General features: G+C 38.5%; 2 protein-coding genes across 2 annotated transcripts; both read left to right on the top strand.

The window, feature by feature from the left end:
* Nucleotides 1-12796: 12796 nt before the first annotated feature.
* On the top strand, nt 12797-60123 carry LOC124170522. The gene is made up of 10 exons (XM_046549301.1): nt 12797-14115; nt 35881-36102; nt 38318-38444; nt 48029-48208; nt 50835-50976; nt 51444-51738; nt 52192-53327; nt 53817-54176; nt 54774-55085; nt 57210-60123. Exons 1-10 carry the CDS (start codon nt 12882-12884, stop codon nt 57708-57710), a joined length of 4509 nt encoding a protein of 1502 aa, XP_046405257.1. The 5' UTR covers nt 12797-12881; the 3' UTR covers nt 57711-60123.
* A 6936-nt stretch (nt 60124-67059) lies between these two features.
* On the top strand, nt 67060-71169 carry LOC124164589 (uncharacterized protein K02A2.6-like). The gene has a single exon (XM_046542015.1). The coding sequence runs from the start codon at nt 67060-67062 to the stop codon at nt 71167-71169; it is 4110 nt and encodes a 1369-aa protein (XP_046397971.1).
* The last annotated feature ends 920 nt before the right edge of the window (nt 71170-72089 follow it).

Here is a 72089-nt window from a genome sequence, read left to right as displayed (position 1 = left end):
TTAATATTTGCGGGGAAGACCTTAAAAATATCTTTAGGTACGTCATTATGTTTCCTTGAAGGGCTTCGTTCGGTAAATTAAGGAACGAACTGAGTTCATTTTGTTATTTCCCTCGTCCAAAGGAAAATAATAATATTATTAGGTTCATTTTGTTATTTTCCTTTGGGCGAGGGAAATAGCAAAATGAACTCAGTTCGTTCCTTAATTTACCGAACGAAGCCCTTCAAGGAAACATAATGACGTACCTGAAGATATTTTTAAGGTCTTCCCCGCAAATATTAAAACTTTTAAGATTAAGGGTTCATCGATTTTTGGTTGATGTCATAATAACAAAATGAACGTAATAATATTTTTCGTCCTCCGTCTATCTAGCAAAACTGTGTGTTGTCTCCTGAACTACTAGATGGGCTAAGTAAACTACTTAATTTTCGAATACAATGCGATGTGAAACACCTTGTTTTTGTTATTACCTTAAAGCTTCTGGAGTATACCCAATTTTCTCTCCGAGCGAAGTGAGAATGCATCCGAGCGTGGTACCTGGCGAGCGTAACAGCATTTCAAAGTTTACACCGTCGTCGACGGTTCCCGTAATTGAGTTTCCGTCAGCTTGCATGGGGCCTGCTTTGCATTATCAAGCCGATGAGTTAGCCAGTGAAGAAAGCCTCGCCTCCTTCATTTTGTTTAACTTTTTTTTCCTGCCATGCGAAGCGGCTTAGTTCGGATCGCAAAATTGCTACAGCGCCTGCTAGCAATCTCCCTGGAGGTAATCGAATATCAAGTGTGCCGTGTGTATAGGGAAAGTTGCAGGCTCCAGTTTCTTGATTACGGCGTCATTATAGGAATTTGAGAGCGTCAATACCGTTCGGACAAGATAGCTCACTTGAAATACCTGGGAAGGGAATATTAACCAAATGGAATTACGTGCACGTCTTTCATTATTTCCCAATTGCGCTATCCTTTATCGAATGAAGAAGCCATAGTCTTTCAAATTTTGGTCGCTCATTTGAATTAACTTCAGATCTCTGCGTTATGAGTTAAAAAATATCCCAGTCAATTAAATTAAATTTATATTATTTACATTAATTTAATTTAGATTATAAACATTAGTTAAAACCGTAGGCTTTCAATTGCCCTTAATTTTGCATAATTTATATTAATTGTTAACATAAATGGACCTCATCTATGAAAGCAAATTTTTTAACCAACAAGTCATTTGAAAATTGTTTTGAAATTTTTAGTTGATGATAATGATCGAGGCAACTTGAATTTACGACGACAGCACTGAGAGGGAGGAAAACACACGCGGAGCAAGACGAGAACCTACACTTGACCCAAAAAAACGCTGAAGTCATCGAAAGATATTACGTCGTTATCTGATCATTTCTTCGAAGGCCTCGGTGGGACGGAGGTGAAACAGACCAATGATATCGACGCGCCGGAGCGATGACGACACACGGGGAAAACGATTGGGCAAAAAAAACAAAAGAAGAACAAACCACCTGATGCATTCCTAGAATCGCAAAATTTTGTGGGAGGGTTTGGAAGGCGGGGAATTACCGGGGTGTCTGAAATATTTGCAGTGAGGAAGCTTCGCGAAACCATTCCAATGCCGTAGATGGAGGACGGAGGATAAAAAAACATTTGAAGAGAGAAAGAGGAATCTGGCTTTCGTTGAGGTTCTGGTCGAAACTGGTTGCGGCCGATTAAGATTCCTCGTCCCCGTCCCACCTTCCTCGTCAGTAGTCAGCCGGTGGCACGGAATGGATCGCGGAAAACCAGACTCAATTGTTTCTCACAGGCGCGTGATCCCGGAGGCGGTTTCCATGGGGATGGGGTGGAGTGAATTGAATTAAACAAAAAAATCGCGATTCTTGCCTTGAACTCCCCGCCGTTGGGTACGCACTCATTTCGTGGACGCGGAAGATAACGTGCAGAAAAATGGACGGCGTCGAGTATATTTTTTTGAGATGAAAAGTTCTGTAGGTTACCGAGAACTTTTCGGACGGGATAAAATGAACAAGTTTGCAAATTTCAGGAAAATGATTACCGTCTATACCTTTAAAGGAAGATATCCTGACTGACTTCATTCCTAATTGCGCAATCGAAAACCTATAAGGTGGTAAACTTCAAGAAACTTGAAATACGTATCGTGAAGTGCTGATGCTCTGATATGGGAATTATCGCATTAAGAAACGTTTTTATGTCCCTTAATATTTTCTGTCATAAGAAAGAATTTTGAGTGCTGTCCAGATATTTTTATGTTTTTTTATTGTTTCTGTTCAAAATATCGAAATCAGATAAGCTATTGAAATTCAAACATTTATTTATCGTGTGGTTGTTTATATTTAAGTCGATCTCCTAATGCGATTTATTTTTATAAGCACTTATGTTTTGAATCTCTTTACATCAAATGATTGGTTTTTCCCTGAAAATCAGGCGTGAATATTCCTTATAGACAAGTGTATACTCTATACTCGCAGTCAAGCATTACACTGAGGCGGTGTCCCTGGGGAGGAGTGGGAGAGAATTGGATAAAATGAATTTAAATAATGGTGCTGGCGGCTTCCTCCCTTACATTTTCGCCGTTGGGTACGCACGCAGTTCGTGAGTTCAAAGAGAACACGCGGAAATATCGACGCTGGCCAGAAGTGTGTTTTTTTTACCAAATCTAGATCGTGATTGGGAAAAAGCTTTCGAACGCTGACCATTCCTTTAATTTACGATGCCTTCGTCTCCGATTCTGAGGAGAGAGCAACACTGAATTCTCGAGTTGAACAAAAATTGCTGCTCTGTTAGAGTTTAGTTGTTTGCGGCTCTTATCAAATCACGAGGTTGCATAGTGACCACATCCGTTGGTGCTGCTCTGCCGTTATAAACCTCTGTTGTTGATGTCACTCCCTGAATATATTGAAATCGGATTACAGTATGGTCTGGATTATGATAATTTGGGTGTAGTGCAACCAGCCAAGAAGATATCTACTCCCATTTCTCACTATCGTATTTGGTAAAATCTATGAGGCCTCGCATTCTGGCGCTCCATTCAAGATTTCACCCATCCCAATTGGAAATGGATATCAATCCTCCCTTGATTGAATTTACAGCATAAACTCCGCATGATTTTTATGCAGGTGTCATCATTTACCTTTGCCTGGCGGTTTTTGTGGTGTATGAATAAAGAAAGAAGCCACCGGGGGTGCTGCGACTAAGAGATTTCGTAGCGTAGCCTCGGACAGAGTGCCAATGATTTTCCTGGTTTACCAGGCGATGTTGTGAAGATGAACTTTTACAGATGTTTCCCCCCTCTTGTGTCTTAATGATGTATTCGAGGTTTTAGATTCCCTGAAGCATCCAAATTTAGGACTGAAGATATCTAGTTTTGCGAGATGCTCCATTATGCATACGACAGAATGTGATGAGCGTCCCTTCAATGCTAACTACCTATTGTGAATATATTGCCTTCGGATAATAATTTTGCGTTTCCTAGATAGTTCAAGTAAGACGGAGTTAAAAATTAATCCATAATTAATTATTTTAGTAATATATCAGCAATTCAAAATGTACTTGATTATAGATTTACTTGATCAATTTTAATATGTGATTTATATATTTGTCAGAAGAACAGTTTAGATAAGAGGGAATAATCCGTAAAAGGGCATTTTCGGGAAACCTAAAGTCTATTGCGGTTGTGATCTAGTGAAGCCTAGGGGACTGCATAGAGGAGGCCCAATTTCATCCCGTTGAAGGCTGATTTCTGCTGCCGCTTCGGTCGCATTTTAATCGATTTTAAAAAATGTCTGCGGCCCGGTGATGAGTGCAATGCGAGCCACTTTTTTCCAATATTTTGCATTATAACGTTTGTAAAAGTGAGGAATAACATTCGAAATTTATTTATTTGATATATCACATCATCATGTGTATAAATTTCGGTTTGCACCTCTAGTTATACCTTATTTTTCCGTGAAAATCGGATCAATTTGTCCCATTTAAATGCGCGGTGGTTGACAACACATTTTGTAATGCGAAAGATCCACAGAGAAAAAAATTATTCGCCTTGACCGGGATTCGAACCCGGATCCCCCGATTTCCGGTCGAGTGCTTTAGAGAGTTAAGCTACCGAGGCGTCATTCTTCCCTGTGGATGTTTTCGGGCACTACCGAACTAAGGGTTCGAATCCCGGTCAAGGCGAATGATTTTTTCTCTGTGGATCTTTCGCACGATTGTGCATTGCGGGTGACTCCCGTAAAAAGTTATCCCCGCGGCTAGTCCCGGTATACTTTAAACATTTTGTAATATTCGTGAGTGAAGCATTACCGCTTTTAAAACCCATGTCCTAAGTGTAATTATTGTGGAAAAATAATAGAAAAAATGGTTTTTATCTGTTATGATTTCTGGTTGGTTTCAACGCTTTAATTAGAAATATTTTATACGGTAATAAGAGGATTTTAAACTCATCGAGCGGACTAATTCTGAATATATTTATGAATAACTGTTACAGTATGGGTTTAGGGGAGCCTAAAAATCCTTTCTTGTAGTAGAGTATGACCGAGTAGGTCCTAATAGTATTGCCTTTATGTATTAGAGATTGAATGGATTGTTACGAAAGTTTTCAAACGGCAGTGAAGGAAGCCTTTCTTCCTTCGGTAGGGCGCAATTTTCCTTTGACGGTATTTTCCTCATCATTGAGGGCAACCATACCCCTTTGCTGCCTCTTCAAATTTCTTTCTCCACTTGTGAGTTTATTTGCTTTCTTTCTCGCTTGTGGTGGCCTTAACGTATGATTTATAAGCATCATATATATATCATTCACTATTTGGTTGGTGCCTCGGTGGGTGACAGGCTTGGCTCAGTTTAGTGCGTAAAAACAGGTGCGCATTGAATCGGCCTCACTATTTGCCTGTCGGAAATACGGAAGCTGTACCGACGAAAGAAAGAACCAGAAAAGAGAAAAAGAAAAGATATTGAAAACAACAACCAAGAAGAAAACATATTCATTTTTTAACACTCAGATCTATATTGACGAGACTGTAACTTTTGAGCAGTTTAAATGCATTCCTTTTTTCTTCACGTGCATACCCTGAAAAGGAAACCGAACAAGACAAATTATTGAGAAATTACCTTGAAATTTTTGCATCCATAGATATCGATATTTTTTTCACTGTCGCAAATTAATTGAATTACTCAGATCGTGTTTCTGATCTTAATCTGAGGAATATCAAAGACATTTCCTGAATTCCGCTTTTTCTTACTCTTGGTACATAATTTGATTCAAAATTTTATTCACAGCCTTCCACCAGGTTTTTTCCTCAATAAATCATTGATTCCTCACAAGTACGATTGCAGACGGAGGAGGACTCGTGCAAATCCTTGTTTCCATTGTTTTACGCAATTTATTTCTTCGCTGTTGAAATTTGGTGCATGATGTTGAGTGGATTGCGCGGTGATCTGTGAAATTTTTATGCGGTGGTGATGGCGGCAATTGAAAGAGTTGCTGTTTAGTAATCGCGATCTATGTGGGAAGAAAATTAGAAGTTTATAACGTTTCGAACAGGGAAAGGAAGCACGAGCGAGCGAAGAATCGATTGGAACGTATTGCAGTGATTCAAGCGTACTCACATCTTGTTCGCAACCACGCAAGAACTGTAGGATCTTACGGAGCGTTAAAATTCTTATGGAAACAAAAAGGCGTCACTGTTACTCCACCCAACCCCGACTGTGTGCTTTCAATGATTTGAAAATGGTCTAGTCCACAATTTAAAAAAAATATGTAGATTGTGACACAGCTTGGGTAGTGAAGAGACCCTTATTTTTCCGTTTATCTATCCAACTCCTATTTCTGCTGTTCATTGCGAAAAATGGACGGCCTTAATCCTTTCCCAAATAATTTGTTGCCGTTACGAACTCATATATAACGTGTAAACGCGTCTTTGCTACCCCTCGCTCTTGGAAATGGAATTCATGTGTTTCGTTGATGTGGTTACACTCTTGCTATCGATTTCTTCCATCAAAGGTTCAATCTGGACGTGTAAATAAACCGAAAGTCTAATGACGTCACCAACTCATGAAAAGTGGATGACAACTTTCTCCTTTTACTATGACAAACTTATGAGAAAATTACCGTGCTGCGAAAATTATTTTGCTGCCGTAACTCATAAATGTCTTCCGTCTCCAGAATTCAAAAATTGTAATTTCTGTTCTGAGTGAATGGCTTTATAGATGAATGCAAATTCGCTAATGAAATGATTAAATTATGATTTTAAATATAACTCCCATGTTTTGCCGACTTTGTCTAATTTTTCAGCATTATAATTCCTCTTATCGTAGAGCGTTATTTGATTTTGATTTTCCTGTAATCCAATTGATCTTAAGCGTTGATTAAATGATTACAATTCAATATTGCGTTATTTATTTCGAATTATGGAGTGTCTATTGATACAATTTCACACCTCTCAATCACGTTGCGAGAGGAATACTCCGGTGTGAATCCATTTCTCATTCAAGAGAATCACTTTGATCGTAAGTGATAACTAAGTATCTTTTGTTTGTTTTATCTCGGTATGTGTAGTGCGTTAAGTATGTAGCGTGACTAAGGTGCAACGCTATCCAAGATCGTTTTCTTAGATTTTTCACTGTATTTTCAGCTCTGCAATACGAACAGGCACGTGCAAAACGGCTTACTTTTAGCTTGGTGTTATCAGAGGTCACGTCACTGTATGGATATTGTTTTGCCTTAGTTATTTCAGCTCCTCTGAAGGAGTTCTCTATATCGCTAATATTAACGCTTAATTGTTCGCGTCGAGTTATATTGTCCCGACTGGATTTTTTTACGTGATTTTTTTAAATAAAATAAAGTCGTTCGAAATTGGAATATTTCTAGCATATTATTGCTTGTAATTCTACCGATGAGTAAAGTTGAATTTTTAAAGTATTGCTTTGTTTCGCTGCAACCGATGTTTTGACCCGACGCGACCGTGGGCGTATCAGATTTTTTCCGCCTTCGACCCGACACATTATTCGGTTTTAGTCTTACATTAATCTGTTTTATATAGCAGGCTGATTTCTTCTAATGTTGTAAAGCTCAATACATTGCCCTCTTTTTGTAAAATTCATGTTTCTACTTATGTTCTCTGCATAAATATTGATGCCATTTTCCATGCGTCGGATATAGTTTATGTTATTTCTTGTGTATTTGACTGCAAATTTAGCAATAAAAACGTATAAACCTTATTATAACCACTTACTTAGTGAGTAGCAGTAAAATGGCACCAATATATTGACAAATGATTTTGTAAATCGCAATAAACTCAACTCGGGCCACATTGACTCGACGCGAAGTTTTGGGGTGCGAACAATTAAGGGCTAAAGAGCATTGGTTTCTAATTTTGAAATTCGTCTTTAAACACTGTTTTTTTTCGGTTTATTTAATATTTATAAACTAAAAAAATGTAATATGCAGTGTCCCATTGATGGCATAATTAACAGTCCAACACGTCATGGTGCACTAATGGAATCCCAAAGGCGAATCCAATAACCAGCACATGTGGTATATTCAGGTATATTTTTATATATCCAGATATTGTGGTATATTCAGCGCATATTCAGAATGCTTACTCGATCTTCTTTCGAATGCATGCATGGAGAATGCAGGACATAGCCCGCACTTTCAATTCTCTTCGTATTCTTCCGGCACTAGATTAGTAAAGAGCAATAATTTTACCCTCAGATTTACCAGTTAGTTGTAATTTTTAACGTCATTTTAGTACTTTAGTCAATCTCTTGACAATGATCAATGTCAACCATGAAAAATCTCATATCTCCTAAATGTTTAGAGTGGACTTTTGTTTTGGTGAGCATTTATCCGGAAGAACGATTTACGCGTTTTATTTTTTCTGCTGAAGTCTGTTTTTTCAGTTTTCATTGTTTTGCGATTTATGGCTTACATCTCGGCTCCCTATAGTCCCTTGTAATGTCTATTAAGTCACTCCCTAATGTGCCAAAGTTGCTTTTATATGCGCATAAACTGATTGAGAATTACGTCAAAGGAACGTCATAATAAAAGCCTCTGTTCGGATGTTAATTTTCATAAGATGATTTTGGAAAAATTTAATTCCTACCCATTTAAATGTATCTTGCAGTAGTCCTTAGTCTCAACATTTTATACAATAATTTAAACACCAAACGAAGAGGTTCTCTTCGAAAAAAATCGTGTGACTACAATAAGATTCTTACTCAGGTCTCCTCCAAATTACATATTGCGCTTTGAAAAACGTTATTCGTTCATGGGCGGCAAAGTTGAGCTTCTTCCTCTAACTGATGAGGCTAAATAATCACATCCAAGTCGTTTTCGTTGCTATGGGGACTGCTGACGCGAAAAGTAATTTTCTATAGTTTGATGCCCTTGAAAATTTGCCTCGGATATTAATTAATGTAACAGTGGTGAAACTGGCAGCGTATATGGCCGGAAATTCATATCGAATCTTGCTCAAGTCATGCGATTTCTTCGTAGCGAAATATTTCTTCAAGTGATTTCATTTGCCGTGTTCGTGAATGGATTTAAAGCAATATTTTGAAAGGTGTTCTTGAAGTTGATATTATTATTATTATTGTATATTTTTTTTGATTTTTGAATGTCTTTGTTTTTTCTCTTCAGATTCTCAGCGGTGGAACTCTCGAAGGGTTGGCGCTATCGAATCGTTGAAGGCGCCGAGGATGCGTCATCCCCCCGCACCCTGCGGGCACGGGATACCTGTGCGCCAAACCCTCGGCCGGCGCGGCGAAGTGATGTGAAACCCTTTCAAGAAGGAACGCAAGTCTTCCCCTTTTCACGGAAGTGTTTGAGTGAGTCTCCAAACGACAGTGCACTGTGGAAGTGTTGTTCAGTTGGAAGGGGGGGCTCGTCACTGCTCACCCTTCTCCCCACCAAGAGACCCCTATTAGAAAATCTAGGGGGAGAGGGCGCGGCGAAGCGCAAATTTCTCTCCCTTAAAAATTCTTTTTTTTTCCTCCTTTATAAGTCGATTTCCACCCCTTATTTTAAGGAAGTGAACGGTGTAGGGAAAAGGAGGGGAGATGATGTCATCTCCCCCATAACCGTGACCTATATATTTATTTTATGAGAGAGATAAGATAAGCCCCATCTGTAATCTGCTGGCTGTTAAACGAAGCCGACAAATCTTTCTGAGCTCTATGCTTTTTGTTCTCCCCCGATGGGCGTGTGACTGTGGCGTAATACCTCGGGAAGTGCTCATTCCTCTACTTGTTCGTTCTCCCTCTTTTCCCCAAAACTCATCGAGCTTGTGGGCGAGAGGAGGAGGAGAGAATTTTAGAGATAAAAGAGACCGTTTTTTTAAAGCATGAGATAAGCACCACGAGCACGCTTCTGTCTTTTCGTGGGACCAAGCCGTCTTCATTTGCGGTCCAGTTCCGGAAAGAGCGACACGACACTATATATTGCTCGGGGTGAATTCTTAAAGGAAGTGTTTTTACTCTCTCTTTCCTTCGATTTTTTCAAGCATGAGATAAACAAGGAGCGCGCATCCAAGTCGTTCGAAAAAAATAATCAGTTCTTCTTTAAATACTGTTTAGCCCTAGAGAGGGTGTTATATTTTGGTGTTGATCGTATAAATTCTTATCAGAAGTGTCTCCTTTCCTACACTTCTCCTGCTTTTGTTAAACTTTTGCCCCCCATTCCACTGGGGTGGCGAAAAAAAGACATTGCGTAGAGGTGCATATTTCAGGAGTGACGTCGAGTTCTTCGAAATAGTGCAAATATCCCCCCCCCACCTGTGAAATCTCAATCCCCCCTGCATCAACATCTCCCCTTTACTAAACCAGTGTCTTTTGATCGTCACATGAGGATTGGCGGACCGCGGGTGTGCCGCCGCAGGTGTGTTTATGGTCGTTTGTGTCGAGCGGGCGTTGGTGGACCGGCAGAGGTCTCTTTCCCGGCGGGACCCCGTGCTCCCCCTGTAGGCGAGACCCACTCTGGAATGGACGGGCCTGCTTTCCGAGCGCCACCACCGCGACGAGGCTCCGGAGGCGGGGCGGGAGTGGCAAGGCGTAGGAGCAAGGGCGGAGGGGGTTGTGGGGGCGAGGAGGAGGGCGGCGGGGGCCGCGCCGCCTGTTGCTGCTCGTCTTCTTCTTCTTCCGGCACCACCGATGGGTGCCTTCCCGTGAGTACCTTCCTCCGCGTTGTCCCCTCCCAACGAAAAGCGCGAGTCTTCGCGACCGACCGCCCCCGGTCCCTCGTTCTTGGTGATCGTAGCTGTCCCCTCGTCTTATCCGTCCCTCCCAGGGCGGGAACAGTGTTCTTCGATGGAGACTGCGGTTGCTCCGTGGTCGGCGAGCCGTGCAGACACAGATAGTAGGAGTCAGGAGAGGATGAGAAGTGTATGAAAAAAATTAGTATTGTTTCGAGAAGAAGGGGAACAATTTTTTTGTGTGTTTGCGTGCGTCCCAAATATTGGGAAATCACCAAGGATGCTTTCTGCGTAAGGGAAAGAAAGGTTCCTCGGTGGGCGTCGAGGCGTTCAGACGCGACGTGCAAAGACATGCAGGTCAGGAGTGAATGAAAAGTTTTTGAAAAAGGTATTATTTCAAGAAGAAGGCGAACCAGATTCCTTCGTGTGTGTGTTCGACACATTCTTAATATTGGGGAAACCTTAAGGAACCTAATACCTCCTGCGTAAGGGCAGAAAAGGTTCACAGAGACACTTTACAAGCAAATATCGTTGTTAAAATTATAGGAGGAATCGCGAAAAGCCGTGTGATACATTTCCTGTATAGCACCATTGCTTAAGATAATTAAGGGCCATATTAAACTGCTCAGTGGTTAGAGGATTAGCCCCGACACTAGGGCGTGCGAATGATTGATTTGCCTCTTGATTGAGAGACTTCTACCACAGTGAAACGTGTGTCAAGGAAGAATATTCAATCTAGCATTCAATGCATGATAGAATATAAGTGGTGATAAAAAAAAGTTCATTTCGAACTCCCGTTAAATGCCATTCGTTGGAGCTGTTTAAATATTGTTTTAGGGATATCATTTTTAAGAAACAGCGTCTAGAGTGAGGTTGAGAATTCGGAGTAAAAGTGAGATTTAACCCTGAAAAGAGCATTTTTTCTAGGGAATAAAGAAGGCTCGTATTCCTGCTGCGATCATCATTTTTTTCCGGCCATCGCAATCTCCTTATCCCGTGCACGCGTGCGGGCGTGTGTTTGGCGAGTGTATTTCCTTTCAGAGCGCCGCCGCAGAAAGGAAAGGGTTTCTTTTTTAATTGGTTCGTCCTTTCCTTCCCCGGGGCGATCGCGTGATTCCAAGTGGTGCTGGCCGCCACCTGCAATTTTCTCTCATTTTCTCCGTTCCGATTTTCTCGGAATCGGATGGCAGGAAAGCGCCGCTGCAAACTCACTCGATCCAACATCCTCCTCTCTCCCTCTCCATCCAAACTCGCGTTCCCTTTTGTCTCTCTTTCACTTGTTTTCATCCGCAAAAGCCCTTCTGTTGATCGGTCAGTCGCCCGAGCAACCGCGAACGGGTTCGTTGTCTCATTCGCTCAATGAATTTCGTAGGAATTGTGAAAGTGTTCGCGAGGAAGAAGTAAGGAAGGAGGTTATCCAAAGAGGAGAGGAGAAAAAACAGTGAGAATTTCCAGGAGACGTCTTATTCTCAATGTATTCTTGCGAGGAGATCTGCGGGGTTTAGTGCGCTGCAGAACACCTCAAGAACTCAAGGAATAGTGTTCAAAGTAACACCACATTGCGATTAAGTTTTCAGCGCGCTGACTCTTCCAAATTCTTTCCCGTGTATTCATAAGTTTTATCTAGGCGAAGGAAGAAGTTCCGCAATAATATTTTCCCCGAACCGTCAATTGGCTGTGATTCACTTCCTTTGTGGTAAAAGACAACGCTGACCTTAATGATGTCCTCAGCAGTTTTAGTTTAGCACTTGCAGAATGTCTACAATGTGCACAATGAATTATCTATTGACTATTTTATTCCAGCGCGTCCTTCTCACGTAGGAATTCTTCACGTTGGGTTTCGTAAGATAAGCCGCTGAGAATTGATTGAAAAGAGAATCGGTCTAGCTGTCAGGCAAGGTTGCGTGATTCGCTGTTTGAGAGGCCAGTCACCCAGTAACTACATGCAACTATTCAGTATTTGCCAACGCAGTTAGGGAAATGACCTTTCTGTGGAAAAAAACTTTAAGAAGAATAGTTTCTACTAAATACCGGAGCACACAAAACTGTATCTGAGCGATCGTGAGGAATATTGCACCGGGATACCAAAAATAACGGATTATTCCTGTGGATAATTCACTGTGGAGAAACGGCCAAGATATTTTTACCACCGTTTTACTTATTTGCTGAAATAACCTTTGACAGTGGTGTGCATTCCACTCTTCTAGTTCCTAAATTCGAACTGCTTTACGCGTCAAAACTTCGTGTGTGAATCAGGCGTATGCCCATGAAGTTGGCAGTGAAACTAAGTTTATAACATTACGCTGTTCTCTTGACTGTCATACAAGGAACATTTCCGGAAGTCATCCCTAAGTGCGCCTTTGAAAACAAATTTCTCAGGAGACTTGGCTGACTAAACGGTAGCGTAAACCGTTGGTAAAAAAAGCTCGCGCACGTGGGGTAACCGAGTTAATGCCTTGAATAAACACATACACACGCACTAAGGTGACCTTGATGATAGAATCCTTGGATTAACATCGTCTCGTTCACGTTTCCTGTGGAACAATACAATTATCAAGGTTAACAGCTCTTCGACACAGCTGTTCGCAGTGCGCTAGGAGAAAAAAAAACCATCGGAAGCTATTGTGATAATCATACGCTCCATTTGTTGATTCGCGACTCGGTTGGCTTTGTACTCCTGCGGCGATGCTGGAGAAAAAGTCCGTGTCCGGCGTGCACCTGACGCCGAAGGAGATGCAAGTAACCAACCTGTTGCTCCACGAAGCAGACGAGGAGCCGGCCGAAGAGGAGGGAGTCGCAAGGCGGGAGGAGGAAGAGGAAGAGCCGCCGACGACGGAGCGACCTACCAAGAAGATGCCGGACAAATCCAAGACCCGGAGCACCTCCGTGGAGACGGCGGCTGGGGTTGAGCCCTCGACCTCCGCCGAGGACGACCCCGCCGTCAAGATAACCTTCAACCCCGGGCCGGACATACCCATCATCGCCGGGATGCCGGACGCGGAACTGTTGGATGAGGAGCAAGCGGATGAACCGGAGGGCCCGCGACGCCGCTGCACCGACCTGGTCCCGTACACTGGGCTTCCAGACTGGCACCGATCAGAGACACCGGACAAGGTTGTCCCGGGAGAGATGGTGGGGTCCTTCATAGCCCCTCCCGGGATGGCCTTCTCCGCTGGGAAGGTCCCGACGCCCAGAAAACCCGCGTCCCTTGCCGCGCTGGAGTTCGAGACCATCTCCCCGCGACACCTAGCGTCCCTCCCGCGTGGGATGGGCGCCTCCTCGAGGGATCTGCCGGCGCCGAAGATGTCCTTCCCCGGTAACAGTGCCCTCGTGGGCTTCATGGAACAGAAGAGGTGCAAGTCGCCAGCGGCGAAGGTGTCGTTACCACCGCCGCCGGCCATCACAGCTGGCCCTGTCGTGGAGGTGGGACGCCTCTTCAGCCCCGTGGGGGAGTTGGGGAGGGAAGGGGGATTCCTGTCCCCGGTCCCGCGCCAAAACGGTCCGTCCTCGGTGATACCCCGGACCCACTTCGACCCCTGCACTTCCCCGCTGTCCCCGGCCAACAGCGTCGGTGGGGGCGGCGGCGGTGTGTCCCCCTTCTCGAGGGCTCTGGGGGGCGGCGGGGGGCTGTTCCCCCGCCTCCAAATGGGCAACTCCGTCCCCTCCTGCCCCCCCTCCGCCGCCGGATCGAGTTGTCTGGAGGGCTGCGAGTCGGCGGCCGCCACTCCGATGGAGGGATCCGTGCCGGAATCAACGGCCGAACTGGGCCGGGAGGATAGTGCCGTCCAGCTCCCGCCGGGGGCAGGGCCGTCGCCTCCGCCCAAGACCAACTCCTTCGTGTGGTTCGAGGATGAGGCAGGGGCCGGGGAGAAGGCGAACCAGAGTGCGGTGTCTCCAACGGGGACAGCGGGTGCAACAGGTGAGTCGACTTAACACTTTTTTTTTGTGATATTTGGATGAGAGTAAAATGGGAGTAATCATTTTAGCAATTATAACACTTCGTGACTTCCACAATTTATTTTCTTAAATCACGCCCGGTTTAAAATTTATTTAAAAAAATTGAAACCGGCCCTTAATAAAAAAAGTTTTGGATGTAATGATGTGTTATGATTGCTAATATGGAGCCCTTCACTACGTTCAAGCTTCAAGATTCGTTTTATGGGAGTATTCATTGCTTGTGTCTACACCTTTTCAAGTGTTTTTTGTTCAACTCAAATGAAGGATTTTTTTCGACAGCCGATCATTTTTCGAAAAGTGTTTTCAGCGAGTAATATTACAAGATTGAGTGTTCCAACCTATAACTTCAGTCCATTGTGTGTGTTATTAATGTGAAAATACTCATTGCTTATGCCGTTCCCTTCTCAAATATTTTATATTCCACATGATTGATGATTTTGGAGATGGGGTCGATTTCATTGCGTTTGGGGCTTCTTTTTAACATCCCTTTCAAATTAATATTATCACTGGATGAAGTGTACTTATATAGAAATTTGGTTCATTTTGTAGTGCGATCATGTCTACAACCTTTTTTGGAAATACGCATTACTTGTTTTTCACCCATTGCAAATATTCTTCTTTGCACATATTCTTCTGTTTCACTTGAATAATGCATTTTTAGAGAAGTTTCATGGCGTAGGTGACTCTTTTTTTCGACGGAAATTCTCTCGAGTATACGTAATTGAAACTGGTCTTGTTAATTGGAACAAATCTAGTGTATCTAGTACTTTTGAATTGATAGAAAACATTGCATTTCATGAATGGATACGATTTTCTACTGTTTTTTATGCCAGATTAATTACTATTAATTATTTTTGAAATCTTAATGCCTATTCTGGTCAATTTATCAATAAGGATATATTTTTATCTTTTTTATTCGATGGATATCCTCTATTAGTGTGAGCTTTCCTTAAATATTCTATTCTTTTTGCCAATTTTTTATTGTATCTATACTTAGTTATTCCCGTTATAGACACTGCAGCTCTCTTAGCTCGTTTTTCTTTAATTAGCATTCACAGTAAGTGCATATAAGAAATGATTCGGTACTGTTGTCGTCACTAGCAATAACGCCGTTCTGTACATAGCTAAAAATCGTTTATTTTTAATTAAATTGTTATATCATTTACCGTTTCAGTTTTTTGTTTTGTTTTCAGTCTTCTTTTTTTAAGAATTTTTAATTTTTTTGTAGTAACGCCTAGCCGCCGTCCCCTATTTTTTTCTTATCGATCAGTGGCATACCTTTCTGTATTCTAATATTGTTCCATAGTAATTCGGAGTGGCAAAAAATTATCTCTCCAAGCTAACACTGTTAATTTAACATCATTTTTTTTACAATTCTCTTGGTATTTTCCATTACTGAATGGATGTTACTAACACTTTTGGTGTAAGTACATGGTTTCCCCTGTCTGGATTTTAAATCACTATATATGAAACACAAAATATTCAGCAATATTTGATTCGCGTTTGAAGTAAAATGATGACCTTATCTCATTTTCCTCCATGAGTTTTTTTTCATCAAACGCGATGTACTAAAGATGTCGATTTAAAAATAAATAACCTTTACCTTTTTTGCTTTCCAATCAGTTTTACTACTCTTCAAGGGCGTAATTATCGCTCATCTTAACATATTTCCATCTGATTTAAGTAATCTGGTATTTTTGCCACGTAATTAATAATAATAGCCGCAATATATATTATTATATAATTTTAAGTTTCATGTGAATGGCTTGCCAAGGACAGAATTTTGAGGAAAATCAGACGTTGTCCTCATTTTTGCAGCCTACATTTTTCCTACCTGATCATTACGTTCGGCCTTTCATAAAGAAAATAATCCGCGATATTTTTCATCCGGGATAATTGGCCAATATTGAGAACGCGATAAAATTTTCAAGTCTGCAGTGTGTGCATGATATTTCCTCAGCTATAGTACCTCCCTTTTCTATGATAAAATGGTAGTGGGTTTTTAATTTAACCCCAGTAATGCAACGTTTCTGATATCAGCGAGTAACTTGCAAAGTTTTTCCTTTCCTCTACAATTTTCTCCTGTAAAACGTATTAAGCTATCAAAAAAATTACTTCCATTTTCCTCATTCTCCCGCAAGAGCATATTAGGAATGATTCGGGATTGTCTGTTTTCTGTCGATTCTCTATTATGATTCGATTTTCATCCATTTTTAATATCATTTACCGTTTCTATTTTTTTACATCAGTCTCATTATTTAGGAATTTATAAATGTGTTGTTTTTGCGCGTAGTTGTCATCCCCTATTTTTTCTTCCGGAATATTAGCATAACTTTTTGTGTTCTATGTTATTCCAACGTATCAAATGGCTGTGGCTTTTCAATTTAATACCATTATTGAAACGTTTATGAACTGAGCGAGGGTGCTGTTAAGTTTTTCCTTTCTTCTAACGCAGAATTTTCTTCTGTAAACGAAGTAAGCTATCATAAATTTACTTCCATAAGATTTTTATAATGTTAATTAGGGTGCTATCATTGCATTGATTTTCATCGATGATGTGATACCAGTAAGCGTTGGAAAATGTGTAGAATAACACAGGTGCCTGTCTTTTAAGTTTACCAATCTTAAACGGTAGTTTTCCGCAAATATTTGATACAGAGTAGTTTTTATGTTTGTTCATTTATTTATTTCCTCTCCTTAACATAGGCTGGATTTGGATTATAGAGAATAATAATTTACTGATTAATAGGTAAAACATCACAAAATTCCATGGGTTGCCCTTAGTGGTCTTATCGTTTTTTTTTGGCACGCATGTTAACCAGAACGGTTAAATGAATTGTAGCCTAGCTGCACATTCCAGAAAGATATAAAAATATCTCTTAATAAGATCAAGGTTGGTATTCGCTGTTTTTTTATGTATTTATACCCTCCGCCCTCTCCCGTCAAAGGCGTCACATTTTTGGACAACTGCCTTCGGAGGTCTCTCATCTCGAACGCTGCTTGTTTAGAGTGACAAATCCTTTCCGTTTCAGTGGGATGCTTTTAGCCTTTATCATTCATCTCATCATGTGCTTCCCCCATTGTTCGCCCCGATGAAATGAGAAGTTGTCGCTCTATCGCCTTTTGAGTCGTTAAACTTGTCCAGTGTCAAAAGTCATTCGTCAGTGGCCCGTGACCCACTTTTTAGGTGGATTGAATGAGGCCAAATCACTTTTTTTCTCTCCTTTTCCGCGGAGTGCCGGTTCTAACCAAATCACTTGCAAAAATTTGTATTTGGAGCAGCTTTTTCTTTTTCATGAGATTGATTTTTGCCGATTTTTCCCGTCTTTATAAAGGAATTTGGAAAGTTCTAATAATTACTCGATTGATCTTGTGAAATTTAGGAAGAAATCACATTTGCCGGTAAGGTTTTTTATGAACATCATCATAGTGAATTGGTTAATTTAGCGTATATTTTTTCTGTGTTGCTTTAAGTAGATGTATGCATTAATTTTTATTTGTTACAGAAGTTACATTCATTTTATTCATGTCGAATGTGATCTCGATTTAGAAAAAATTGAGATGTTCGTGGTAAGAGCACAGTTTCCTCTATCACAGCATATTTTTTATTTTACTTATCCTTTTAAAGAAATGCTTGAGTGATTAGATGCTGATAATAACTCTCACAATTCAAAAGCAGCATTGAATCTGACTTTTTTTAAATCTCGCGTTTTAATGGCTCTCATTCAGCGTAGAAGTCCCTCTTTTAGGCGAAAAGAAAACTGTATGCAATGCAATGAAACTTAGAATTAAATTTCGTCTGTACCTACCTGTCAAATTAGTCGGTGCGTGTCTGAAATGGGTTGGCATGGTCTGCCATGTACTTTCCGCGATACCTTTTCTCTCACGCGCATTTATTGGCTGTCCTTATTCCCCGGTAAAGTTATACTACGTACACAGTCGCGTGTGGCACGCGGGTTGCATAAATCTCGCCGTTATTATTCCCCGCGCGTGCGAGTCATTTTACGTCCACCTGCGAGTTTCTGGGTTAAGGTTAATGTTATTCCGAGATTAGTTAAGTCATTGTTTCAGCCATATAATGTTCACTTCTTCCTTAATATCCAGAATAGTCTTATTAGCACCTTTCACGAGGAAAGCAGAGTTGTTTTTTTTTATAAGGGATGAATATGTTAGTCACATTCACTTACAAATACTAAATGGAGTTGAGACGGAAGATATTGCTGCCATCTCATCTTCGCAATATTGATTTTTTTGTGGATATTGCATGAAAATTCATGGCTGTCAATTTCAATGTGCCTATTGTGGCAAGGGATGACATGTTTAAGGAAAACTCTTGGGGATCAGGCATCGGTATAGGAAAGAAGTTTCTGAAAACTTGAGAGAGACGAGTAGGTAAGCGTAGACCCAAGTTAACTAGAAGTAAGTGAAAAATAACTTGAAGTGTGAAAATAATGCTGTTGGAAATTGTTCTATTCAAAATAAATGCAAAATAGGTATTGCGTAACGTTGATTTCTTTTGTGTTACTCAACTCGATGAAAACAAGAGATAGCAATTTTGAACACTAAAAAAATATATTTTCGGCTTAGAGTAGGCTAAAAGGAATGAAATATCTTTCTTTCTATGGGTAAGAAGCTGTTTGTTGATGAAAAGCCGTCGGTGATTAAGGTCATGCTGAGTTACTTAAATTTCAATGATAATTCTCTGGACTAGATGTGCTATTTAGACCAGCAAAAGATATTCACCTTTAAAATTTAAAAGGTGGTGTCATGTGACAAAGGTAGTTGCTCAACCATTGCTGATTATATTTATGATATGTATACATAGCAAGGGTGTTTCCATGGGAAGCTAAAAAAATTGTCTGCATCCAGGATTAAAGGATTGAACCGTAGTCATGTACTAATAAGTTTTTTCACTCATCGGTATCTTAATTTGAGATAAATACAGAAAGGATATTGCATTTTATCGATTGTTTATCTGATTATCAAATCCTTATGATTCATAAATTGGAAATGAGCTGATGCCTAAAATCAGATTCTGCGTGTTTTCTGCTAGAAATTTTCTTATTTTTTCGTACGCCTTTGATTATTTTATTATATTGAAGCGTGAAATAATTACTTTAGAAATCAGCATAACGTAGTTATGGACGGCATTTGTTATTAATCATTCATGGATAATTAGTGATAGGATCATTTATTAATTTATCTATTTGACTCAACTTTGAGAAAATTTCAGTCCATCACCTCTGCATAAATAGTGTATCTTAGCCATGGGTGGGATTTATCCAAGATTTTCTGTTGGAGTGTCCTACATCAGAAACCATAGCATAGGGGGCGTACGTTCGGATTGCAGTGACCTTCACTCGTTATAGTCTGTGAGCACGCGTTGACCGCGAGCTTCTGTTTACGTGACCCCTTAGCGTGACCCGACATTGGGGGCAGTTATCGCGTGCCTTTTGGCGGTTCTTGAATGAATTTTTTGTTTCTCTTTCTTTGATGGAGTGAATTGGTTTCCGGAGATGGTCTTCGATAATATTAATAATTAAGCTTCCAGATTACTCATTTACTCACAGTATCCCTGACGGCGTGTACGTCGAGGTTCGTAAGTTCCTGGCTAGTTAAAAACTTAGTTTTTTTCTACTTCAAAAATTCCCATGAGAGGAAAGTTGATGAGTTGAGTGAACGTTACTACTATTGCAAGTCCTTAAGGCTCTCGTCTTTTCAAATCCGAACCAAACTTGTAGCATAATAGTGTATACGAAATTGAACTCGTTCAACATTGTTATTGCTTATATGGTAGTTTTCTCTTTCTGCATGTAGACCGAAACGATTAGAAACATTTTTCTGGGATTGTAAGACATAGGAGAAGATTTGTTTTCAGCAGACCATTTTTTTTGCTCTTCTAAAACAAGAATTGGCTTTTAATATTTTATGGATACAAGGTCATCATCGGTAACCCCCAATGAAAATTTTTTCAATATTTTTATGTGTAGGTGAGGGCATCTCTTCAAAGCTTCTCTGTCGATGCCAGAAAGTTTTTTGGGAATTCAGAAGCTACCTAAGTATCGATTGTGACAGTTAATTTTCTGAAAAAACGATAGTCTTGTCACAATATTTTAGTATATCTTTTCATAGAAGTCTTTCTATTTTACCTCAGCAGTGCTTAAATTCAACCTCTGAAAACATTTCACCGTATAAATGATGTATTTTACATCTGTGCTTTAAGTTAAGAAAAATGCCCCTGAAATTTAATAGCTTATAAAAGTGCGATCAAACTTGTAGATCATTTGAAATTATTAAAGATAATAGGCATTCTGTGTGAAAAAATGACTGTTGAACTCGCTAGCTTGATATCGAGGCGGAAAATATTCCATTTCCAAGAAATAAATGATGCAATAACTTGAATTGTCCTACGGATGCGCGTGGAATCGTGAGAAATTTCCGTTTAATTTGAGTCGTCTGCAAATTCGCACTCTTTTCGCTGTTATTTTCCGCTTAAGAACCTTGGCAGCGGTCTTAATTTTTTTCTTCTCTCTTATTTATACCCAATCAACGAATTTACGTGAAACGAATCGTAATGATACCAGGAAAAACGGAGCATGCCAACGTCGTTGTTCCTTGGAGGATATAGAGGTAATTTTCCTGACTCATATGGAATCATATAATGATTGATGGAATAATTTTAAGATTATATATAAGATGGTAAAGCCTTGTGGCGGTTTCAGCCCACACCTTCTGAAGCGGATGATGAGATTTCGTTTGGTTTTCATCAAACATTCACGTTGGGCACTTAGAACCGGTTTATAGTATATGGTTAGTTCTGACCATAAAAGAATATAGCTTCAACTTTACCTGACGATGGCTGAAACTTCTGGCTAGCTTCTGTATTACGTCAGAACTCAAGCTAACCGGAAATCTTAGACACCGTCAGGTAAAGTTAAAGGCTGCATCATCTTATGGTTAGCGCTAGCTAGACATTATGGAACTGGCCCTCAGTGGTTTATTAAATGCGCGCTGTGTCGTGCCATCGTAACCAGAATACAACTCTCGGCGGAGATGCTCTGATCCATGATCTCTATGAGGTGCCGAGGAAGCTTATTTTTAAAAGTAAAATTCATGTGTTAAAAATAAAAAATAAAAATTTTATATGCATAAGAATTTGGAATCGAGCGAATATTTCCTCCTTGGTTAAATCTATATTCAATAAGACCATGCTCGTGAACTTTTTGGCTATGGATATGTTTCAACCATTAACAATTGATTGAGCATTATAATGGGCCCAAGGAAAAAAAGTAACATAAATGATTAAAATTTCATTTAGTCAGCCATCCGATAAAAAATATCTCAGGCCCCAACACTGAGTGAAATTACTTTTAAAATGAAAAATTGACATGGCTGCATTAAAAACCTCTTAGATACCTCACCATGTTTTATTTTCTATCTGCCAGGCATAAAACCTCAGGCTTGAGTATTCTCCTTGGTATTGGTCTGTGAATTTATGTAATCCATTATCATATTCATTCGAAGTAAATGCTTTTTGGATTTTTTTATGGATAAGACGTCGGTGGTCAATCGTTGTTTATGCTAATTTTCGCGATTCGTCCTTGGACCATGAATATACTGTTGGGTAATTTGGTTTGACCTATTTTCGTGCGTCCATTTCGCCGCGGTTGTCCGTCCCCCTTGGATCGAGGTGACATTTCCACCCGCTTATTTCGTCTCCTACGAAAGGCATAATTTCTGTGTGTCGGGGACGATTTTATTCTGTTATTCAACGTGTTAGAATTAGCATTTTATTCGATTATGATCGTGGCCTTGAGTAGGGTAGGTGAACATGTATTTATCAATGGGCTCACGTCGTTTGGAACTGAAGGATTGGATTAATATATTAAGTTCTTTGTTGTGTCGAAGGTTACCAATGTCTCTGGATTCATCGCGTACATGATTTCCCTTGACTACTTTAAATCAACAAAACTGTAATAGACGTTTGCTATAACATTAATTTTTTAATTAATTTTGGAATTTAGGTGTTGATAAGAACCAAAAAAAGAACATTTTCTCCAAAACGATGAGAAAAAAAAATGAAACCAATTGACATTGCAGGAAAAATAAAATCTCCAGATGTAATAACGATTTTAGAAGAGCAGAAAGTTGTTAAACGAATTCGGGGCAACTTATTAAGTTATTTATCAGATCGAGACCAAAGTAATGTAACAACCTAATAAGAGGGAACTAGTGGAAATATCACATCACATGAGGGACTGCCTCAGAGAAAATGAAATTAGTGAAATGCAGTAGAGCTACCGGTTCGGACGAAATGCCGTATATAAAGTGAAAGCATCGGTTACAGTTGGAATGCATTGGCTTTGTATTCATGTGAAAAATGAGAAAAATTCTTGGGAACTAAGGAGCTGTGATAAGATCGTATTTAAAGAAGGTTATAGAGACGTAAAACGTATCGATTAGTAGTCATGTAAGTCAATGCATAGAATAATAATCAACTAATTTTAATCACGAATAGAAGAGATTATGAGTGAAGATCAACATAGTTTTCAATAAGAAAAGGACACAGAGACAGACACACAGTTATTTTTTCTGTCAGTATTTAACGGAAAACACGTTTGGAAAATGATAAAGAATTAATAGTACTATTTCTTGACTTAGAAAAAGCCAACGACTCTGTTTTATGAGCTCCTAGTTACAAAAACTTCAGAAGTTGTTGACGATATCTTCGATATTAACTGCATTGAACAAATATATCTTGTGCATGAATGTTCAGTTTGGAGAAAACCGAGTGTTTTGAAGTTGAGACGGGTAGTGTACCTCAACCAATCCGTTTAATAGTAAACCTCTCTCACGGAATCCAAATGCCATCCCTGGAGTTTCCTTTAGAGCGCATTGGGTGCGATGCAGCCATTTCTTTTTTTTATTTTTTTAAAGTACTTTCATTCAGTGTTGAGGTCTGGCATATTTTTTATCGGATGGCTGACTAAATGAGATTTTCATCATGTATGCTTCTGTTTTTCCTTGGGTCCAATCTAATGCTCAAGATATTGTTAATGGTTGAATGTTCCCAAATTTGCTCAAAATAGACATTTGACAGTGAAAATTTGGAATGCAAAAGTTGTGCATTTAGATGCCACAAGAATGCATTTAAGATCTTTCCACACACCCTCTATCGATAACTTTTCCATGGCTTTCATTGTAATCTGATGCATTTACAAGAAAAAATAAAACATGTATGGAACTAACCAACGGTAAAAAGTGCCTATGCATTCCACGAGTACATAATTTGCAATAATAGTTTTAAATCATCGGAGCTAATAAATCCATCTATTTGCAACTAATAAGATTCGCAGTATGAGAATTACACTAAGCTTAGAGCAATTTTCCCCCTGATGGGAATCATTGCTTATTTAATGACTTGGACCCTGTCTTCCATGAGGATATATGTAAAGGCTCATTTCATGTCAGCTTGACTTCGATTTTTTGGGAAGGAATTGGATAATTAGCTCGAATGAGTTACAAAATTTACGCTAACCCATTCTATTATCTGTTTCTGTGGTACAGCAACGAACCTACTTCTCACTTTTATCACCCCCAGATGAGATCAACGGGATTTTCTGCAAGTGACTCGTAGAAAAATATGACAATCACATTCCTTCTTTCCTAGGTTCATATAGAAGAGGGTAGAATGTCAGGAAACATGCTCAACTTGTAGTGTCTTCTTACATGTAAGGCGTTCGAAATCAGTTCTTTGCTTGAACCGTGTATTAAAATGAAAGGATTTTCTACATTTGAAATTATTCTTTCTCTCAGGTGAAGCTGAAATAATGTGTGGAATAGGGAAGAGTCATAAAACTGGTTTTTCTGTTGAAGCGGTATGGAGTCATATTACATCTTTGAAATAAGAGCTATTTCTCCCAAAGTAAAGTTATGGGAGTATTACTTATATTCAAAACAGTTGGTAACCTAGGAATTAAAATGATTTCAATCTTTACTCTTTATTTTTCCCCAAATTCACGAAATGAAACACACGATTCTTTATATTCTTAGCTCCACACAACTGTATACACGTGTGAATTCGTAGCATGCATGCTCCTTACACGGAAAAAGCAAGTAAAATGTTAATTCTAAAATTAGGTGAAATAATTTTAATGTGTAATACTTATAGCCAGTAATATTTATTCGAAAGGCACTGCGTTTCAAAGTGGCGCTGATAAACGTGCTTTTAGAAGTGTCGACCACTCCTGGAGAGGAAACCGAAGCGAAGTAAATGTATCTAAAAATAAACGTCCTTAATTATACAAACTCAACTCTCGATCCGCGGATGATACGCGTGGATTAACTGCCGGTTTATCATAAAAAATCTCCTATCCAAAGATGAAAAAATGTAAAATGTACGATTATTACTGATTGTCGTGATTGATTTTGGTGATATCAAATACATTTTACAATCTGTCATCATTATCTGTTTCCGCTTTTTCGCAGAATTAAAGTTGTAATTTTCTTAATGGCGGAGGACACACTCGAGACGATGCCATCGTTAGTGGTGTACGGGGATGGAGGGAGGACTTTATCAGCTCAAACCCCTTCTCTAAAAAACCCATTTGGATTCTTCTTATAACTCTAAATACATTTTCATCGGAGACCCCAGCAATGAGAGATTACGGAGGAATAAATTTATATTAATGTGTATCAATATGAGAAATATTATGGCATATCTATTTACTTCATACTATCTACTTTTAATTATTTTTTTAATAATTGACACAATTTTACAATAAATTTACCATAATAGATAATTTAATTAATAAATAACTTCGTTGTGGAGTGCAGTAACCATTATTGTCAATTAAATATTAATAAATTCAATATATCGTATTCTTGCTTCGGTTGTAGTGTGATGAAGAATGACTACTATTTTTAATAACCAGCTTGGACATTTTCTCGTAATCACCTGGTGAATAGCTAGTCATATTACATGAACAGTATGAATTCCACGCAATATGAAGCCTATTATGCTTCAAATTCATTCTCCGGTTATATTCCTGGTTATCTCGTCATCAATACCCTTAAGTTTTCACGATACTACGGGCCAAATATATAAGATATCCATTATAACTCGGATATCGGTGTGAACTAGCGGTTTTCCTTCAAAATCGCATTTAAAGACATGAGGTATTCTCCTCCCACCCGGTGCTTTAACCAACTAGGCCACGAAAAGGTGAGGTTAGAGGAAATATTTATAGCCGTGTTGCCACCCGAAGTGGTATCGATTGCGACATTTCTTTTGGCGCACTTCTGGGTTCAGGATTTTTCCACGGCTGCTCGTTTCACCTCCGTGGCCAATCGCGGAGTATTTTTTTCCTCCGTTTGGTGCATATTATATAGCTGTTGGGTTTGTTGGCATCTGCCACGTGTTTTGTTTTCATGTCAAAGGGCTGAGGATTATCAACTGTTGAGTGACTTATCCCTCGCGGCTCGCATTCAACGCCAGTGAACTGATTTTATCCATTGTATATCGTGATTTCTGTTTTCATATTTGGTTTACTTCTCTACGCGAGTAATTTCGGAAAAAAACTGTGTGAAACTTTATTCGAGGATCATAGTTTCATATGTTCTCAGAATAACCATCGAAATAACGATTCAACCGGCCTCTTGATTATGTGCCGATTCATTGTACATTCCTATTGAGCGTTCATTCCTCAGGAAAGCTTGTTTCAGATTATTTGCCATGAATTTTTTTATTGTTCTTTATTTTTGTAACAGTTTCATCTGATCTTCGTGTAATTGTACTGATGAAACCCCATTAAATGAGCAAGCGTGAAATACGTTTATAGCTCTTGTGCACCGTAACATATTTTTCGAACTTGTTTGCTCTCAGTATCACTTATGCGGTCAATTGCTAATGAATCAGGCGTTACTTTTAATACTTGTAACATTTATTTTTCTCGTTTATTTGCAGTTTACTTAATTTTAATTCTTCAGAGCTAAAATAAGTTCATTTTTCATTGCGATTACAACGGTTTCCATCCAATTGCTTCAAGTGTTATTGTGACTTGGTAACGTTGTAATTGTTGATTTCGTGTATCGGAGCCACCAAAACTCTGATTTATTTGGCTATTTATTCCTTGTAATCGCTAATATTGATAATTTAACTTTCAATGCACCCGAGGATGTAAAACTGTAGTCCTGTTGGCGCCTTTCTTTAAGAGAATGCTATTGCCGACACTGGGTTTATCTCCACTCTACCTCTCTATCTTCATCATCAATCCTTTTCAATTGCAAACAATGACTGAAGGTGGCTGGAGAGTTAATCAAATGTCTCCTCGAGTCCGTACTATTTACTACTTCTATAAAACACTAGCTCCATGTTAGAGATGAGAATAGATATTTACAAGTTGGGCAAACATTTTATTGATAGATGTTTTATGCATAAAAACTGTGGACTCTGTCTCGGAATGCTTTACAATTTTATTACATCTTGCTAGGAAATTGTTTCATTTGTAATCGAATCATGCAGTCATTTTTGTCCGTAGCGCTACGTGTAGAGATTGAATGGAATATACATGAATTGCAGTCGGTGACTTGTTAATATTCGCTTTTATCCTAGGATACCATAAACTAAACTTAGGAGATTGAGTTGGTGTGGTTACTAGTATTTTGGCTTCCCACCCCGTGGGTCTAGGTTTAAATCTCGGCGGAGGCACATCTTTCATAGACCGCCCGATCCTGCTTGACTGCTTTGAGGAGGTCACTTCAAGCACAGCGCTCCGTCCGTCGGATGGAACGTTTATCCGTGGTCCCCTTGGCGCCTTTCGTTAAGAGCAGCCTAATGCCAACGCTGGGTTTCCCGCCACCCTTCCTTCCCTAGCCAATAGCGCCAATGACCTTGGCTGTCGGTCGCCTCCTCCAAATACCATATCATAGTAAAAATATAATACAATCAAATACATGCGCAAAGTTTCTCACAGGTATTCATAGTTCAAAATAAACACTCTGATAGCTTAGATGATTGCCTCAATAACGATTTTCCTAATTGGAGTGATCAATATTAAACTATCGACTTGAAACCATCGCTAATACACAAATGTCACTGCATATATTTTTAATATCGTATCGACATAAATTTGAAATTGTTATTTTGACACGTTGGAAATAACAGAGCGTGTTGTCTTTGGCTAAAGAAACCCGAACGAAAGAATTCTAGAGAATAGCTACGTTAATAGTTAAACGACAGAATACGTCCGCTAATTGTCAAATCCGAGTTTTAAAACCAAGATATATGAATGCATTAACCCATTCAGTGCAGATGACAGCCAAGGGATGTCAGATGAATGGGCGTAACGGGCACTATGCACTTCCCTTTCGACTTGCTTTCTTTTCTCCGCTCTGCAATTGGTTTCTAGCCGTCTTTTATTGCGGTCCGTTTCCGATTACTTAAAAAAACTTTTTCCTGCGGTTTTCGGAAAATTAGCGTTTTTTTCAAGATTTTTCAAGTGATAATCACTTAGGGTCGTTGTTTCACAGTTTTTTTGTGGTAGTTGGTCCCAGAGAAATCGGATTTTATGAAAAAAATATTGTTATATACCTAGTTTTTGAGTTTGTCAAATTTTTTTAGTAAGTTAACTACACTCCTAATCGTCTCCTCCAATTAACATGTCCTACCCAACGCCTGTGAAAATGCGAACTGAGATTTTGATTCGTCGGAAAGTTGTTGCCAGGAAGGATGTTGATTAAGTCGGGTGAATAGCAATTGTTTCTTCTCTAAATGTAGCATTCGACAGAGGGCAAATGATGATGGACTCGAATCGATGTTTGTTTGTTTCCAATGGCTCTTTTTGATGCGGCGTGTTTTTGTGGTGGCGTTCGCGGAAGTAGGAAAGGGATTCGGAGGGGTGAGGGAGAGAGGGGGGAGGATGTTTTGGGATTCTTCTGGACCGGACCCCTCCCTCCCCCCTCTCTTCCGCGCGAACAGCTGTGCGCCTCCCCTCCCCCCCACCGCCGCACGTCTGCCGTGACACTTCCCCTCCACCCCCGCTGGCCCCCCGCCAGCATTCCTCCTGTCTCCACCCCCATTTCGCCACCGAATGCAAGGGAAGGAAACCTTCGATCCTGAAGGTCGACCTGTCGAGCAGCTACTCGTCCCCTTTTGAGAGCCCATCCTCGCTTCTTTTTTCTCCCCGAATCATGATTCTCTTTCATCTTTCAGCGGTTAACTCGTTCGAGACTTTAGAGGTTACATTACCAAATATGAATTTAATGGTAAAATTTTCTACGGAGAAGTTTAATCCAGACCCTATAAAAAAGATGATGCAAGAAGCATGAATCTCCGAGTGACCAGGGATTATTTTTGTTTCCATTGACAGTAAAGTACTCAATCAGTTATTCAACCAGAAAGTTGGTTTGAGTTGGTTGAGGGTAGAGCTTATAATCGACAAAGTCACGTGCGTGAATGCCAAAGGCCCACCAAACCAAAGGTCGCGGGTTCGAGTTCCGCCTGGATAGATTGCTCTTATTCAGGACATGGATGTTTGTGGTGATCATCCATTATTATTTGTTGTAGCCCCACGATGTAAAGGCTAAATGGTGCTGTTTTCAGGGCGATGAATAGAAATAAAATAAATAATTTAATAGATTTCCCCCATTCGCGGTAATGGGGGTAGGGGAATTAGATTCCTTGGATCATGGTGTTGCTTGCAGTACCATGTCCTGGGTCACCTCCCACATCGAGGATTTTGATTTTGTGGGTACCAAAAGATTCTCTAGGAATTTGAACCCGGGACACATCTGTCAGCGGCCAAGCGCTATTCCTATTAGGCATTAGAGGACTTTGTTATAATAATAATAATTTCTTACAAACCCACTTTGGCCCTCTTTTTTTTTCCTACTCATTGCCTCTTTCCTGAATTTTAGAATTAATCTCGATGGAGACCTTTGTGATTGTGTTACGAAGATCGAATTTACTTTTAAAATTCAGGACAGGGAAGTTCAAGGGGAAAAGACGGAACTGACTGAATCCGTGTTGGGGTAAAGGAATGTGTCATACTTTTGATTTCGCGGAAAAGAAATAGTATGGAGAACCAAGGGCTTCCTTTTCTGTATTACAGTTGGTTTTCGCAAAATTCCTTACACGGAGACTTTCCTTTCCCTACTCTCCAATAGCTGACGCTCCAGCCTCAAAAATAATTGCCCAACATTATGCGATATGGATATAAAATGAGTCTTTAGTTCTATTGTGTGATGCGGATGGCATTACTGTAAGTCTTTCACCATAAGTTAAAGGTGGTGGGAGGAGTGGATTAAGTGCCTGACAGCTTCTAACACTGAAATGTCTACCTCACCTGGATGTACTGTTAGAAAAAGATTATTCACTCAAGCATATTGGCTCAAGTTCCATTTTCTAGAGAAGTATTTTTGGGCCCAGAATAAACAGCGAGGCGTCGCAATTGGCCGAAGTGTGTCTTTCTTTGGGGGTGTAAATAATTGGTTAAGTACTTTGGCGGAGTTAAGCCTTCTATGCATCCTAAAAGATGATCTCTAAATTTATCTTTCGTAACAGCGGAATTGAAAGTATCGCATCATGCCTCTTGAAATCATTTTAGTGTGGAATGACGGATGGATATGAATGGTTAAATAATGGTTTTTCGCTTTGGTAATCCATTCAATTTGTCATTGCAATTGAGATATTCTCTGGGATTTATTTCATAATTGTTCATTATTTCCCCCCGACTGTTTCCTACCGATTCATTTTCTTGTTTCCACGAATATTGAATGGAAATATCATTATTGACAGAGCTCTCCGCCTTTTTGTCTTTATGTATGGAAGCTTGCATTTTTTTTATAAAATCGGTTGGTTCTTCCTTTTGCTTTAAGCACTTTTTTTTACTGTTATGGAATTATCATTAAAAGGAATTTCATCCAAGTCATTTTCATATTTGAATTCATTGGATAATACCGAGCAATCATCGGAGTGAAGTAACTTTAACAAGTTCTGGGCCTTTAAAATTTTACATGGTGAAGAAGCCGTTGTTGTTCTAAATTAATCCCCTCCCATGTGTGCCATAGCAGAGTTCCATTTTTTCCGATTCCCTCTAAAAAAAAGTTTAATTGTGACTATGAACATTTCAGGAATCGGCTTGTTGTTCATATTTTTGGCTGTCGCTCGGTATTTTTTTTTGGTCAATTTCTCTCTCAGAAGATCAGAATGGAAAGGTTTTGGAGCACGTGTTGTTTACGTGAAGGAGTTTCCCCGATTTTTCGTGGCGCTCGGCTTAATTGCTCCATAAATCCGCCTTCTTTATTTGCCGGCGTCTCTTGCATTTCCTTCGCTGTGATGGGCGGAAGCGGCCCCCGCTTCATCGGCTCCCAACGCGAATCCACGGCCGTGACATTCGTCGGCGCCTTCCTTGTAGACGCAGTGAGTGCGTCACGCCCCTCTACTTTGTCACTCCCGTGCCTCCGGTCGGCTTTTCATTACTCTGGCCTGTAATTATCATGAAAGGAATTTCATCTATGTCACTTCCGTATTGAAATATACCCTCAAATAAAAGTGGGCAAAATGACATCAATTATTAATTTATACAGATAGTATTCAAGCACCCATACAGAGGAGGCGAGTTGCTCTGATGCATCGAGTCTTGTGTATATTATAATTTACATTTTGAGCGACGGATCTACGCTTTTCATCGTAATATGCCGTCACAGAAGAATAACACCTTTGTTGGGCCCATAATATTCAGTGCAGAGACAAAATATGTTATTTCGAGGTTTTAATTTGGTTATCCAACTCTTAGTTTATATTATCATTGGAAATTTGGAATCATGGGTTTCAAACTCTTTTTCTTGGTGTTGTTAAGTTGAAATATGACTCTGGAAACTGCACCGCCTAGTTTCCTCGTTTAAGTCACAATAATTATTAATGGGAAACTATAAAGGGTCTTCAATTGCCATGACGACTATTTTAAAATGGCAAATCCCAAATATTAGCTCGAAAAAGAATATCATTTTCTATTCGCAAGAAACGAAAATGGTTGGTATTGACTGATTTTCTTAAACAAAATTGTACACTTCTGTTCTTCAGTTGATTGGAAACTATTCTCAATTTAATATTCAGGAAAATTAAAAGTGAGCGCAAGAAAAAAGCCGAGATATCTTTCCACAAGGTGTTGGGCCAAACCGAATTCCATGCACGTGTCTATATTGCTCTCTTCAGTCATGTTAACTAATCTGCTGTCAGTGGAGGTGCATAATTCATTGTGACGAATCACTCGTGCCACACGGTGACCGTTAAAAATAGCGCTCCGTAGCGTCCCCTCATCGAATGGTTATCCTCTTCATGCATCGCCCGTAATGAGTTGAATCGTCTTTACCTGGATCACTGCACTCGTCCGATCGGCGCGTCGGTTATTTCGAAATATGAACGTTGCCTTGAATTTGAAATTGGTACTTGAAAAATGTTATTATGAGCTCGGTCCTCGATTTATATTATGGTATCCGGAGTTTTTTTGTCAAATGTGTTAGGGGTAGGGCCGAAAAGAAAGCTTATATTCTAAGATGGTGATTTACGTGCTTGGTCTTTGATTCAAGTGATGTACAATAGTAAATTCCTTTCTTTAAAATGTGTGCAGTTCGGGCCGAGAGGAAATTGACGCCGTGGATTTAAAAAAAAAACACGAGTCTATCCAGCGAAGTTTGTAGACGAACCTTTTTCTGTGAACATCTCCAAAACTATCCGAATCATCTCTTTAATTTTTCCCCGTAAAGAGCTATTTTACTCTATGTAATTCTCATTCATGGAAAAAATCGAATCTAAACTACGGTAGCCACAAAAATAAAAAAAATCATCCTAAATTCCAGTTTAGTTCCGTTTTGTTACGATAAAATAATTTTAGGAAATGGGGGCATATAGTTGTTTCTTCCAAGTTATCGTATGATTCATTAAAAAAATATATTATCATGCTAGGCATTAGCTAATTTTCATTAGAAACGAAGTAATTACTCCCTCCTCCGCTCTTAACCTACGTATTCCGTAATATTATTTATACGACGGAGTGCCTTGGTAATTCATTTATATCACATGCATTGGTAAATTGCAATGTGTGCCTTGTGGGGTAAATTGCAATATTTATCTGCTTATTATCCGAGAGATGACCTTATTACCGCTAGTATATCAGCAATATGCGAAGTTGGACGCTCACAGTCGGTAAAGGTGGGCTAGGTTCGGGGTAATGTGCGGAGTTCGGACAGTCGCGGTCTAAGCAGCTTTGGGCACTGTGCGGAAAACGGACGTTCTTATCTGCCGAGGCAGGTAAAATGTGCGGAGTGTGGAGGTGCCGCACAGTAAGGCCGGGATCACGAAGTTGCCTCCTCGTCGCATGCGGCTGACACCTTCGGTGAGGCCGAGTGCCAGGAAGAGGGAAGGAGGGGATTGACGCAAAGCGCACGCATTTCGCGGCGTTTATTTTCGTCTCCCTTGAATGGCTGCTGTGGCCGCCCGCCGCCTGGCCTTAACCTTGCCCTTGCATTGTGATTACTTCCTTCTTTATTCTTTTTCGTTCCCCGCCAGAATCAGGAAAATCTCGTCGAATGTTTTGAGAGGCGCCGATCCTGAAAGGATCGTTACCGGCTCGATCTGTTTAGACAGGACTCGGATTGTTAATGGGACTAGTGTTGTACTTGTAACCTAGTGGCTAAGTTAATAAATGAATGGCAACAACATATCATAAACGTAAACAGGAAATGGAATTTTATTCGTTATTTTAGCGCTCCTTTTTCCAAAAATGTGCTAGACCCGAAGATTCATCCTTTCTATCAAGGTCACTCCTAGAAATTGAACAAGATTAGATTTCGTCCTCTCTACCACCCATTGTAACTATATGTAGCTACGGATCATTATGGAGAAACAAGTTATGTATCGCCAATGTATTTTTCTGCGTTAATTAAGTACGACAATCGGAGCAACGTACCCAAATATCTTCACAATCAGGAAGTTTTCCAGACGGGTATGGGTTAGCATGAGTTAATGGGAGAAACCATGAACGCTAAAATATACCGTATGACATGATGGATACGGATGCATGAAAGCAAAATTGAATCAGTTCCAATTCGGATCAAACATTTGAACCAGTGACGTAGCCAGGAATTTTGCTTGGGGGGGGGGGGGAACCAGAGGGGAAAATTTTGGAAAAACAGGGTACTAAGAAGGGGAGTACAAATATTTATTTATTTATTATCAACTTCCCCTTAAACAGCACCTGACGGCCTTTTACAAAGAGGGTTTCCAATATTAACAAAGTAGGTACAACACAAATGCCTGGATAGGGATCACCTACCCAGGCGGGATTCGAACCCACGACCTTCGGTTTGGCAGGCGAGGACTTTACCCCACTGCCACCGAGGCCAGCAAATTAATTTCGATTATTAACACTTTTAATAATCGAAAAAACTTAATTTGATAAAGAAATCTTTTGTAAATACATTTCTTTTCAACATTTTATTTTCGTTTATGAAGCAAAGTAACTGTGTTTTTATATTTTGGGGGGGGGAGGGGCCTGGACCCCCTCAACTCCCCTCGCTACGCCACTGATTCAAGCAGGTTCCCTTTATGGTCCACCAAAGCTGTTCACATAAATCTTTCACAAAACAACGCAAACGGGTGAGTGTACCGAGTAACCAGGCCTTTACTGTAAATATATTCGGAAATATGGAGGGCAGTTAAATTAGCATTTTTTTGAATTTGCATATCTACCATAACGATCAATAAAATAATAATATAATTTTTGATATTAGGACTTGTTATTCAATTCAGTTGGAGGCGATATTTACCGAGAAAATAATTACCAATGCACACGAAAGAAAACTTCCGTTTTTGACTTTTAAAAATCCAAAAGTCCTACAGGGAGTGCCCCTAACCCTCTTCAGCTGTGGGCTATTCCACCAGACCCTCTCTACCCCCTTGTAAATCTGCCACCTGGCGGTTGCATAGATATTTCAAAGGAACCTTAATCCTTTTGCAACTACACTTACTCATGTCGCATGGGAGAGTAAGCTGTGTTCTCCTGCACAAATTTTGTCTCGAGTAGGTGATGGTAAACACTGTTTTTCCCTCCCACATTTATTTTTCCCTACTCTCTGTGACACAATAGGGTGGTTTCCTATTATTTTTTTATTGCCTAAATCGAAAGATTTTTACTCCTGGAGTACGTATTTCACGCTTTTAGATTATTAAATGACGATATCTATTTTTTGCGATTAAATTAAAAGTGAAAAATTTCAAGCGCGCAAAAACGCGACGCGTAAGTAGGAACGCATTTCTGGTTCCCCCTCCTGCCATGTGAGGTGACCTTGATCGAGGCTCTGAGCGCTGATAGGACGCAGGATGCTAGAGGGTAGCTGAGTACCTTGCTGAATGGTAGCGCTTGGCTTAAAAAAGGTTTATTTATACCTTATCAAATGAAGAAAACTTTCCGACCTTAGCCAGTTTTAATAGGTGATTATTAAGACATGTTTCCCTGAGCTCTGTGCCTCATGCATGCATTGGTAACCTCAGACGATGTATAACTCCTATCCTCTTGTGTAGAAACTAGGTCCCTGTGACGTCACGTGGAGTGGCATCGCATGGCGCCAATCTGGCCTTTTTCAAATGAGGATAAAATTTGACCCTTGCCATTCGTCTAAACCGGTATTTCAAAAACCAAATAATTTGTGTATTATGAATACACTAATGGTGGGTAACGAATCGCAATCAATGCCTTTCGTTTTCTTTGATGAAGGAAACTACCCTATTGTTATACACTGCTGGTGACATCGTCAAAATACATTACTAATGTTTCGAACATGTACAACTCCAGGAACTGGAATATATTGTCTTACCTCAAGCGAGGGCCTATTCAAGAAAGGCTCAGAATTCCAAAACCTCAGAGATGTTTCTCCGATGTAAATGTGACAAATTTCCATTAATAAATCTTAGGAACATATCAACACACAAGTGGAACCACCCATATGTGCGCTTATTTGCAAATAATTTCTCCTGGGAAAAATCATCTCTTTCAAGCTATAATCCTGCAATGATCTCTATTTTTGAGTGTTTAAACTAGTTAAGTTGCCAAGCGTCTACCCCCCCCCCCCCTCCCCCCGTTGGGAGTTTATAGCTTTATAGTAGAACCAGATTTTACGTTCTACAGGACATGTACATTGCCAAGATATAAAAAATTTTCAAAGAAATATCTGTTGGGATTGAAAGTTATTTTTTCCTTTCTAAATTTGATTTAATACTTTTAATGATGTAAACTATTAAGCAATTTGCTACCATCCAAGCTCACTTGCCATCAGGAGGTCTTCCATAAACTCTTTGGGAATCTGAGAGCCCATGCCTGAAAAAAGCACTTATCAGAAGAATCTAATTTAATCATTCTTTTATAATTATTGTTAGTTAGAATTTTGAAGGACTTGGATACTCCATCTGATATTTATATATTAAGAATACACAGGTCTTCTTGAATGGGGTACTTGAAGACTAAGTTGCCATAGATGGGTATAGGCAGGGCGATCTTTGGAAGTTTTATTTCAAACTCCTATTCATCAAGTACGTTGATAATTTTTTGTGGGCCTATATGTTTCTTTAGCTTCGCCATTCTACAGGACTGATTCTAATGGCATATGTTTGAACATTTATTTATTTTGATCAATATTAAGAAGTTTTGTCCAATATCATCCCCTCTTTCAGCCAAAGCTAAGGAAAATGAGGAAGATGAATGGACATGGGTCTGTCCTGATGGTGGCTGGGGCTGGTTGGTTCTCGCTGGAAGCATGCTTGTGAACGCTTTGGTGCCTGGAATGGTCAAGTCCTTTGGTGTTCTCTTCCTTGAGTTTTTGCGGGTGTTCCATGCATCTCCACTGGCTGCATCATGGATCCCAGCCCTCTGCTACTTCCTTTACAGTTCACTTGGTGAGTTGGTGTCCTTTCTGCTGGCCATAAGATTTAATTTTAGTTATTTTTCTCATTCCATCACATCCATGGCATTTTGAAGTGCTCCAAAAGCTCTGGGCAAAGTTTAGTTAATATTTAATCTTTACTGCCTTCCATTTAAGTGCAAATTGTATTATTCTGGCTCAGTGAGTAGTTATGGGATGTATTGTGAAACACTTTATTCAAAATTATAAGTGAAATCCAAAGTAATTTTTTTATCATCAAATATGTTCGAAGAATTGTCAACAGTTTGAATTTTAAATAATTTAACGAATACCAGCCATTCAGCAAAACACATTTACAGCTTTCATTTCTACTCATTGATCTTGTTTTATACCTATGTATGTACCTAGCCAAAGATATTACTATTGCTTTTCTGAAAAGATGATTTATTGAAATACACGCATATTCCTATCTAAATAGAAGTTTTGTAGTTTGCTCCAATTTCCTGAATACTGAAGTACCTACTTATTTTAATTACCTACCCACAGTCCATTGATTTTTTAAAGAGGCACTCATAAATTGGACTTCACTAAAGAGAGAGAATGGTAATCGTATACATTGATACATATTTTATCACCAAATACTCAAATATTTGATCCACCATATGCCAGTTAGGGATGAGTAACAATCATTTCTAAATTTTTTAGCTATGGATATTTTTATTGAGGCAATGTGTTGTTCATTGTTAATCATTCTCTGACATATGCAGTGTAATGATTACTTAAATTTTTAGGGAAAGGTGTCTGTATTGTAAAATGGTTTAGCTTTGCATAAGAATAACAAATATCTCTTTAAATTCAGCATAATTTAGCCCTCTTCCTTAAAAATTTATTAACTATTTTATCTCTTTAATTGGATGTGTTTTTCGCTCATATGAGGTCAGATGTGGCATTGCTTTAAATAAAAGATAAAATTTACTTGCTGTTAAATTTCCCTTCAATTTTCCTCCCTCTTATAAGGGAAAAATTATCCATCCCACATATTGATCCATGCAAACTATATGAGCATCTAAAGGAGTTCATAGCTCTGAATACTTACATAAATTGTGTAAAATAACTGTGCAAATAATCCTGGAGAATGCACGTCATGCCTTTGTTACCTGTGTATGGTAACTTATCCATACCGTCTTATGTAAAGACATTGTTGGCTAATATCAGGATTTTTCTCCAATGTGCAAATACATGAAGTACGAACTTACACCAGCAGTGCCTAAGCTGGAAGTGTTAGTCCATAGACCTTATATAAAGTTATTACCTCGGTAAACCTAAATTATGCACAACCAAAACAGTTAGAGCTTCATACATATCTGATGGGTTTTGCATCTCATGTACTGTTTTACACTATGGACACCTGACATTTTACCAGAATTAGGATTTACAATAAAATTAAACAGATTACTTTCAGGAAAAACTAGTGCCTTGGAAACTTTTTTGTGAGTCTCAAAGGCTTACTGATGCAGAATGCAGTAAAATCTGTGTTACTCATTCCTAATAGCCATTTCATGAGGACTACAATTTTCATACCTTTGTTTCTTAATGTTTAACTTGATGCTGAACCAACTTTGACTACACAGGACTGGCAATGATTTTATTCAAAGATATTCCTTTTTGAATTGGTAAAACTCATATTTTCGTATATTCTTGGTAAATGAAATTGAAGATTACTTTTGGTCTAATAATTCAACTACGTATTTTATTCCTCTGATCTGCTTTGTGGTAAGATATGCGATTAAAATTAAATCAGTGTTTGGCTTTAAACTGATGGTAATATTTGACCAAAAATAAAGTGATTGAAATGACGGTAATTTTTTAATGATGAGAGTTTAGTATTCTTTCTTAATGTCAAAATTCTTATGCCCAGGAAAGTGGGCTGCATTGATGAACTACCCAATTAATTCATTGCTGTACAAAATTTTTTAACAATTTTCACACAAAAAGCCCGAGCTTATTGATTTATACGGAGCCTATAAATTTTGAGTAGAGTTACTTTAAAAGTTATCTTTGATTTTACATTCTTTAAAAGATGCATAGTTTTCATTAAATTAGGTCATTATGCCATGATAGATGTTGATCCACCTAAACAGTAGTATAAACTTATACAGAGAGAGCTGTAATGCTGTCAAACTTGTGGCCTCTTGGAAGGTGTGTGTTCAGTTGCACACCATACGATGACTTGAATTGTTCTGCAACAGGCCCTGTTGCATGCATCCTGTCGAACCGGTTCTCCTACCGTACTGTCACCTTCTTGGGAGGGTTCCTGGCTGCGATGGGAATGATCTTAAGCTACTTTGCTCATTCCATCACCTACCTTTATTTAAGGTGAGTGATGAGACTGCTTGTGGGCGTGAGCCAGTCTTTCTGTCAATGTCAAAAGTGGAAAAAAAATGCTTCAAATCGTCCAAAGCATCTCAAAAATTTCTTCTCCTGCCATCTCAATAGTATCCCCCATGAGCTAGTTGTTTTCATCTTTGAAGTTTGAATTCTAACCTCAGCCATTTGAATCCTAACCACTTCAGTATTTGACAGGAATATCCCGGCCATGCCTAAGCATTCCGTCAGCCATTAGCACTCGCAATGAGGGCTAAACATTTTATGAGTTTTTGTCATTCTATTGAGCCCCATCACTCTTGACTGAGCCTCACTGCCTGACTGCAGGCTGGTTTTGGCTGCATTTGGAGAATGTAATTGAAGCTGCAATAAAGGACACGATGTGGTGAAGTCAAAGAACTTCGTAATAACAGGGAAACTTATGCAAAACAGGTTTTTTTGAGTTGAAGAGGTTTTCATGTTGGTAAGAATAAATTTTTGCCGTCTGATAACCATGTCCATACTTGGTGCTTTGGCTTCAGATTTCATACTTAAATGGAGAAACAAATTATTACTTCTCTAGGTACTGGAATATGGTCTTAAGTATTGTTAGTCGATAGATTTTTTTGAGGTACATAATTGCAAAAAGTGGCTGCTGACAAATATTGATTTTTTCAATGAGTTATGGCATAGTTAGAAGTAGTATTCATTGAAATAACCATCTAGAAACACTGTCTTAAGGCAATTTATCTTGTCCATTAATAATTTGTTTCTAACTCTGAAGAAGATCTGTGACTATACATAGTTACTGCTGTAAACTTCCCATTTTTCTGTTTCACATCTCACTAATGTTTATGCTTTTTTGTTGTTATAATTGCATTAGAGAAGAAGAGAGTTGCTTAATTTTTATCTTCATAAAAATATCTCAATTTTGTTATAAATTGATCTTTTTTGTTCAGTATGCACTAGTAGAATTAGAAAGAAGCCTTAAAACCAATAATATTTGACAAAATCCAACCTAAGGTTATCTTCTATCATCCTTTATGTGGTCTTTGGAGGTGGTTATCCACATCTAATCTTTATCCTAACATCATTTGAAGAAACTCTTTTCCTTTGTGTCAGTAAGCATTCAATTGATATTTGTTGAGAATACGGTCTCAGATTGAGATATAAATTTATCTTTAAATAAACTTAAATTAAAATTTGACAGTACTATATTCCTATGCATCTAATTTTTATATGAGTTCCAAGTCATAAAAAAATAGCACTTGGGCGTATTGAAAAGTATTCCTTTCCTGTCTTCTTTAATGTATCTTGACTGAAAAAATGTCCATTAAAAAAAGGAACCTTGAGTTCAAAGCATAGTTGATGGAAGAAAATTTTCAAATTGCTTTCTAGTTCATACTGTTTATGAACAAGAAATAATTTGAGGTCTTTTACATGCTAGCTCCCTCATTGTCTCAACCTCAAGGTTTATTAGCACATACCTACATGAGAGTGGAGACCTTACCCCAGTTTGGGCTACAAAAATGAGGATTCATGCATTTATAACATTCATTTATATAAATATATGTACATATCTAGATGCCTCTTTCAGTGGCTTAAATATAACTTCTATTGTTTGTGAATTTCTGAGCCATGTTGAAGGAAGCACACACAAGTATATTCATCTTCATTGAAGTACAAGTTTTATTTAATGAATTTATTTTCATAATTTTGCCTCATTTGCACCATTTTCATTTAAAAATATAAAAATGGGAAGAATGAAGTCAACCATTAGGGAGAAAACATTGGAATTACCATATAAGTGTTATTTTTGAGCAAAGCAATAAATGCTCATTTTCTCCATGCAAGAAAAAGATGGTTGATTAGAGAAGTTTTGAAAGGATCAATAGACATATGAGTATGGAAAGGATGGATAAACAGTCCTAATTTACATTTGGTGAATTGCAGAGCAATTAAGTATTACAGGTAACAAACACTCTTGCTGAGTTCACTGGACATAATGGGAGCTTTAGAAAGCCAGCAGGTCAGCTTCAATAATCACTAGTGAAGTAGGCAAAATCAGCCTCTCCATGTTAATGGTGACAACGAGGATTGGCCTGAAAATACTTACCATGCTTGAATGAATATGAAAAATAAAGTGACCTGAAAACCCCGAATTTCTTAGAGCCTCCATAATGAAATTTGAAAATTTTCCAGATTTCAGGTGGCTTGATGAAAAAATAGTTTTAATAAATTGCTGTGTTCATAATCTAATTTTTAGTTTCTATCAGTGGTGGCTCATTAGGTTGAAGTGAGTGAAATGAATAAGAATATGAAAATGCATTTTTTTAGCAGCTTTAAGAGTATGGACTCATTCATGTTTTAGCAGAAATTGTGCATGAATGGGGTATACTATTTTTATGGTTGTAATTAACATTAGATTTAATTCTAAATGTTGGAAATTTTAGTTCAAGTTATGTGATGGGTTGGTTAAATCGTGAGTCTCAGTCTTCAACTTCATCAGCTATTCCTTTCTATTGGGGCCTGGTTATGCCACTAGTCATGCAGCTTTTAGCGAAGCAACTACATTGCTTGACTTCATTATATGCGGCACCCTTCACATGCTAGAACCTAGATAATTGCACTGAAGTCCAACATTGCATTAGCTGTGTCTTTTGTTTAGTATAGCTTTATAAGTGACCGTCTGCATGGAAAATTCAAAATTAGTTTGACAAAGATTGACTATAATTTAAACTGAAGTCGAAGCAGCGAACTTTTACAGAGTCACCTATGCAATTGTACTTCGAGTGCAAAAATTCTGTGGAGGAAAAGTTATTTTCTTATTACTGGTCTCTAACCAATGTCCCCTAGTGGCAGATACATATGGGGGCACAGAGGGTGCACGCCCCCCCCCCCTTGCAGGACTGCGCAGTCCTGCGCGCGCCTGCATTGCCGAACAATGCAGAGCAATAATTGCAACTTTTTTGTAAGATAAGATAGCATTGTCTTGTGTATGCATAAAATCAGGTTAAATAAAACAATCCAAAATTTTGCATGTAACTTGATTATTTTTTATTACGATAAAAGTTTAGGTAGCTCAAAATATCTTTTGTGTCCCCCCCCCCTTGAGTTTTTTCCTGTACATATCTGCTGCTGTGTCCCCCACAACTTTGCACAAGATTTTCAAAACAACAGCTCTGAGAGCTTAGTCTCCTATCTATACCATGGAGATGTACTGTGTAGTCTGTCCATTTTGAGAGGAAAACATGGTGTCTGTGTCAAGTGGGTTGCATAAAAACAGGGTACTTCTGTTAGTAGCCATCTCTACTTTCTACCCTACATCTCTACTTTGAAACTCCTTGTCCTTTATTAATACTCCATGTGTAATTACTACTTTGTTAAAAACTTTTTGCTTCAAGCAGGGTCATGTGGCTGATGCATAAAGACAATAGATAAATATTGTCTTTATGCTGGCTTACCAACTTGCTTTTGGAATTTTGGCTCTTGTAAACCTGTAGACAGTGTTGCAGCGAGGGGGGGTTTTGGGGGATAAAACCCCCCCCATATCTCACAGAAATTTTTAAGTTAAATATTTTACTTAATTGGATTAATATTGCTAATAGAATAGTGTGAAGATTAATAAAATATCCCTCAGAAGGCCATAAAAATCACCATTATGAACCATTTATCTTCAACTTTTCCCGGGGAAGGCCTCCGCACCTCCCGCTTACCCTGGTGGGTATGCAAAACCCCCAAGCCCCCCTGTATTACTTGTGCCTGAAACCCCCCCTTGCCTTAATTCCTATAGGAATCCTATATCATCTACAGGCAGGGGCACAGCTATAGCTGTGCCCCTGCCTGTAGATGATATATTTTTTTGCCCAGATGAAATTACAACATGAGCACACCTTGAGCATAAGATTAGCTCTCTTTACTGGGGGGTCATTAGGAAATTCTGAGATGTGAAATTTTCATTACCAAATTTTTGACATTTTCTCTTATGACACCAGAGATAACAGGAAATTTTCCACCTCCGGTTCACCGGGTGGTTCTTCGTTCTCTGCCTTACTCAAAATATTGACAAAATCAACCTTCCCTTCAGACCGTAAATGTGTTGTCACACGGTGCTAACATCAAGTAAAGTTGGAAAATAATGCACATTTCATAGTCCCAAATGGTGGAAATAAATTGATATATATTTGTATATATATGCTGTAAATGCATATTGATTCATTATTCCTTTGCATTCAGAGTTTAAAATACAGTTTTGACTCCCTTTTACTCACATATTTATATATATTGTACATAATTCACATGATGAACTCATAATTCAAAATCTTTGCTTAATCACTCACCATTTTCTGAGATCTAGATGCTGCTAGTTTCAATATTTTCAAATGCCAAATGGCAAGGAAAATAAATTTATCAATTAATTTATCAACTTTATAGTTTTCCCAACAACATAATTACAGGGAAAACTCAAGTGAAACGCATAGCATGGCCTTGAAAGAGAGATAAAATAGAACAAAAAACTGAGCCAACAGCTCATCCTTCAATATGGCATCCACGAGGATCATTTTGCTACTCATTTAACGATGGTACTGGATTTATTTCCACCTTTTCTTCTCTATCCTTCCATAGTAGCACAAATCATTTCAGCCATTGGTTGCTACCTCTTAATACCATGCCACCTTCATTTTGGAAGTTACTTCAGCACTCTCTCATTTTGACTGAATCACCTATCCTTCTCTACTATGCTGTTGGTCATGCATGGCCATTCACTTGCTGGGAAACTTTTCTTTTTGGATGTATAGTAAGTCCTCGACATGCAAACAAGAGGCATTCTGAGACCTTGTTTGTAAGTTGAAAAACCTAGGCAAGGTATATAAAAAAATTAGTTACCCTGCAGCAGGTAGCTCTGTATTACAATGTTACATTAACTAACGACGGTCAGGAAATGATCCAGGTTGATTCTCTATTGGCAATCAGTTTCCTTATACTCTATCAGTCATACTTAGTGATAGTGTTTATCAAGCAACATTATTGAAGGCTCTCCCCAACGGGTACCATCTATATGAGGCAGTGGCATAACTAGGAATATGCTTTAGGGGAGAGGATGACGGTTCACGGGAAGGGCACACCCCCCAAAGGTAACGTGGGTTCTGGGAAAACTTTTAAAAATGACATGACTTAATATACATTTTACATCATTATGCAGTTATTATCTGTCAAAACTAGACAATAGTTTTAAATATTTTTTTATTTGTCTTTTATCTGTTGTATCCCCCCCTATGGCTATGCCACTGATAAAATATCATAATTCAGTTAACATTCTTTGTGGCAAATAATTCGTCACATACACGTTAGGCCCAGAGCCCCAAAGTGGGAATACCACCTTGCCGCACTACCAGCTGCGTTGCCCAACTCCAAAGGTGCCAAATTTGAAATTTCAGGCAATAGATTTTCATATCTGTGAAAGTTTTTAAGTTGGATGTTTGTACGAAGAGGACTTACTGTAGCTGAAATTTATCTTGCCTCTGTGCCATGGCATGATCTGTCACTATATTTATTTCATACATATTTATAGTGCTACTGGTCACATTATTTCTTTAGTTTTATATATACTTTGGTGAAGAAAATGACCATTAGGTGAGAAATATGACATCCAAAGATGATTGGCAATAGAAATAAGGCATGCACTAGAAATAATTGCATGTAAACCCTAACTTTGCATTGCCTAAAGGCTTTAAAAATATGTGATACTGGGTCCTGTGTAAGTGAGCCAATGGTTATGGAAGGCTGTGTGGTGTATTTAGTGTGTGAAGGGTAAATGAATTTTACTACTTTCATGATGCAACTTTGGTATTTATCTAATACAACTTTTAAAAATAAGGTGTCCCATAAATGTAGGTTCTAACTGGTAAAAATCACTGATACACTACACTAATTAATGTTCATTGAACTCATTACTATATGGGTAGAACTTGTATTGAAAATGCAAAATAATTATTAATGGGTTGAACCTTAAATCTATGGATTTGATAAAAGTTAAATCTTCAAATCCCTACCCATCTCTATGAAAAATTTCAAGTTACTATATATTTAAGTCATTAAGATAACCAATGCCATTGCGCACAATGATATAATATCCTGATTGCTATAGATACTAGAGTAATATATGTATGTGGTTATAGTGTCCTGTGCATGTCAATTTTTCCTATCTTCGTGCATTCCAGAGCAACTCTAGATCAGTTTTATATAAAGGTGAAATCATTAGCCTCAAGGTTGCTAAATGAGGTAAGATTGAAGGTATTTCAGTTGTATTGTTCATTTCAGGTAAGCTGAGGTAGCATATGGTCGGGTTTAAATAATTAACAATTGAAATTTGAAAGTGATATCATTTGAAATTTTTAACGATTATTTCTGCAATATATTTCTGGTAGCTATTTTTAAGTAGAACTTTAAACCTATATGTTATATGTAAATGAATAGTTCTTTGGACATTAAAGTTGGCATTTTCAGTTTTGCTAAATTCATAGCAAAATCATTAAAGGTGTTGCCTCAATTTGTTCCTATGTCTGGTCAGTAATTTTGTTTTACACAATTTATATATTTCCCTTTCTTGCAAAAACAATGAAATCATTTTTCAATGAATATTCTTTGTGCTCAATTTGTAATGTAACTGCTTTCGTAACTATCTCGAGAGTTGCTAGAAGATAATTCTCCTCTTGTGCATTCCTCCTCATCTGTGTTTTATCTGCAGATATAAACAAATCAAATTGTGAATATATACCGTATTTCTCCGAAAATATTCCCCATCCCCCAATTTTGAGGCTTCACTTTCGGGAAAAGTTAAAAGAATGTGTTTGAATGTAGTCCCCCGCTTTAATTTTGCCACAACCATTTTTGGAAAATAAGGGGCGACTATATTCAGACATATACGGTATTCAAAACTGATATATTTTTTCTTCCTATTTGTGTAATTTATTTCCCATTGGACTTGTGATAAGCTAAATTCATTAGCTTCAAGGCTTTTGAAGTTGTTAAGGTTGCAATAGTATCATATACCTTTAATATGGTGTGGGTGAGCTTAGATAGCTCTTTACTGTGTGACACTGTAAAATTTTTAATTGACTCGGACTGCAAAAAGTGAGAATTCTTTGCCTTTGTCTCAGTTTCTCATAGTTAATCTTGCAACTTGAAAATGAATCCGATATGACTGTAATTGTGAATTTTTTGGTTGTATGTATAGCCTTAACTAATATTAAAACTAACATTAAGTTGTGAAATTTCTGGCAGGCATTGCATTACTTATTTTTGTGGAGGTATTGGCAAGTTCACTAATTCATATAATACTTAATGATGAATTGTATTTGTGTAGCGTGTTTTCGTGCCATAAAGGAAATATTGGAGTATTGAATTGTGCACTAACAACCATAAATGGTACAATTCTAGATTGAGGTTCTTTGACAAACATGCATCTTTATGTGTGTAACTTCTCTCTCAAATTGTTCTAGACATTTTTCTTCATTATTTGGGGAACTCTCCTAGCTTTTCCATCTTAGGATCGTCTCTTAAGATCCTATTTTTTGAATACAGACTTCTGCTGTCTTTTCATGTGTCTTGATATAATGTTTGTCTTTCCTCTTCTATTTTTCCTGTAGTAGTGTTTCCCTCCTTCAGTCACATTATATTCAGCAATTTCTAAATCTTAGTCTCAATGGTCTTCACTCTCAAATTGAGTAATGAGAGAAATCATGTTGGTTATTATCAATTTTGATAAATAGCTATTGTCTGAAATGAAAAAGAGAAGCATAAAAAATCTAAATGTTCAGCCATTTCCAAATTTTTTTTTTTTTGAAAGTCAACAAGACGTAACTCATGATGATAATTATCAATTTTGATAACTACTCTCTGGAATGAAAAAGAGCAGCATTAGAAAAAATCTAATTAATTTGAATCCAAACTATCTATTTTTGACTTCTCATTTCATATTTTCTTTGCCAAATTTTCTTAGCACCTTTTCCTATTTGAGCCAGTCTGGTCTAAAATATTATTGCTTATCTTATGTGACATGCATAAACTACGCTATCAACTTGGACTGTCAGGATATCACTTGAAACCCCCAAGTAATGGAATCATTGCCTTTACAACGTTTCCGACCTTCATATGGTTAAATTCTTTCCATTCTTGCTATAGTTACAAGGCAATATTTTGACAGCACTTTTCTTACTAAATGTTTGAAGGGAAGAGAATAATTAACTCTCTCAGTGATTTAGAAAATATTTCTGGATTAAAAGCTTCCTACGCGGAGACAACTTTAAATGGCAGATTGGGGTGGGTTGGGGAAAGTAAAATTTGGTTTTGTGCTGAAAGGGGAGGTGTTGTCACAAAATCACTTGATATGCTAACACAGTTTTGTTATGTATTGCATATGTATTTGTAATAAAATGTTTGTTTTTGTATGAGGTCTATACATGAGCCATTAAGTTTATCAATAAGCTATTTACCAGAGGGGTACCAGTATGGTTGAGGGTTCACTACATAATGCAACTTACATAGTAAAAACAGGAAAATAAAAATTTTATAGCCAATTCATAAAATTTTCATGTGCTTAGAAAAAATGCAGATTCTAATTGGAAATTTTTTTAACAACCAATTGATGCACTCAACAGCTGATTTCAAGTAGTTGGATCATTTCCTCATTTATCTAAGTGTGTAGTATGACATTTATTTGCAAATAATCACCTAGATGTATTAGGTATTGGAAAAATGTATACCAATTATAGTACATACTAAATATTGTTCTTTTTCAATATGGTTTTTCCGAAAAACAAGTGTCATATATATATATGGCTCTCAAGATATTTATTCCTTTTTATTTACCTCTTGAATTCCTAAGTTGCTCAGCCATGGCTTTATCAGTCAAAAATCTCAGCCGCCTGGTTGGACTCCAATCTGAAAAAGCCTTAGGAAGCATCAAAAGTTGTATGAAATAAAATGAGTAAAATTTATGAACACTCTTGGCCTAAAATATGCGAGTGAGAATCAAGCTTGTGTTGCCTGGATGCTAGAGGGCATATGTTAATTGTTTAACCCTATGGTAAAATAATACTAGCCATCTTTTTGTCATTGGAAAGTGAATTCTTCCAGGTTAAACATGTTGATTTCAAGTTAGGCTTTTATTTGAAGAACATTTTTCCATAAAAACTTCATATTTTTCACTTCAATTTAAATAATGGAGACTGTTTTATGATTATTTAAGAATGATCTGTCTTATGCAAGAATAATTTTGTACATATTCTGTTAAATTTTTGATAGAATGATGTAGCAATTTCTTATGAATGCTAACATAACTGGCCTATGTCATCTCAACGGTAGTTAATCTAGGAAATTGCTCTAGATGGAGAGCATGAGTTTATTTTAAAAATAAATTATATGCATTAAGCATTCTAATTATTAAATTAATAAAAAGAATAATTTAATTATAAAAAAATGAGGAAATATTTTCATCTTGATCATGGTTTGCCTTTATCTTATGTTGTATAAATATTTGGTTTCCCTTCTAAGAGGATATTATTATTCATTTGCCATTCAATGCTTCCTTGTAGCTATGGAATCCTTGTCGGTGCTGGTGCCGGGCTTGCCTTTCCTCCAGGGGTCTTCATTGTTGCATCATACTTTGACAAAAGGCGTGGGTTAGCAAATGGACTTTGCGTATCTGGCAGTGCTCTTGGGTCAATATTACTTCCTCCACTCTTGAGGCTCCTGTTGGCTACCTATGGATACAGGTAAGTACTTTTTGAGCCATTTTCCAGTGGTGTAATAAAAAAAATGAGGGCTGTTTTTTTTCAACCTCCGATGGGTCATGAACAGAAGATGAAGTTATTGATTAAAAATTGCAAAATATTGAGCTCACTTGTGGTGTCCTTTCGACATAATTGCATCTGCAATTGAGGAATTGGTTTTGCCTGTGGACAAGTTTTACTATACCTTCTTCATAGGATGCTGCTACCAATGACTTCCAATGAACTTTGCCTTTGTCTTGAAGCTCATCGCTTGTTAGAAAACGCTTCCCTCCCAACCACATCTTCATTTCAGCGTGAAGATGGGAGTCACATGGCACTAGGTCAGGATTGTATGGTGGATGATCGAGAATGTCCTATTGAAATTGCTCAAGGAGCAGTTGGGCTGCATCAGCGCTGAGATGACAGGTGTTGCCATGGATCAGAGCACTTCCAAAAGTCATCATCTTTCTTCTTTTGTTTTGAATGGGAATGGACATAATGCTTCACACCGAGAAATTGCATTAACATTAAAATTCTCTTTTATCGGCATAAAGGTCAAGACAAGTCAATGCTGCAGCCATTTGGCGAGCTTTCTGACTGTTGCTCCTCAGTGCACACTTGGCGGGAGAATCAATTGAGGCAGTGTAGTTAATGAGATTGCCACTAACATTAAACTAACAAATTATGAGCGTGTGGTGCAGAGGACGTGCAGTTGCCCTATCCGTGTAGCACCCACATGTGGCATGAATGGTGCTTTTGGTGAATGATCAGAGGTTGAAAAAAGAATTACCCTCATAATATCCTGTGACTGTGACCATTTATATAAATTAGGAAAATATTTTTTTTTGCAATAGAACAGAATTAAAAATGCTTTATTAATCCCCTAGTAGAAAAAAATGTGTTCTTTTGGTGTTCTTTATATGTTCATTCAGTGTTCAAGTGTTCTTTTGATGTTCTTTTGGTGTTCTTTTATGTTCACCAATTTCTTGGTGTGTTCTTTTGATGTTCAATTTATGTTCTTTTTATGTTCATCTCAGTGAACACAAAATGAACATTTTTCTTTATGTTCATTTTGTGTTCCCTTTGAGTTCATTTAATGTTCACCATGGTGAACACAATATGAACATTTTTTTATGCGTTCATTTTATGTTCACTTTGTGTTCATTTTATGTTCACCATGGTGAACACAAATTGAACATTTTTTTATATGTTCATTTTATGTTCACTATGTTGAACACAAAATGAACATTTTTCTTTATGTTCATTTTGTGTTCCCTTTGAGTTCATTTTATGTTCACCATGGTGAACACAATATGAACATTTTTTTATGTGTTCATTTTATGTTCACTTTGTGTTCATTTTATGTTCACCATGGTGAACACAAATTGAACATTTTTTTATATGTTCATTTTATGTTCACTATGTTGAACACAAAATGAACATTTTTCTTTGTTGTTCTTTAAAATAAACCAGTATAAAAATTCTCATTCCTTGGAGGTGATTGTGGATAACTGCAGTTCATGTGTCATGACAAGTAGCTTTACATAAAACAAGTAATACAGATGATTTTGGAGACTTTGTCTACCAAAAATGAGTTTGAATTTCGCCATCTTGAAATCCACAAAACTGTATTTTTTAGCAGTTTTCCATAATATTTCTAGAAATTTAAAATAATGAATTTCCGGAAAAATTATCCCAAAATGAAGGCATATCATCAAAAAATGGACATTGAACGATCCGAGAATGCAATCAAGGAACACCTGAAAACACTCTCAATATGTACTTTATTGGATACTAAACAGGGATAAGGCCTGAGCATTTGGCTTCTACGAATATGTTCGTTTCTAATAAAAAAAAAGCTGGAAATAAAATGATTTGAAACTCATCCAAACACTGACATCTGACTCACAAAGATGTGAAAGTGTTCATGGTAATGATGGGACTTCCGTGAAAGCTTTTTCTTTGCTGTTCAGCAAAATGTTCTTTTTATGTTCATTTTGTGTTCTTTTGATGTTCAAAAAAGTGTTCATTTTGTGTTCAAATTATGTTCTTTTTATGTTCACAGACGAGTGTTCATTTTGTGTTCTTTTTATGTTCACAGACGAGTGTTCATTTTGTGTTCTTTTTATGTTCTTTCTGTCACAAAACACATAAAAAGAACATAAAGTGAACATTCGGTGAACATAGAAGGAACACAATTTGAACATTAAATGAACATAAAAAGAACACTGAATGAACACACTTTTTTCTACTAGGGTCCTTACTGACAGCCTCTTTTACATGGTACAGGCAATGAATGCCTGTTCATTTCTGACTATTTTTTTGTTATTTTACTTGAAATTAGAAATTTTTATGAAAATGTAATGAGAATGTGTTGAATTTTAATGGGTTGGCCTGTGGCATTATTAGCACATATCCCTTGTTCTGGTTGGCACCAGGTACAATATGAAGGGTCAAAATAAATTTTGACATGTGATCAATTATTACTGTCTGTATTTGATCATGATTTTTTTTTCTAATCATGCAAAACTAAATGCAGAAGTTATCCGACCTCTTCTGTTTTTTATAAGGAATAGTTGATTAATGAGAAGAAATTCACTAGGAGTATTTATGCTGTCATTTTTTACAGAGGGGCTGTCCTTCTAATGGGTGGAATAACTTTCAATGTATGGGTTGGGGCAATGTTCTATCATCCAGTGGAAAGGCATATGAAACGTGTCAGACGGAAAGACATTTTGGCTGTTGAAGGAGCCAAAGGGTCTAAAGCAAAGGTAAGATTATCACCTGATTTGTAAATAAAATTTGATAAGTTGAAGTTGTGCCCCAGTTGCTCAAAATGTTTTCCTAAAAATCTTTTTGATGGAAGAGGCTTTGCAATGAATGAAAAAATATTTTGTATCAAACTCTGTGTAAGAAACACAGCTCCAAAAGTTTTTTATTCAGTCAAGTAAAAATTCATTGGTTTTTAAAAATCTTTGAAAGTGATATTTTCAAGTAACATGCAATTTGATCATTTGGTTTTACTATGATTTGATCGTTATTAATTAAATATGGCAGGGTATTTGATATCATGTTTTCTTTTTAATTGAAAGTAAATTCCTTGCCTATTAATTCAGAAAGTTTGCTTTCTGTATTATACTTTTTTTCCACCATTATATTGAGGTAGAAATACTAAAGGAATCTCAGCTCATTAACTATAATAGATGCTAAATGCTATAATGATTTTAATTGTTTACAGAGTGGTGATCAAGAGGATGGGGATGATGTTGCTCAGACAGCATTGCTGCCAAGATCAGAGGCTGTCCCTATTCCTGGGCAAAGAAAAGTATTTTGGTACGTGGGCAAGTCACCAGGAGATGAAGAGGAAGTGCAAGGTGATATTGGAGGTGATGCTCGCAAGAAACCATCTACAGTGCAGCAGCAAGCATCGATACACAGGCGCAGGAGAAGGAGTTTCTCTCCCGTGGATGAGCGACCACTTGTGGAAGTGGATGAGGAGGAAGAGGTTGCGTTCCACAACAACATCATCCGAGGTAAAATAGCTCTGAAAACGGACTGCATGACATTCCATTCCATTCGTGCCTATTTTCTCTCCCTGATAAGGGATGTCAATTTGATGTAAGATGACTTTGGTGGCTTTCTCTTTATTTCTCTTTGAATACAATTCAAGGTGTGAAGGAAGTGATGTATTGTAATTGATGAAGAATAATGAATAATGGGGTAGAATTATAAAACTCAGAATGCTGGAGAAAGGAGATCCATGAAGCACTTTTAGACAATGCATTTCTTATTCAATGAATGACATAAAGCTTAAAATAATTATTCACACAACTTGTTGTAATTTGCATAAAATCATTTGACCAATAGCTCATTTCTGTAATTACACATAATGTAAGCAAAAATTTTTGTTGGTTATTTAGGGTGAAAGCATAGTTTTAGTTTGCACTCAAATTCAATTTTTAATGAGAGTGGTTTTTTTCTTGCAGCTGATCAGCTGAAAAAGACGGAGCCTTCACAGGAGGTGGAAGGGCCTGTTAAAGCTCCAGAAGGTGAACTAATTGTGAGGAAGGAATGGCGGGCTGGGAGTCGTCAGCGAAAAACCAGCCACGGATTTGCTGAAAGTGTACCAGAGGAGGTGGAAGATGAAGAGGGAACTGAAAATGGAAGCAAGGCTAACACCAAACTCTTCCAACGTGAAAACTCCCAGCATCAGTCTCAATCGAGGGCTGACTCTACCGCTATGATGGGATCCACTCAATCTCACTTGCATCACCTTTCTCCAAAACAGCCGGCTCTCCCTCGAAGTCTGTCCGCTGCTTCCTATACATCTGCATCGGCCGCCCCAGCCCCTGCTCCAATGGGCACATTCCCTTCTGCCCTCTCCGCCTCATCCTCCAGTTTTCGATTCGTGAGCTCAATACACCACGGAAGTGCGTTGGCTGCCCTGCAGACGGAAGGGAGCGTATCCGTTTTGGCAGCATCGACCTTCACGCTCAAGTCCGTGGGCTTGGATGGAGGGCTATGGGAAAGGATCAGATCAAACCTACTGGGTCACACAAGCACAAGCAGTGAGCAAAAGGCCAAGCCATGCAATTGCATTTGCAGGCAGAGTTCAGAGAAGCCCCCTAGCCCTAAGATGGGCAGCAGGCAGCTCTCGGGAAAGAATCTGCCCGCTTTGGAAAGGGTTTCGAACCACCACTCCTTGGACCGTAAGCAGAGGAACCAACCTGAGGAGAGGAAGATATCCGTCGCTTCATTCATCAGTGCCAAGGATATGAAGATCCCGAGCAACAATGTGGATGTGCCAAGGAGATGCCTCAACTGTCAACAGTGCTACACTCCAAACTGCACCCCTGTTGGAGGGAGTGAAATGAATGGGCTTGCATTATCCCATGACTCTCTGCAAGCTCAAGAATGGAGTTCCAACTTGGAAATTCCCAGAAAAGATGACTGCTATCCAAAAGCAGTGGCTGATTCCAAGGATGAGAAGGAGAAAAACTGTCTTCTTCCAGGGCAATTTGTCAGAAAGGAGGACAATGGAAATATTGTTGATTTATCAGATATTACTGAAAAACCAACTGGGAAAAGTAAATCCAAGAAGAAAGTGAAGGACTCAAAGTCGGTAAGTTCACATCTATTCATGATAATCTCTTTCATTCAATTGAAAAAATATTAGTATCAAGGCTGGACCATTTTCTCTAGCTGATATCTAGGTAATCTTGAAATAATCTCTCTGAGCTTCAGCAAAATGCAGAAAATTCAACTAGTTCCCAACTCCTCCATCCCTTTGTCAATCCAAGCATCTAAGATTTTTAGATTTCATCAGTACCTGTAATTAAGCTTGCACTTTAGTGTGAATCATAGTAAGCTATATTTACACACTAATATATTTACATGTATTTACATATTTTTATGACTCATTATATATTTACAACTCATTGACTTGGGGGCCCGTTGGTATTTAAGACAGTGGTCAGTAAGTGCTTCGTTTACATCTCATTGTTACACAATGTTTGATTGCACCTCATTATAAAGTTCCTCTAAAAATCTACCCTCTTTCCTATTTTTTAACATATCTTGTCTTATATTTTTGGTTATTTCTATTTTTCAGGCTAAGAAGAGACCAAAAAGGCAGCAACAAAATGTTCCTAACAAAAAACTTTTTGATTTATCCCTCCTCTCTGACAGCATATATCTTATACTGCTGCTGTCTAATTCCACGTCTGCTATTGGCTATACAAACTTCACTATTCTACTGCCTGCATGGGCATCATCCCTTGGTTTTAGTTCCTCTGATGCCTCTCTGCTACTCAGTGTTGTAGCAGCAACTGATCTGATTGGACGGGTTGGAGGAGCTGCTCTTTCAGATTTAAGGTTCATGCCCCGGCGTTGGTATTATGTAGGTGGATTAGCCATTTCTGGAGCTGTTCTGGCATTGCTACCATTTTTTGCCACTGGACCTGCTCTTTGGGTAAGCAATTTATTGTTCATTGATTGTGCTTCTGGTTTTATTTTGTATTGTGCAATCTCATTAGCTTTGTTGAGTAAAAGACAATTTTTGCTGTATAAGCCTCATTTGAAAAGTGCCCTTGCAATGAATCTTTGACAACCTCTAAAAAGGGCTTGGGAATCCACTTGGGAAAAAAATCCTTTGCAATACAAAGAGGATTATAATGAATTTTTAATAACGATAAATTATACGGGACAAGTTTCTTAAATTTATTTTTAATTAACTGATCAAATATTAAATTTAAAGCATTAACTGATAACTCCTTTCCATAATGAATATAACTTGTTGTGCAATAGTGAAGGCACATCCTTCTTATTGTTAGTGAAACCCCACTTTTCTTCAGAAATCTGCGGTGATAAAAAAAATCATCCTTTATAATTTCTGGATTACACCTTTGCCAGGTTAAAAATGGCAACTTCATGATTACTGGGGCTTACATACATTTTTTAGCTTGTGCCTTCCCTGACAGTTTTTTTGTATGCCTGGTGTACTAAATTCTTTCAATTATGTTTCACCATTAATTAAAAAAAATAATCAAGCTCTCATTCTTCATTTCAGAGCATGTATCAGGATGGAACCCTGTCTCACGCACCCTCATCTCAAGCCTTAATGTCAAGTCTACCTCCAATAAGTGGCTCAGCTAGTGATTTAATCCTTCCTTCATCTCTGCCTGGTTTAGGCAGAGAAATGATGACCACTGATCCCTCTCTTGTTGAACATGAAACAGAGGTGTTTAGTCCATCACCGCTGACTCTTTTTGATGGTGCTATGAATAATTCTTCCACAAGATTGCGGCCCTCACGAGAAGTACATCCAACCAGTGTGGGGAATAACATTAACAGCATAGATGAAGGAAAAAATTTCTCACAGGTAAAAATTTCTAAACACATTGTGCAGTAACATCCTGATATTAACCATTTGGATACAACCAAATATGTATGGGCTTTGTGTAAAATCAAAGTCTGTGAAATCAAAACCTAATGGATAATTAAGTGCAAGAAGTGTGATAAATTAGGATATTGACTGCAGAATATCATTTTTCATCAATACACTTTCTCTTAAAATTTTTATTGAAATCTTTAAAATTTGATGAATTTCAATTTTTTAGTGTAGAAGCTTATTTTTGCCACAGTTGCAAAATAATTCAAATCCTCATGTTATTGTTTCCTCCCAAAGATGCAACAACAACTGGAGCACTTGAATTTGAGGGCCTCTGTATTTGATGCATAGATGTTGATAAGAGTTTTCTGCCTCTAAAATGATAGTGCTAGTGAAAAATAATGGTGACGACAAATTGAATTTCCATTTGCACTGTAAAGTCACAAAAATTCTCTTGGATGATAGAAGAGCCCCGCAAGAATTAGGAGGGAGAGGAGGGGTGAAGGTGAAGTGAGTGACCTTTCCTTCCTTCTTTCTGGGGCACTCTAGGGTCTTTATAAGCGGTGCAGTGCCTGTTCATCCATTCTTTTACACTTGGGTGCTATAAGAGCATCAACTACCTTGTATTGTTCAACTCCTGCCTTGCCTACCCTCAACAATGATTGATGCACTTGGAGATGATTCAAGAGAATGAATGCTCAAACAACAGCTATGAAATTTCTCATATTATTTGCTTCCTTTTTATCCACTCAGAAATTTTTACAGCAAAAATTCTGTACCAGGAATTATTTGTTCATTTTTTCCTTCCATGGTCAGGTATTGTTGTGGTGATGTAGCTTTAAGAACTGCAAAAACAACAGCTCTAGCTATCGTTTTGCTTCATGTTTTGTCTAGTCACCATTTACCTAATTAATCGTTTTGTTTTCATGGTTTTCAGAGTTAAAAATGTCCTTATCAATGTTCTCCCATTAGGCAATGACTATCATATGAGGAGGGTTGAACTCAAACTTTAGCATTGGGTTTCATATTACATTATCCCTGATGACCAAGTTAGCGGATTATTTTGAAAATACAGCAGATTATCCGGCTGCAGTATATCCGTGTTGCGGATTATCCGTGCGTGATTTTCACTCTCGCTCAATATTGTCCGCGATCTTTATAAAAATAAAAATAATAAAATCAGACGCAAAATCACCGGAATTTCACTTACTGGGCTTATTATTTCCATTAGAATCCCCTTCGTTAAACAGAAGCGATCGTGCACTAGCTGCTTATAAGGGAGCACCGTTTTCCTGTTTTCCAAGCCACGCATCGCACGACCGCACTCCGTGATCACGTCCCGCAACAGTTACCACCTGGGCAACTTGTGCAAGAGGTGACTACGAGGCTTGGTGCCTGAGAGTGTGGGTTCCGACATCAAACTGTGGTTTTGAAGTATTCTTGCAAACCACTTTTCTGTATCCGTGATCACAAAGCCACAGATGTGTGGTTTTCAAAACCAGGCCTTACATGGAGCATCAATAATACGAGCACAACCATGTTATCGCCGTTAAAAGATCGCAAACTGGCAAAGAAAGCTCTCAATGAGTCTGGGAAGCACTCTAATATAACAGAATGACTGCACAAATAATAATATAGTGTTTGTCTTACGAAAATTATGAACATTGCAAGACATTAAAGTGAAAGTTTGGTTTATCCATGTTTTCCGATTATTCATGCGGTCTCTCCCCATCATTAGCCCGGATAGTCGGGAGTGTGCTGCATATGAAAATGTCCAAGAAAAGGAACACAAAAAATTATCTTATGACTTGGGTGATATCATAATTTTTTCACTATTTTGTATTGGGTTTATGCAAGATTTTGTTCGATGTCATATTACTTTGAATCACATTTTTCTGAAACTATGGAAAATGTTAAGCAGGACCCACAGTAAAGATGTACATTCAACTCTAGTGATTATGAATTTCATTGAAATACATTATTTAATCATTGCAATTTCTTTATCTATTTCATTTCAAAATTTGCACATATTTTTGCATTTATTTACTTAAATATCCAACTTATCCTTTGAGATGCACAAGTATTTTATTCTCACTCTAAACATCCATGTTTCAGCCGAGTAATGCTTCCACTTCCAAGAGTGCCACTTCGTATAAGAGTGCACGTGATGACAAGCAATATGATGATGAGGAAGCTGAGACTACACACATATCATCCTCTGCCTACCTGCAATTGGCTGCCGCCTGCGCAGTGTTTGGCCTTGCCTCCGGTGCCTATGTCGGAGTGACTGCTGCTCTGTTCAGTGACATGCTTGGGCCAGAGAGATTGGCATCTTCATTTGGCCTGTCACTTCTCGCCAATGGCATCCTGCAGCTGGCTGGCCCTCCACTCTGTGGTTTAGCATTGTCTAAAATTCCTTCAGACCCACCATCTGTGGAGCCAACCATTTCTCCGACAACATCCGTTGTGGATGTGTCAGCGCCCCCAGGACCTGCAGCATATGCTCCCATTATCTCTACGCTTGGTTTATTCCTTGTGGCTGGAGCTGGGATGTGGGGCTTGATGCCTGGTATTGAGCGGAGAAGGAGACAGAAGGAAGGAGGTGTGATGATATAGGGTAAATGATGCATTGTCATCTGTGTGATAAGTTAATTTTTGTGCCTTGTTTGTGTGTAAGCATTTTCTGAATTATCCAGTGTATGTAATTCATCATGCAGATTTTTGAGTTATCTTGTTCGTATAGGCATGGTATTAAGTTTTTTCTGGGATTTAAATGAGACAATCAGTCATTTTTTGTCTTTTACCCTATTTTAACACCCATTCTCTTAGTGAGATGCTTGGAGGATTTGAGATTTGGTATTTGTATTTCCATATCTAACAGCTTTTGATATATTTTTCTCTGCCAGGAACCAATTTTATCTCGATTAATATTTTAATGGTTTTGTGAATTCTCCAGGGTCTCTCAATTTGAAGTTCCCTATTTTCTAACGACTATTACATTTTGTTACAGTAGTGTCATACAAAATTTGGGCAAGGCCATTTTTATTGAATATTCCTTCAGTTGAGTCAGTTCTCGGTAAAATTTTCTCTGTAACAAACCTGTTTAAGAAAATAGTGATTTTTGTTAGCTTTAAACTCTTCATCTTTCATAGATATCGTCTTCCATTAGATTTCTATAAACCCTTTGTGAAAAAGGATTCATTTTTCTCCTGTTTTGAAGTTTGCTTCTAGGTGATGTTTTCTCTCTGAACAGTAATTAATAGTAAGGAAGACCATGTTGTCATTACTTCAAGGAAATATAACAACTTCTTTTGAAGTTGAGGTTACTTGTTAATATCTTAACCCAAGTTACTGTACTATAAGTGTTATATCCAGTTGTGGGGTCCATTATTATAAGAAAGTTGCTTAATATCCTGAGATGTTTTTGTCAAATGCCCTAGAATTTCCTGAAACATAATAAATTCTTACTGAGAAGTATAATTGAAAATTTGGGTGCAGTAGTTTAAAGAGAAGGAAATTCATTCCATGGAGTAAGTCAGTATCTAGAGAACTGCACATTTACGAAACAATCGGGCTCTTGGTTCTTTATTGAACAATTTTGTTGTTTAATTATAATTTTCTCAAGAATATTATGTTTTTGCAATTTCGAGGAAATTTCAAGTGGCCACTCCTTACAAAAAATCATTCTTTTATGCCATCATGGTATTCTGGTGAGGGGCATACTATATACCCGGAGCTATAAAACTAAGTGGGCTACATCTTTTGAATATGTTGATAAATTATGTAGTTTGATTCATGAAGATCGTAAGAGCTCCTAAGGAGTTTCAATGTTAGAGACCCAGTGAGGAATTGTGTACCACTTGGAGGGAGATGAAGGTACCTATTAGCTCAAGGTTGATACATGGGAAGCAAGTATTGAACTTGCTCATAATAGATGAGGACCCATGAATATTTTGTAATGCGAATGAATAAATAAAAATTTTGACCCATGAAAGGAAAGAGTGAAGAAATTAAATAGGTGAATTGTGACTTAGTATATTTTACCATGTAATCGTATCAATGTAGGGAAAATTCCTAGCTACAAGCTACACATGAATTAACATAGTACATATGTACTTTGTCTTTTAAGTGTTAAAGCCACTCACAAAAGTAAGTTCATTAATAATCCCTTACATTATTGATGGTATTTTAATTTTTGATATGGGCATAAAAATGTTTTTCATTTCATATAATTTTGGCAAATGCTATTGGTATTTATTCGGAATGCATGAGGAAATTAGAATGTTGATAAATTTTACTATCAATTGCATCTGTAAATAATGCATCAATGAATATATTTTGTGATGATGTTTTTGTGAATGTCTATCAGATCAATGTTGTCTTGTCAGATTTGTATAATTTTATTTTAATGCTTATTTACCAAGTACATAATTCATTTATTTCCAAACTGAAAGAAGGAAGTTAAGGTCATATTTTATTTACGTAGTCCACTAAAGTTATTTCTGTAACAATGTTTTGGTGGTAGTAGACATAATATGTTAACAGATTACGATTTGTGGTTATTAATCAATTTTAGCAGTAAAAATAAAACATTTGACATACCATGGATATAAGTGCACCACGTCTAGAACTTTTGGAAACTCACTGAACAATTTCACTCCATTTTTAATATGCATGTATCAATGAATGTGCAGATTTTGGAAATTTGTGAAAACTTACACTTATCACATGTTTAACCATAGAAAATTATTGTTTGAATACATACAATTAACAATTTTCTATAGCCAATAATTGATTACTATGCCTGTTAGATGTTTTTGATATGACAGCACAATTATTTAAAAAGGGAAACTTAAAGCTGTGCTGGTGGTATTTATGGTTTCTTTTATCACTGACAGGAAGCTAAAAGCTATAGCAGAAAGAATTAGCTGTTCAATATGACACCAATTGTGGTGTGATTATTGTGCATCTTAAGACATGTAAATATTTGAAATAGTTTTGGATGCTGTGTATGAAACTCACTCAGAGACATAGGCGGATCCAGGGGGGGGGGCACGGGGGCACGTGCCCCCCCCAGACCCTCAAAAATACGCAAGATTTTTTATACAGTCCCATTATGATTGCGTTCGTTTTGTATTACGAGGTATCGTTGTGCCCCACCCAGAACAAAATCCTGGATCCGCCCCTGCTCAGAGATGATAGTATTTTGTTAATTATCATATGTGTAACTTGTTATTTTAAAAGTTACCTATAATATTATGAAATGAGTGGGAGAAATCCATCAAAATAATTTTAATGACCAAGTATTAATGTTCTGTTTTGTTGGTTTACTTTGTTTTGACCAATGTCTGTAAATGTGCTTTTGTTGAGATTATTAACTTTATATGTAGTATACTTTACAAATATATAATGAGGGTGTTCCATTGAAAGTTTTTAGAAAGGAAACATGATCCCCTAAGACTTGAAATTGATGGTGATGTCGATGTTAAACTACGCTCATCTAATTTATTGGGGTGAAAAGCCTTCTTACTGCGTGCTGGCAGACTCAGTGAAATGGAAAACTTTTTCCTTCCATTGTGATGCAAGACCTTTGTTTTATCCTGGCTGTGCATCAGTGTACCAAAATAATGCCAATTACATATTTTTTAATAGTGTTTACGAAGTGAAGAAGACCGTAATCAATATTAACATATGCTTTATAGAACACAGGAACTATGAACGAATGGGATATAAGCTTAAGTTGTTTTCTGGTTGATGTAAATGCTGCATTTTCCCATGTTCTTCCCTTACCAAATGTGTTTACATGCAATTTTTATATAATCCACATTGGAAGCATTATTAAATGAGGTCATGTTGATCTTATGTCTGTTATAAAATGTAAACCGTTATTATTAAATCTTTTGGTAATGATGTCATAATTGATATTGATCTGTTACTGAGCCCAGTCTCCTCTTTTGTGCCATAAGTATTGCCTTTTTATGAATCTTAGTACAGGTATGCACACCTTATTTCCATTTGTCTAGCTTATGACCTCATCTGGATGATGGGTAGGGAATTAAATACGTAGAGGGTTGGGTTAGGCAGGGTCAGGCCCATGCTGGACCCTTTCTTAGAGCAGTGGATGACCATAGCCAGAAGGCATCAGAACTATTCAGGGGGAGGACTACCAGAATGAATTATATTAATTTAAATTATTGTTTTGTTTACTCAAGGCGGTGTTAATTATGCTGTTAAATGAGACATAATTGAAATCGAGATAATTAATTAATTATGTAGGTATTCTGACTGTAAAATTAATAAATTTTGGAACAGGGGGGCACCACTGATTTCCAGGCTTGAGAGCACACCAGAATAAGTTCCGGTATCCTGGCGGCCCAGCACGGGCCTGGGCAGGATATATACTGGTATGGGAAATGTAAAGGGAAAAAATAGGGACTGAAAGGCAAGCTAACGTCAGGAAAATTAGTTTTGATGGTGGGGAAAAACTCCAGAGTCATAGGAAAAGATGAAAATTGTGATTGAATGCATGGAGTGTTGCAGCATTTGAAAGACAGGGGCTTTATTACCACCGTGGCTGAGTGACATGGGATAGTGCCAATTCAACGATACTTACCTTAATTTCACAGAGCACTTTGCTGCACTCTTTCCTCGAAAAACCCTTTATATGACTGCTTTTCCATTGATATAAAGTCAGAGAAGTTTAAAAAATTAAGACTGGAAATCTGGGAAAAGTGAGAGAAGTTAAAGCTGGCCTCGGAGGTGTGTTGGAGACCTCACCTGCTAATCCAAATGCTGCAGATTCCAGTCTTGCAGGGGTGATCTACCAATATCCAGAGCCTGTGGCGGATCCAGGATAGGGGCAAGGGGGAGAAAGGTAGGGGACCTGGGAGGTAAACCTCTCAGCCAGTGGCGTAACTAGGAATATGCCTTGGGAGGGATGGGGGTCCAGGAGGTTGTCTCTCCCCCCCCCCTTGGCAATGGGTGGTCTGAGAAAATTTTTGAAAAATGACATGCCTATAAATACATTTTACATCATTTTGGCAATTAAAATGTAACATTTTAGCACATGCAGTTATTACATGTCAAAACTAGAAAATAGTTTTAAACACACATATTTTTAATTTCTCTGAGGGTATAGGGGGGAGGGGGTAGGAACTATCCCCTGATCCCACCATAATTATGCCACTGCTCCCAGCAGTAGTGGGGGTCTGAATAAAATAAACATTTCATCTAGTGAGAATTAGATTCCCGGAGGGAGGGCTATAACCCCCCACCCTCCATGGTAGCCCCTTCCTGGATCCACCACTGTATAGGGCCATGTGTGTTTGTGCATATACATTTTTTTGATTTTTGGGATCCCCAATATAAAGGCATTTGGGAGCTGTTTTTGGGGTATGTGGAATAAATAAGACATAAAAATTGGAAATTGAAAGTTGGTGTGAATCCTCCTTGGGAGTGACGTGATGTGCATTATGTGCAGTGAGTGATTATTGGCTCACCTTCTCTTTTGTAAGTGGCCCTCCAGTAGCTTCCTATTTTCCCTAAAACTTAGTGCTTTCTGTTCGATTCCCTCTTACTGTGATCCAATTGTTTGCAGCTGATCTCATTTACGAGGCGTATTCATAAAGTAAGGGCTGTGTGGTAATAAGAAAAAATATACTCATATGAAACACATATTATTGGCACTTAAAGTTGGCTACAAATCGACTTCCCTTCTCTACGTAATCATCATTCACCTCTATGCATTTTTTGTAGCGCTGCACCAGTTTCTTTAAGCCCTCTGCATAGAAGCTCGCCGCCTGTGAGTTGAACCTATTGGACTAAGTCACAGATTTACACTGCTGTCAAAGCCAATAAGAAAATTCAAGAGTTCGTTGTGAACTCTATAACCACCCACCCAGGGGTGCCGCTAGGAATTAAGGTTGGGGGAGTTAAGGTGCAACTAATACCGGGGTGTGTGGGGGTAACACCCACCAGGATAAGCGCAGTAGGTGCGAGATTAGTAAATTGCGGAATTTTAAGATAAATGGTTCAAAATGGTGAGTTTTACGGCTTTCTGAGGGATATTTTATTAATCCTTACACTATTCTTTAGTAATATGAATCCAATTTAGTAAAATTGATTAAACTTAAAAATTTCTCTGAGCTCTGGGGGGAGTTTTATCCCCTAAAATCCCCCCTCGCTGCACCACTGCACCCACCGTACAGTCCTTACCTTGCACCTAGCAACTACAGTAGAATCCTGATTTAAGGTTTTTCAGGGGGGACAAAATTTAAAACACTAAATGCGGAAAAACACTAAATGAGGACCTGCCATTTTTTTCAGGTTTTAGGGATGGTAATGATTGGAATGGCTTTTTATGAATAAAAAATATTATTTTAAGTAACTAAAAGGTGGTGAATGCAGCAAAAAATTCTTTAATGAAATGTTCTCTGCCCTATGAAGGTTGGATAATACTTTTCAGGAATCAGCTAAAAAAATGGGTAGTAAAAATAAGTAATGAGAGGATGACAATTGTTTTAATGAAATATTTTAAGAAAATTCTAATAAACATCAACTTAAAAGCATTCTCACACGGATTATTATTATGGACATTAGTGATTCCATTTTTATGCATATTTCAGTGGTCTATGAAATTTAGAATTTTTTCTGTAAAAGTGACATGTAGGTGACTATAGCATTTCTAATATAATAAGAAAAGTAGGTACTCGAAAAATCATGAGGAATGAGTGAAATAAAGGGACAGCAGAAGATCGCTAATCCCGAATTCTCAACTACCGAATATCTAGTAAAAGGGAGGTTTTCTGGAATTTTGCTAACTTAACGTTTTCTGTTGCCTCGGCGAAACAAGGGATTTATGAGCCTTTAAAAAGCCTCCTATGCGCACATTTTGAATTTCGAGGTCATTCAAAAAAGTAGAATCTTATTTTAGTATGCGTACAAGTCGATGGTGATTCAACTCGATGATAACACCAGATTCCTTGTCATATATCCGCGGCCTTATGCAGGTCGAATGGAGCCGGGAGAAGTTGCTTACGCGGCGCGCTGATCACCTTGACTCCAACTCGCCTTGTTTCTCGGCAGCTTTTAATAAAATTTGGTTGGAGCTTGAATAACGTTTAGCTAAACTCTGTTAAGTGAAAAGGTTTAACCTTCAACAGAACTGGATTTCATCCGAAAAATTGTCAGTGCCTCTGGAGGTTGGCAATTTCGTCAGGGTTATGATGTCGAAGTCAACCACCAACCACCTGCCGGATTTTCGTATTTTTCCGCGCTCATCTATTCTACCGTGAGTATGCGGTGATTTTTTTTTCCAGCATGAGCGATTTATTTAGAGTCATGGACCGTGATAGTTCGTCATAACTCCGATTGTCATTCTCTTTTGACATTAATTAGCACCAGATAAATATTTTTGAATCGACAGCGATATCAACCAGCCGCATGTCGATAAATTGGCTCCGGGATATCTAAATTACGATGTAAAATAATGTTGTTCCGCAGGGAAAGAATGCTCTCACTCACGGTCATGACAGGGGAAACACTTCCTCTGTTCTTTCGCTGTTCCTCCGTGGAAACTGACCTTGGAATGGATTATAGAAAGAATCTTCTAGTGAACTGCGCAATTGATATTGGGCCTCCTCTTTTGAACAGAGAAAGTAGCCGACTGAAAAAATATTGGGCTAATAATCGACTGCCCGTAGGGAGTAGAGTTGAAAGGGGCATAAGCCATCAATTGAAAACATAACGAGAAAACCATTATTGTAGCGGCCCTCGGAGGATAACTCGTGTCATCAGTCGTCACGTATCATCGAAGTCAAGTTCAAGAAGTGAAGGATAAGGTAGTTCGAGGTTATTAAGGGATGACTTTGCTCCATTAGATCGGATCTAATACAAAAAGTACCTGGTGTTTGGATCAGAAGGGGAGCGAAACGTTACGAGAAGACAAACCACCCAACTTGTGAGTTGAAGGTCGCAGCGCTGCGCTCGCGGAAGAAAGCAGTTGAAGAAGCGTTCCCCGGTAGATTCTATCGACTCTTGGTAAACTTTCATGAGACTGTTCTTGTTGATGAGAATAAATTCGAAGATTTGGATGAACCGTCATGAAAAAACGTTAAATCGGGCAAAAAAATCTTGAGCGGGACAAATTTTTACGACCATAAATGCGGAAAAACGCAAAATGCGGAAACACTAAATACGGATAATTTTTACATTGTCCTCATAGGGAATGAACCGGGACCCAAAAAAATAAACGCTAAATGCGGAAAAACCTTAAATGCGAAGACCTTAAATCCGGATCCGACTGTACTTCCTCTTCTTGCACTTGAAACAGTGGCTTGGTGGACAATATTTCAAAACCAAAGAGGAACTCAACAGTGTTATCAATTGGTTCAACTCTCAGGTGGCGAGGTTCTATGCAGAGGGGTTAGAGAAGCTGGTGCAGTGGTTATGAAAAATACTTAGAAGTGAACAGCAACTATGTAAAGAAGTAAAGTAGGTTTGTAGCCAACTAAAAGTGCCAATGAAATGTGTTTCATATGAGTATAAATATTTCTTACTTAATGATTATACCTCGTATCTTCTCCTTTAACCTCTCCATTCCCTCTGGAGAAGAGACGAATCTAGGAAATCAAACCTCCCCAGATGATAATAAGTGGTTTTCAAATTGTTTCTGAAAGTTTCTATTCCTAAATGTTTTGTGAATCTCAACGAGTACATCTATGAAGAAAATATGTATTGTAACTCAAAGGGGTTTATCAGAGGAATTGGAGAGAATTTGAAGATACATATTTATTAAGTGAGTAAGAAACTTCTGAGAATCCTGTTCAAATATTGATAAGTAATAACATTGATTGAAGATGAAGTATGTTATGTATTTGAGTTCTCTTTTATTTGTATTGCCGCCTTAGTGATGCGCTGTCCGCCATATTGGAAAATATTGTTATTGCTTTGTTTTTTTTGTATGTATGGGATAGCTTGGGGAATAAGGCTCTCTCTCTGACTAGACTTGGCACTAAACGGACGTGCTCACCGAGAGCGGCCATCGGGTGATAATAAACGTCTGATTAAGATGTAGGCCTTTTTATTCCACCTTCCGGATCCAACAAATGGCGACGAGGATGGGATCCATCGGAAGCGGCGGAAATGCAAGATTGGTGGCTGGAATAAGTATTGCTTTTGAATTGTGAAATGAAAATGTGAATTTGAACTTGAACTTAAAATGTGCTCACCACGTGGTCGTAAAACTTTAGTGCCTCAGTATTCTTGCCTGTTTGGTGTTATTTAAGAGCCTGTTTGGCGTTACTTAATTGCCTGTTTGGCGTAAACGCTCCTTACATGTGTTTTTTTTTATTATTTGCCGATTAAATTTTTGCCTGTTTGGTGGAATCTTGTGTGCACGTGTTTAACGGATTTTGGTTGCTGTTTTTTGCCTGATTGGCGTGTGTATTTGCTGCTTTTATCGCTTGAATTTTTGGCTTCAACTGATGTGTGATCGCTTTTTTTCTTAAATTTTCGTCATAGTTATGGATTTGTAGTTTTTGTGTTTGCACGTTAAGGGGTTTTCGTTGTTGAACTGATACTGTGTACAAGAGGACTTAAAGTGATCATACTATGGGATGAAAATACCTCTATTTTGTTAGTTACCGATTTCCTGTGATTTGTGTTTTTTGTGTGAACTCTGAACCGACAATTCAAAATGGCTACGGGCGAACTTGGTGGCGTGGGTACGGCATGTGCTCCGTTAATTAACGTCGGTATGGTCCCTAATTTTAGTGGGAATGCAGAAGAATTTGAGGACTTTAAAGAACAATTACTATTTTATTTTGAGGCACATAATGTGGTTTTACCTACTCAACAAAGGGCTGTGCTTTTATCGTGTACTGGTCCTCACACCTACGCGATTGCAAAAAAATTGTGCGCTCCTGACCGGCCGGGGACTAAAACTTTTGATGAACTGATGGCCATTATGTCTAGCCATTTTATTCCTACTGCGTGTGTGTGGGTTGAAAGGGATAAGTTTGATGCCCGCATGCAGGGGCCGGATGAGGCCTTCAAAGATTTTCTAGCGGACCTTAAACAGTTGGCCGAACACTGCAAGTTCGACAACCTCGATCAAGCCCTTTTGAGGCAAGTGCTCCGCGGCATGAGGAATTTGAGCTTGAAAGAACAATTATTTTCCTTAAAATTCGAAGAGCTTACTCTAAGGGTTGCAACTGATCGCGCTATTGCGGCAGAAAGGGCTAGAGTTCACGTTCGCCAATTTCAAAGTGCTGGTTCGGTGGAAGTGATAAACATTCATTCAGTTTCGTCCCCGAGACAAGTGACTAGGGCAGTGGGAAGTGGTCCGGATGGCCCACGTCATGAACATCAAGGGAGGGGTCCAGCGCAGAGTGGCACGGGATGTCACCGTTGTGGGTTTCCATCCCCGCACAATTGCCCCATGAAGGATGCCACCTGCCATTATTGTCACCTTAAGGGGCACATCGCGAAGATGTGTTTCCGGAAACGTCGGGCGGCGATGCAGAGGTCTGATGGGGGAGCTCAGCAGCAGCAGCACCGTGGACATCAGGAGGATGCAGACCGCTTTGAGCCAAGGCGGGATAACGTTCAAGAGAGGACCTATGGTGGACCTTCTGTGCGGCAGCAGCGGAACCAGGGGTTTCGTGGTGGTCACGGGCCGTCTTGGCGGATTCAAGGATCTTCGCAGCATCATCTGCCATCATCTTCACAGCATTATCTGCCATCTCCAGATGAGTCTCCTGAACCAGGGTTTCGAGGTGGTCATGGGCCGTCTTGGCAGCATCAAGGATCTTCACAGCATCATCTACCATCTCCAGATGAGTCTCCTGAGCCAGTCCCCAGCCCATCCAGTGCAAATCAGATAAGATCTATGCTTTTTCATACCCCTGCTTCAGTGGCCCCTGCTCCTATTAAAATTTATGTCAATATAGAGAATGTGCCTGTTTTAATGGAAGTTGATAGTGGAGCGGGGCATACCATAATAGGTAAAACATTGTATGATGAGAAATTCCCCTTTTTGAAGATATCTCCATCAGAGATTAGATTGTCCACCTGGTCCAATCAAAAGTTAGACATTTTGGGACAGTGTATGGTGAATGTGTCGTACAATAACGAAAATGCTAGGCTGTTGCTCTTAGTTGCTGCTACCCCAGGTCCTTCACTTTTGGGACGCTCATGGTTTAAAAATTTAATGATAAGTGTGTCAGGGGTAAATCATTTGAGCAACTTTGATAGCCTTCCTCGAGAGATTGCTGACTTTCATCATGTGTTTTCTCCTGGCTTAGGGAAATATTCAGGACCACCTGCTCGTATTCATCTTAAGAACGATGCGAAGCCAGTATTCAAAAAAGCACGGCCAGTTCCCTTTGCCTTGCTTCCTCGAGTGGATAAGGAACTTGATAACTTGGTGAATGAAGGAATCTTGGTTCCTGTGAAAGTGTCTGAATGGGCAACTCCTGTGGTGAATGTGTTAAAAAGGGATGGAACAATTCGAATTTGTGGAGACTATTCTTGCACAGTGAACCCAAATTGCTTGAGAGATGTGTATCCCCTTCCAACTATAGATGAACTGTTGGCTAAATTGGCGGGTGGAAAGTTTTTTGCACGCTTTGATTTGTCGTTAGCTTTTTTGCAGCTGACAGTGGATCCAGAGACAGCTAAACTCCTTACGCTGAACACTCACAAGGGGTTATTCCAGGTACATCGCCTTAGCCAAGGTCTGAGTGCCTCACCAGGCATTTTTCAACGGACAATGGAGACTTTGTTGGCAGGACTCAAAGGAGTGGTTGTCTATTTAGATGATATTTTGGTGCAAGCTTCTTCTAAGGAAGAGTTGTGGCAGAGAGTGCGAGAGGCTTTATCCCGCATATCCACTGCAGGCCTTCGTCTTCGACCAGAGAAGTGCCAATTCGGGGTAACGAGTATCCAGTTTGTAGGGTACTTGATCAATGGACATGGAATTTTCCCTACCAATGAGAAGGTAAAAGCCATATTAAGTGCCCCTGTTCCTCATAATGTTGATACCTTAAGAGTATACTTGGGTTTTATTAACTATTATGACAGATTCTTTCCAAATAAGGGCTCCAGATTTCATATTTTGTATGATTTACTGAAACAAGACACTCCATGGAATTGGTCTTCAGCACATGATGAGTGCATAGAATATGTGAAACGTGTGGTCACTACTGCTTCTTTAGTACATTTTGACCCCAATCTTCCCTTAGTTCTTGCTTGTGATGCCTCTCCTCATGGAGTAGGTGCTGTTTTATCGCATGTTATGCCTGATGGCGATGAAAAACCTGTGGCTTTTGCTTCTCGGGTGTTGAAGCCAGTGGAGAAGAACTATTCACATGTGGACAAAGAATCCCTGGCAGTGATTTTTGGTGTGCAAAAGTTCTATATGTATTTGTGGGGGCGTAATTTTACTATAATAACTGACAGTAAACCTGTTGTGGGTATATTTAATAGTGAAAGGAAGCAGCTTCCAGAAGTGTTATCTCCTAGGGTATTGAGATGGTGTCTGTATCTGGCCAATTTTAATTATGTTATAAAACACCGACCAGGGAGTAACCATTGTAATGCTGATTTTTTAAGCAGGTTACCTATTGACCAAGATGGAGATGACTCCTTCCCAGACCCAGCAGGTATTTTGTTGCTGGAAGAGGCCCCCCCCTCTTCCGCATTGACGGCTTCATCAATTGCAGAAGTCACACAACGGGACCCTGTACTATCCATTGTTTTGGACTGTATCCTTAGAGGACGGCAATTTTCTTCTGATCCCGCTGTTCAAACCTTTTTGCGAGGGCATGGAGGCTCTTTATCTGTAACGAGTGGGTGTCTTCTTCGGGGGGATCGAGTGGTAATACCAGCAGCTTTGAGACCTTCAGTTCTCCAGTTGCTGCATAAAGCCCATCAAGGCATTGTCCGAACAAAAAGAGTGGCACGCAGTTATGCTTGGTGGCCAAATATTGACAAAGATATTGAAATCATGATTAAATCTTGTGAGAGTTGTGCGTTGGCACAAAATAGCCCTCCAAAGGCTAAAGTAATGTCATGGGATATTCCTAAAAAGCCGTGGTCGAGAGTCCATGTGGATTTTGCTGGCCCCTTTCATGGCCATACTTTATTTATTTTGATTGATGCTACTTCGAAGTGGGTTGAGGTTGCATTTACTAAAGGGTCTTTCTCTTCCAGTACTGTTATTTGTCAATTGAAAAGATGGTTTTCTACTCATGGGTTGCCTGACCTAGTAGTATCTGACAATGGCCCAGCATTTACATCTGAACAATTTAAAATTTATCTGGAAGGGAATGGGATTAGCCATTATTTGACTCCTCCTTACCATCCAGCCTCTAATGGCCAAGTGGAAAGAACTGTCCAAACCATAAAAAGATTGTTGAGGAAGCTACCATCAAAGGATTGGGTAGAGGAGCTCCCAAATATTCTCCTCATGTTGAGGTCAACCCCTAATGATATGGGAAGGGCCCCGAGTGAAATCCTAATGGGTCGCAAATTAACAACCTTACTAGACAGGTTGCTCCCCAACACTGGAATTGATGGGGGGGAGGGAAGACCTGACTCAAGTCTCAAGTCTTACAAATATTCCCTTGGGGATTTAGTTTATTTTAGAGTTTACTATGGGGGTAAGAGGGTTTGGCAACGTGGGACAATTGTAGGAATTGAGGGTACTAGAATTTTTAAAGTAAAAAATGAAGAGGGGAAAATTGAGAGGCGTCATGTAGACCAACTCCAGAGGAGAATATCTCCTAATGACAATTCTCAGTTCATTTCACAGGCATGGTCTCCAGGCAGAAATGTTGAGGAAAGAAGCTCGTGGGATTGGAGAGGTGAGCTACCTCCCTTAATATTAGATGAGGTTCCCGAGCCCACAGTAGTAAACGGTAGTCCTTCAACTGCTCCAAGCCCTGAGACAGAGACTGATGAGGACACAAGACCAGAAGCCCAGGTGGCAGTAGACAATTCTCCTGGACAAGATAACCGTCCGAGGCGGATGACCAAGCAGCCTCCCTATCTAAAGGATTATTTTGTTAATTGAAGATTTATGTTCATGATTAAAAGGGGGGAGGATGTTATGTATTTGAGTTCTCTTTTATTTGTATTGCCGCCTTAGTGATGCGCTGTCCGCCATATTGGAAAATATTGTTATTGCTTTGTTTTTTTTGTATGTATGGGATAGCTTGGGGAATAAGGCTCTCTCTCTGACTAGACTTGGCACTAAACGGACGTGCTCACCGAGAGCGGCCATCGGGTGATAATAAACGTCTGATTAAGATGTAGGCCTTTTTATTCCACCTTCCGGATCCAACAAAGTAGATGCAATAAAATCCTCTCAGGGCAAGTCACAAAATACCTAATTATGAAATTACAAAATAATGTGTACATTATTTCAACCACAATCACAAAAGAAAGTAAAAAAATGTGGCCATCATGAAAGCACTTTTTAAATAACAAATAATTGACTTGATTCTTATTTTATTTATCAATGTTTTTTAAATTTATTTTATTTAACTTATTTTTATTTATTTATCGATGTTTAAAAAAAAAAAAAATATGTAGTTTATTGTAATATGTCAGGGCCGTTTTATATGCTTCAGGAAACCTAACTCTGCTATCATGATTTAGCTAATTCTATGAAAAGGATATTTGTAAAGGTTTCTCAAAAGCAGTACATACATATCACCATAGTTTTGAAGGAGGTTCTTGAATACCTAAATTGAGTTTCCCCAGAGACTAGCGAGAGGTTTCTGGTGTGGCACATCAAAAGATGTTGGATAGGATTTTTAAATGCTTTGAAAAGGTTTAAAACAGGGTCTGTGGAGGTTTTGTTTCAGTCAATACAGAGAGGATTCAAACAAAGGTCTCAGAAACCTCTATTGAAATTTCCTTCAGCAATCCCAGTGGTTTTCAATGCAGGCATTGGAATGGGGTTTTGATTTGTTATACATTTATCAGCAC

This window comes from Ischnura elegans, chromosome 1 (genome assembly GCF_921293095.1).
Source record: "Ischnura elegans chromosome 1, ioIscEleg1.1, whole genome shotgun sequence".
In the NCBI taxonomy this organism is placed as follows: Eukaryota; Metazoa; Arthropoda; class Insecta; order Odonata; family Coenagrionidae; genus Ischnura; species Ischnura elegans.
Note: the sequence above shows the minus strand (reverse complement) of the source record. Positions and strands in the feature narration are given on the sequence as shown.

What these genes read in the sequence shown, in the direction of transcription:
- LOC124170522 (XM_046549301.1), top strand. Translation starts at nt 12,882, where the DNA reads ATGCTGGAGAAAAAGTCCGTGTCCGGCGTGCACCTGACGCCGAAGGAG. An exon ending in CTTCCTTTACAGTTCACTTG is followed by an intron (nt 36,103 to 38,317) that starts GTGAGTTGGTGT and finishes GTTCTGCAACAG; the next exon opens with GCCCTGTTGCATGCATCCTG. An exon ending in ATCACCTACCTTTATTTAAG is followed by an intron (nt 38,445 to 48,028) that starts GTGAGTGATGAG and finishes GCTTCCTTGTAG; the next exon opens with CTATGGAATCCTTGTCGGTG.
- LOC124164589 (XM_046542015.1), top strand. Translation starts at nt 67,060, where the DNA reads ATGTCTAGCCATTTTATTCCTACTGCGTGTGTGTGGGTTGAAAGGGAT.